General features: G+C 35.5%; 1 non-coding gene across 1 annotated transcript; it reads left to right on the forward strand.

The window, feature by feature from the left end:
* The first annotated feature begins 34,466 nt into the window (after window positions 1-34,466).
* On the forward strand, window positions 34,467-34,594 carry LOC122113350. The gene has a single exon (XR_006148429.1). It is a non-coding gene; the product is annotated as a small nucleolar RNA SNORA40 (small nucleolar RNA).
* Window positions 34,595-72,089: the final 37,495 nt, after the last annotated feature.

The raw sequence follows: 72,089 nt of genomic DNA on the forward strand, positions 1-72,089 counted from the left end.
TTCTTCTCTTATTCTAAATAATCTCCTAGATTGTCACATGCCTGGAGCCACCATAGCTTTAACTTAGCAACTTAAATGAAAGAATCTCTGATGATAGATTGCACTTCCATCTGCATTCTCAGCCTAATATAAACTTCATCAAACTTCTCTGAACAAAGATCTCAATCTGTTTTTCTATATGTTGTTTCTTTATAAGTATTTAACTTGTTCTGTTTATGCTGGAGTTTTAAGCCATCACAAATGTTAAATAAGCATTCTAAATTTATTCCAGTTAAATATATTAAAAATATAACCAGAAAGGACCACACAAAATAACTATATACCAGTAAAACATGTCTATGAGGAGTTTATTGAAAATAACCATGTATCAAATTAGAAATCTGTCACCTCTTTCAACTTATTCTCTATTTTCTTGACACTGTTCCAAATACATATTGTTACCTTTAAACTAACATGATGAATGCTCATTAAGGATATAACTACTCTAGTATTGGTACACACATTTGCAGTTGACAAACTGTTGTATCTTTCTTACCTCTTTTGTTCATCACATCAACCTAAGAAGTTGATTTTTCCAGATTTATGGTAAAATATTCAGTTGTCAACATAATGTAAAATAAAAACTTCAAGATTCCAGAGCATTAGATATTAGGTAGCAATAGACTTCAACTGTTGTGCAGATACCATTATGCAGGAGGTACTGAAACCTAAGAGATCAGTCCTGCCCCATTTCCTTCCACAGTAGTGACCTCATGAATTTACACATGATTTTACAAGCACAGGTACCATAAACGTATTCAAGAACTTTATTTTTTAAAACATTTTTCTATTTATCAAGGAAACACTAAAATCAACTTACTATTGCAGACCTGTAGGTTTCTAATTCCTCATATGTTTTCTGTAGTTGAAATGTGACTTGCTGTTCAGTACTTACAAATCCAAAATTCAATTACTATGCTTTATCTTATCAAGTTTGAAGATGCAAACACTTATTATAGTCTAAAGTACCTTTCTGAATCTCATAGATTTTAAACAAAATCATGCATGCCACAAAATCATGGAGACCAGAATTTGAACTAGTCTTTCAGAAACTGTGCTAATTCTTCATGAATTCCAAGTCTGAGTTTCTGCACTACATGTCACCAGTATTATTAAATAAGTCCCACACTATTACATAATATTACTCCTGACTCCATGATGACATATTTACTCTAGGCTGAAATATAAGGACATTTGTCATAATTGTTTTTTCCGTATGTGAAAAAGCAAAGCACACATTTTTGTTATTATTTTAAGACAGTGTCAGTAAATATTCCAGGATGGAGGATGCATGTGCACATCCATATCTAGTGCTCTTTATATTTTATGTAATAAAGCTAGTTATTCTTAGGCCATGCACTTACTATGCAGGTGTTCTACCACTTCAGTAATACATGTAGCTCTTTGTGCTCTGGTTAGTTTTAGTTCAGGCTCATTTCTCCTGGACCAGCCTAGTCCTCAGTCATTCCAGATACATATCTTATATTGTATCAGCTGAGATAACAGGCAGTTCAATCATGTCTAACTTTATCATTTCAAATGGTTTACAAGAGCCTTCACCCAGGTTGGCCTCATATAACAATCTTGTAAATCTCAGCTTTGCCTGTAGCTAGGATTACAAGGACATGAGGCAACATGTACAGAAATCACTTTCATGTTTATACACCACTTAATGATAGTGAAATAATGATAAGAAAATACCTCAAAATTGCAAGGTAGGTCTTCATAATTCTTAATTCCTAAATCTTGTTCACATGTCATACCTATAAAATGTAGGCACAAATAATTCATTAAACATTTATTATTATGAATATATGATGTACCTGCAAATCTAGCTCCATTTATGAGTATTTCAGTGAAATTATAGCAATAACAGCAAATAATTTAAGTCAGCTTTATGAATAAATTGGTACTAAAAAAGGAGAAGAAAATGAAAAAGAAAAAGCTGGAAGTGGCACTGTGGCTCAAGTTGTAGAGCACTAGCCTTGAGCTGAAGAGCTGAGGGACAGTTCCCAGGCCCAGAGTTCAAGCCCCACGACGGAACCCCCCCCCCCAAAAAAAAGAATTATTTTCTTATTTGGGGTTCTAAAAGCTTCTTGTATCTGGATGGGACTGTCTTTTTTGTATGTTTGGGAAGTTCTCTGCTAGGATTCTGCTAAGATTGGCTTCCCTTTCCATGCCCTCTTGTATACTTATTATTCTCAAATTAGGCTTTCTGAATGTATCCTGTATTTCCTGCAGTGATCTGTCATACTTCTTTGTCTTGTTATGAATATCTATGTGCTCTTTCTCTATGGAGTCTAAACTGTCTTCTGCCTCCAATATTCTTTCTTCCTCCTCTTCCATTCTGCTTTCAAGGTTGTTTACTTTGCTGTTTATCTCCTTTCCTTCTTGCTGGTCTTTCTTAATGTTGGCCAGCTCTTTATTAAGGTTATCTTTTAAGTCTTGAATAGATTGCCTTACCTTCTGGAGTTGGTTTTCAGACTTCTTTTTTCAGATGCCCTCTGCTGGAGTTCCTTTACCCTTTTATTTGTGGAGACCATGAAGTCATCTATTAGTTTCCGGTTGGCCTTGTCACATTCTCTTATAACCCTATACAGGGTCTCCAATTTTTCATTCAGCAGATTTACCAGCCATACTTTTAAACTATCTTGAGTGTTATCCTCTAGGTCATTCTGGGACTGCTCTGTAGCTTGTTTATGTGGAGATAGTGTTGGTGTTAGTTGATTGTGTTTCTGCATAGGCAGTACTCAGAGATAAGTTTATAGCTCTGAATTCCCACATTAACAAATTGGATAAATCTGAAACCAAAAACCTCCTTGAAAAAGAGCAACAAGCTAAACCCCAATCCAGTAGATGGAAACAAATAATTAAAATTAAATCAGATTTAAATGAATTCAAGTCCAAAAAAACTATAGAAAGACACAACAAAACAACGAGTTGGTTCTTTGAAAAAAAAATAAAATTGACAGCCCCTTAGCAAAACTTATCAGAAAAAAAGATAGCACACCCAAATAAACATCAATACAGAAACAACCAAGATTCAGAATATAATAAGGAGATACTTCTCAAACTTTTATGCTAATAAGTTTGAGAATCTGAAAGATATGAATGAATTTCTAGCAAATATTGACATGCCCAAACTAACCAAGGATGATTTAAACCAACTTAACAGACCCATATCAAGCATCGAAAAAGAAACAGCAATAAAAGACACCCGACTCAAGAAAAGCCCAGGCCTGGATGGATTTACAGAAGAATTCTACAAGGCCTTCAAAGTGGAACTCTCTGCCAACTGTCCAATGAAATTGAAAGTGAAAACTCACTACCAAACTCCTTCTTTAAAGCCAGCATAATCCTCATCCCAAAAACCAAGCAGGGACTCATCAAAGTAAGAGAATTAGAGACCCATGTCTTTGATGAACATCGATGCAAAACTTCTCAACAAAATTTTGGTCAATTGACTTCAACAACTCATCAAAAATATCGTACAGCATGATCAAACAGGATTCATTTCAGGGATGAAAAACTGGTTCAAAATATACAAATCAACTAATATAATTCAGCACATCTAAAAGAGCAAGGATAAGAACCACATGATTGTTTTAAACAAAAAAGGGGGGACTCTGCAGAGCACATGGGCAGCAAAGATGGCGCTGAGAGGGAGTTAAGTGGGCAGAGCCCAATTTACTGTAGCGTACATGGGCAGCAAAGATGATGCTGAGAGGAAGTAGAGTGGGCAGAGGCCAATTTGCTTTACGTTCAGTGCATAACCAGCCCGTGGAAGCTTAGGTGCCTGATAGGGTGTGACCTTGACAGTGATTAGTTCCTCTTCCTCCCCTGCCATGCCACTCGCTCCTTTTTTGCTTTAAAAAGGGCTGCTCTGTGCTAATAAATGAGTTTTCTTCCTGCTTGATGATTATCTCAATAAATTCAGAAAAAGCATTTGACAAGATCCAACACCCCTTTAGAATGAAAGCTCTGGAAAAACTAGGAATCCATGGAACATTCCTCAATAGAATAAAGGTAGTATATGTAAAGCCTACAGCCAGTATTATACTTAAGGGTGAAAAGTTAAAGCCATTTCCTCTAAACTTAGGAACAAGACAAGGATGTCTACTCTCTCCTCTTCAACCTAGTATTAGAATGCCTAGCTAGGGCAATAAAACAAGATGCTAACATAAATGGGACCCAAATTGGGAAAGATGAAGTAAAACTCTCCCTCTTTGCACAGGAAATGATCTTGTATTTAAAGAACCCCATGAACTCCACTCCCAAGTTACTTAAACTGATTGAAAACTTTGGCAAAGTAGCAGGGTATAAAATTAACCCCTCAGAATCAAGGGTATAAAACTAACCCTCAGAAATCAATGGCTTTCCTGAATGCCAATAACGAGAAGAACATGGCTGAAATTAGGAAAACAACCCATTTTGTAATAGCCCCACCAAAAAAAAAAAATACTTAGGAATTAACAAAAGAAATGAAGGACTATAAAAACTTTAAAACTTTAAAAACCTGAAAAAGCAAATTAAAGAAGAACTAAGCAAGTGGGAAAAACCTACCATGCTCCTGGATTGGGAGGACTCATGTTGTGAAGATAGCAATACTGCCAAAGGCTATCTACAAATTCAATGCGATACCTATCAACATCTCAACCTCATTCTTCAATCCAAAAATAAAAGACCCTGAATATCAAAAACAATCCTTAGTAGAAAGAACAGTGCTGGAGGAATATCAATTCCAAATTTCAAACTCTACTACAAAGCCCTGGTAATCAAAACAGCTTAGTACTTAGAACAGACCTGAGGACCAAGAAATAGGACTAAAGATACAAAAATGAACCCACACACATATCCACCTAATTTTGACAAGGGAACTAAAGAAATAGAATGGAAGAAAGACAGCCTTTTCAGTAAATGTTGTTGGCAAAATCTGGCTAAACACTTGTAGAAAACTAAAGCTAGATCCGTATACATCATCCTGCACCAAAATCAACTTCAAATGGATAAAGGCCTCAAAATAAAAGCAGACACCCTGAAAACATTACAGGAAAAAATAGGAGAAACTCTAGGGCTTCTTGGGACAGGCTGAAATTTTCATAATGGAAAACCAGAAACACAACAAATCAAAGAAACGTTGGTCAAATGGGATTGCATGAAACTGCAGAGCTTCTGCAAGGCAAAGGACATAGCTAGCAAGATCAATAGAAAGCCCACGGACTGGGAGAAGATCTTCAAGAGCCATAAAATGGGCAAAGATCTCATATTAAAAATATACTTAGAACTCAAAAAACTAAGTCCCCCAACAATAATCCTCAAAGAAACAACCACCTCCTTAATAAGTGGGCTAAAGACTTAAAGAGAAAACTTCTCTGAAGAGGAAATAAGAACGGCCAATAGACACATGAAGAAATGGTCAACCTCTCTAGCCATAAAAGAAATGCAAATCAAAACAACATTGAGATTTGACCTTACCCCAGTCAGAATGGCTATAATCAAAAAAAAAAATCTAGTAACAACAGATGCTGGAGGGGGTGTGGCCAGAAGGAAATGCTACTGCACCGTTGGTGGGAGTGTAAACTTTTTCAACCACTTTGGAAAGCAGTATGGAGGTTCCTCAAAAGACTAAACATAGAGCTCCCCTGTGACCCAGCAATCCCACTCTTGGGCATTTACCCAAATGATCAAAAGTAAGGCCATACTGACCAAAGATAAAGCTCCTAGCACAACCATATTCACTGTAGCATTATTTGCCATATCTAAGATATGGAACCAAATCAGATGTCCCTCAGTAGATGAATGGATCAAGAAAATGTCATATATATACATAATGGAATTCTATGCTTCCATCAGAAAGAATGGCATTTGTAAGGAAATGGAAAGACTTGGAAAACAGTCATATAAGTGAAGTATGCCAGATCCAAAGTAACATAGGCTCCTTGGTTTCCCTCATTTGCAATCATTAGTATATGTCTAGGATAAAACTAACAGAGGCTCACAATAGCTCAATAGCTATGTACATATGACAATATAAGATGATGAAAATCAAAATGAATTCCAAGATATGGAAACAAGGTTTTCTTTTGCTGTTGTTGTTTTTAGTGCACTATGTGAAGTTATTTCTTCTTTTCTTTTTCTTTCTATTTAAGGTTTATCCCCTGTTGCCACTGTTTTTAATTTTGATAACCTGTTTGTTTTATGTACATTTATCTGATTTGAGAAAGAGAATGGGAACAAAAAATGGTGAGACAAAGGACAAAGGGTGAACTAATGTAACTATGATACAAGACAATATAATATGCTGGAAATGAATTTTAGATCTTGGGGTGGGGAAGGGAGTTGGGGGGATGGAAAATGGAAGAAGAATGAGGGAGGGGGTAACATTGTTTGACAAGAAATATACTAATTACCTTACATATGCAACTGTACATTGACATTTTTTTTAAAGAAAAATGCTGCATTGTAAAGAATGGTTTTAAATGCACACATTTTAGGCTGGGTTTCAGTCAACATGCAATCGTGGTCACATCCACTTGACAAGCTGACAATGTTGAGTCACTTGAATGCAGAGTTTGAGACCAGCAAAAGAAAAGAAAACAACTACAAAATATATTTCTATTGTAAAGGATGATGTTTTCCATTTTTTTTGAAACAGTGTCTCATACTGTAGCTCAGTTTGGACTGAAATTTGAGTTACTTCTGCCTTTAACTCTGGATTTTAGTGATTCCTGCTATGTGCTACCATAACTAACCAGAACAGAAGCTGAGCATACTAAGTATAAATATGGTATAAAAGCGAATACTTATATATACATATTTTCTTTCACTTTATGTGCAACAAGACTTTTATTTCAATGCTAGACCAGATGGGATTAAGCAAGCAATTTCATAAATATTGTGCATCTCAAAAATATGCAAAACTAACCAAGATTAAAAATTATGTAACTTTTTAACATATATTTTTTATTGTGAAGTTACTGTACAAAGGGGTTACAGTTGCATGAGTAAGGTAATGAGTACATTTCCTATTGAGCATTTACTGTCTCCTTTATTTTTCCCCTACATCCCTTCCCGCCCCATCTCCCCAACTCCTCCCTCCCCCAAGTTGTAAAGTTCATTTTCAACATAGTGTCTTGTACATCTCATTGTTAAAATGGGTCAACCTGTATCCTTGTTTCAGCATTTTGTTATTTCCCTTTTCCTTCCAAAATTAGAAAAAGGTATATACAAGATGTAGGGTACCAGAGGAAACCAAATACAGTGAAAACAGGTTATACCATGGGGGAAGAATATACAAAAGAAACAGAAGGGCTGGGAAGTTGGCTCAGTGGTAGAGCGCTTGCCTTGCATGCATGAGGCCCTGGGTTCGATTCCTCAGCACCACATAAGCAGAAAAAAAAAGCCGGAAGTGGCGCTGTGGCTCAAGTGGTAGAGCGCTAGCCTTGAGCTGAAGAGCTGAGGGACAGCGCCCAGGCCCAGAGTTCAGGCCCCACAACAGTATCAAAAAAAGAAAAAAAAAGAAAAAAATGAAACAGAAGAAATCACATAGTACATTATAAGTACTTTAAAAACAGCAATAAAGAAAAAGAACCTCTGTGTCCCTATCTTGGGGTTTATCTCACTTAGCACCATCTTATATGGTCATATGTGCATAGCTTTTGATCTTTTCTATTTGTCTGGTAAGATTATCCTAGATATATACTAGTTATTGCAAATAAGGGAAAGCATGGGATCTATGTTTCTTTGGGCCTGGCTTACTTTACTTAGTATAATTTTTTGCAAGTCTTTCCATTTCCTAACAAATGGAGTGGTGTCATTTTTTCTGATGGAGGCATAGAATTCCAATGGAAGAAAGACAGCCTCTTCAGTAAATGGTGCTGGCAAAACTGGTTAAACACCTGTAGAAAACTAAAATTAGATCCTTATATATCACCCTGCACAAGAATAAACTCCAAATGGATCAAAGGCTCCTAAGTAAAAGCAGACACCTTGAAAACGTTACAGGAAAGAATCGGAGAAACTCTAGGGCTCTTTGGCACAGGCCAAAATTTTCTTAATAGAGATCAAGAAACACAACAAATAAAGAAAGGTTGGACAAATAGGATGATATAAAACTGCAGAACTTTTGTATGGCAAAGGACATAGCTAGTAAGATCAATAGAAAGACCACAGATTGGGAGAAGATCTTCACTAGCCATATGATGGACAAGAGCCTCATATCAAAAATTATACATCTTATTACCTTCCAATTCACATGTTTCTCAGGACATTTAAAACACAGAAACAGAGGACAGAATTATATTTAAATATGACTAAGTAAAACAGACATTTGTGCATTGATAACATGGAACACAATGTACACACACAGCATTAAGAGTGACAAATTTAGTCTTGGGTTTTTGTAATTTGTAAAGTTATATATATAGGTGTGTGTGTATACATATGTATATATATATATGCACACATATATTTATGTATATATATAGTAGGTTGTGGAGCTTGATCTCGGGGCCAGGTTGCTGTCCCTGAGCCTTTTTGTGCTCAAGGCTAGCGCTCTACCACTTGAGCCATAGCACCAATTCAGGATTTTGAGTAGTCAAATGGAGATAATAGTCTCACAGGGACTTTCTGCCTAGGCTGGCTTTGAATTGCAATCCTCAGATCTTAGTATTCTGAGTAGCTAGGATTATAGATGTGAGCATCTGATGCCCAGCTAAAATTATATTTTTAAGAAAATAAAAGCAGGAATATAGGCTTATAAAAGCCTTTGCTTATGTTTTCAAAAGCAATACATGTTTCCAGTATTCCATACTAAAACAATCAAGAGCACATATACTAATATGAACATGATGAAGGAGTAGAAAGTGACTTCTATTCAGAGGAATACACAGTGAAAATGAGAGGATAAACACCAAAGCTGGTAGAATGTAAAACCATTTATCTTTAATATGAAACATCAGAATCTCCAGGCGCCAATGGCTCATGTTGGAGGCTGAGATTTAAGGATACTGGTTCAAAGCTGCCCTAGGAAGGAAAGTCCATGAGACTCTTATCTCCAATAAACTAAAAAATAGAGAAAAAACAAAACCTGAAAATAGGAGCTGTGGCTCAAGCAGTAGAGCAAGCAAAAGGTGAGGCCCACCCCCTAATCCTAAATTCTAGTCCATGACTGGTAAAAATTAAAATTAAAAAATCAGAATTATTTATGCCATTACACTACATATATTTAATAATGTATTCTGTTTGTCCTTAATTTAAGAAGCAAAATATACTGTAATGACAGCTAAACACAATAAATTATTTCTTTCATATCAGTGAAAAATTCCTGAATAGATCAATTTGGATATAAACTTCTGAATGATAGGTTATGAAAAGATTGTCCTATTCTACCCACAGAGGATTCCGGAATATCTACATTTCTTGTAACCTCTACAGTGTTTATATTAAAGAATCTTGATTCACATACAATTAATCATTTATCACAATAATGAAATAATAAATATGTTTTCATAGTTCAAATATACTTCTTGAACATATTTTGTATACATATAATTATATATGTTGTTGTCACAATGAAATTAGGTTCACTAACCCTACCCTTTATTATTAACCTGCATATTAGTTATTACTATTCCTTTTTCCTTTCTTGCTTTTTGTGCTGTCCTGGGTTTGAACTCTGGGCCTGGGTGCTACCCCTGAAGCTTTTGTGATCAAGGCTAGCATGCTACCCACTAAAGACACAGTTCGACTTCTAGCCTTTTTATAGATAATTGGAGATAAGCATCTCATGGTTTTATTGCTCAAGCTGGGTTCAAATTGGGATCCTCAGATCTCAGCTTCCTGAGAAGTTCACAGGTTTGAGTCACAATGCCCAGCTAGTATTATTCTTCATATTTCAACATCAGTGAGATATTCCACAAACTAAATTTGGGGAATTAAAGTAACAAACTCTTTAATTTTTTTTGGTTTGGAAACTCATTAGTATTTAAAGAATTTTATTGAAAGAATGCCTTCTTCAAACTTCAGCTAAAATGATTTAGAAGCCAGTGTTTCTGCATTCAAATCTAACTCTGTAAACTGCATGTGACAATGTTCAGCTCTGAAGCTTAAAAACTGAGATATGAGAAAGCAGTGGACAGTAACACTGTATTTCAGTCTTAAGTATCCCTTCTATTTCCAATTGCCCAAATAGCAATATTCTACTCTTTTGCTTCACTGGAAACGTAGTGAAGCCATCAGATGTAAATTGTGTTATGTTTCCAGATCACAGACCAGGAATAATGTAGTTAACTTAATTCTTTCTTTCATATTGCTCTTTAAACAATCATTATCCATTTAAGAGAAGAAATTTACAGTTATAGTCTTAACTCATTATACTATATGCATTCTTTTAATGCCTTCAAGAAGCATTTTTTTTACAATAGCATCTTAGAATTATATTTGTATTTTTTCACAATTTTTACGTTCTCTCTTGTCTTAAAGAATGCTCACAGTTACAAAATATTTTCCAGCTCTACATCTAGCAAGAGTGTAATTACAAGCATGTATGGGAAAATTAAAATTAATAAACTAAATAATGAATGGGCAAAGTAACTGAGGAAGCCATTCTCAGAAGTACAAATGGTCAATAAATACAAAAAGAAATGTTCAACAATCAAGGTTATAAAGGAAATGCAAATCCAAATAACACTGAGATTCCATTTCAAACCTGTCATAATTGCCATCCTGAAGATCAACAATAGCAAAAACCTGCTAGGATGGAGGGCAAAAGGAATCTTAATATACTCTTAGTACAAATGTAAACTAGTGCAGCCACTGTGGAGTCAGTATGGTTGTTCTTCTAAAAACTAAATAAAGAGGTATTCTGTGATAAAGGGATGCCATTCTTGGGCATTTATCTAAAGGTTTCAGCTTCCTAGTAGATTCATTTTGTTATTTTGCTATACAAAGTTATACAAAGGAAGTACATGACTGGACTCCTCCCCCAAATGCACATATATATTGAAGAGTTAATATATGCCATGGCAACCTTCAGCTTAAAGCCTAATGTTTCAGCTATGAGAAAGCAGTACCTTCATTCTATCTTAATTGGCTTTCCTTGATATTTCCCCCAAAACAATCTCATTTGTTTGCTAAACCAATTTCTACATCTGTGATTTTAAATAATTCTTTTCATCTGCTTTTCAGGCATGTTCTCAACATGCACTTCAACTTTGCCAGGAATGTCTTAGAATTGTGGTTTATTTATTCACACACCTTTGCTTCTTCTCACTTTCCTTGAAGAATGCTCAAAAATAAAACAAATACTAAGTCCTCTCAAGGTTCTATTAAATATTGAAAGATTAGCCAATGGTTAGGCTTCCAGATTTCTCCAGCAGGAACTCTACAATCTTACTACTCAAAAAGTGGTCTGATTAAGAGTAGAATGAGCAACAAAACAGTGACTTCTCTGAAGTATGGGAGGGACCCAGAACTCCAATCAGTATTTAAATATGGAGCTTAAAGGAGAATTAAAATTAAAGTGCTATTCATTCAATCTAGTAATTTTTCATTTTGAATCCATAATCAAATAATTCCACTTGATCATATCATCCAAATAAAAGCTGCAAAATTAAAAAAAACAACTGTTTATTAGAATTTTTTCAAGATGAACCTTTTCTGATTACTATAACTAGTCTTATTCTATTCTTTTTTATTAATTCTGATTTTAGTCTATAGATCACTATTATGAGAAATAGCAACTTTTCATGTGACCCAAGTTATATCGATGAGAATGTGATTGTTTGGCCTTACATCTTTGTTGTTTAAAAAATGGAATTGTAAGATTTGCTAGTATACTTTTAATGACTTCCCAACAGTGAGAGAGATAAAAATAATTAGAAAATTTTATTCTAATTACAGGACAAGTAATGATTGAAATCTCACTTTAAATTCCTTCAAAATTTCCATTATTCTATTTTGTTAAGTATTATTTAAGTTTGCTTGCCCCACTATATATGCATACTTATTTTTCTACATATTCACCCATATACTTAAATTTTCCTACTCTGTATTATCTCTCCTTTCAACTTATTTAGTTCCTAATGTTGTACTGATTTTAAAATATGGAGAAAATGTTGAAAAAATTTTACTAGAGGCACAGTTTGAGAGAAAGTGCTACCCCTCACTAAACAATCCTAGAGATAGTAAGACCCTACCTGTAAAACTCAGTTTAAAACATTATGAAATGTCATAGTATAGTAGTAAATTATTTATAGATGAAGTACTAACTGATCTGCAGATCAAAGAACTGACTTAACAATATGAAAATATTTTTTATTCTTTAACAAATACTAGGTCAAGATGTAAAATACATTTGTAAAAAAATTCTAAGTATGCTTATTACAACAAAGTATTAGCATTTTTATAACACAAAGATCTCATCAGGAAGAACAAATAGTTACTACATTTTGATAGAATATCTCCATAAATAGTTGTTCATTGTTTGCTACTGTCCTTTAGGAATACTCTCAGTTAAGACACATAATTTCTTATCATTTCACTTCTATTTTTTCTATTTATGCCCCCAATAGTTAATTTTCTTTGGCTATTAGTGATCATATTCTAACAAAACTTTCTGTCTGATTAATGTTACAAATAAATTTCTTACCTTCTACATGTCCATCTACTTTACCTTTTGTTGCTTCATATGTAGCCACTGGTTCATTACCAGCACAAATGAATGGAATACTCTCTGACACATTCTGTAATGTCAATTAATATCAACAATGAAGTACATAAAGATCTTTCTATATATTCCTAAATTTTCTCTCCTAGAAAATATGAGATTTAAAAGAAGAATATATTCATGTTTCAATAGAAAATAGCATTTTGCCTGACTTTTCATATGACTACTGAAAGCATAAAAGATTCACAAAAGAGCCTTGTATCATCATATCTCATGCTTAGAACCCTATCTAGTCAGGAACCTGAGACTTGAATGATTGTTTTTGAAACATGTTTGTATAAGAAGACTGATAGATTCCATCTCCAATCACAAGCAAATCATTCCATCTCCAGTCACAACCAAATACAGTGTGCCAATCATCATCAACTAAATATAGTGAGGGTGAGAATCCTGATTTCAAATCTAAATACTCATGAAAGGCTACAAAATAACTATTAACTAGAGAGAAAATATTAAGTGATTTTCATATTAATCAAAGAACTGATAGGTAAACATATTTTGCCTTCCTTAACATATGAGAACAAGTTATATAAATAAATATATTTGTCAAAAAATTCTTCTAAGCCAGGTGACAGTGGCTCATGCCTGTAATCCTAGCTACTCAGGAGGCTGAGAGCTGAGGATCGTGGTTCAAAGCCAGCCAGGGCAGGAAACTCCATGAGACTCTTATCTCCAATAAACCACTAGAAAACCAGAAGTGGCACTATGGCTCAAGTGGTAGAGCAATCGCCTTGAGCTGAAGAATGCACTTCCAACTTTTTAGTGGTTAATTGGACAGAAGAGCCTCACAGTCTTTTTAACCTGGGCAGACTTCAAACCACAATCCTCAGATGTCAGCCGCTAGGTAGGTAGCTAAGATTACAAGCCTGAGTGACTAGAACCCTGACAAGTTTGACCCATGTAAATATTTTAGAACCATACAGGTTCCATAAGTCTTCTAAGCCTGAGGGTTTATGCATGTGGTTTTTGCTTTTGTTTCTGTTTTGTTTTGTTTGTGCTATTGGTACTGGAGTGTGAACTCTGGGATGTGTCTTGTATCTTACTTTTTTTTGTTTTTTTGGTTGGGTGTGGGGCTTGAATTCAGGGTGTGTGTGCTGTCCCTGAGCTTTTATGTGCTCAAGGCTAGTGCTCTACCACTTGAGCCACATCGCCACTTCTGGTTTTTGAGTGAGAAAATGGAGATTAGAGTCTCACTGGAAATTTTCTGCCTGGGCTGGTTTCAAACTGCAATCCTCAGTTCTCAGCCTCTTGAGTAGCTAGGATTAAAAACCTGCATCCAGCTATCTTACCTTTTCTGCTCTGCCGTTTGATAATAGTCTTACTGACTCTTTCAGCTGTTCTGGCTTTGAACTGTGATCTTCACGTCTAAGACAGCTATGTAGTTAGGATTATTGGGCATTGGAAGGTTGGGATTTTTTTTTTTTGGTTGGTCGTAGGGCTTGAATTCTGGGCTTGGGCGCTTTCCTTGCGCTCTTCAGCTCAAGGACAGAGTTCTACTGCTTGAGCCACAGCATCACTTCCAGTTTTTTAGTGGTTTATTGGAGATAAGAGTCTCACAGACTTTCCTGCGGGGGCTGGCTTTGAACCGTGATCCTCAGATCTCAGGCTTCTGAGTAGCTAGGATTACAGGTGTGAGCCACCCACACCTGGCGGGAAGTTGTTTTAAACCTGCATTTGGGGGCTATACTACATTAGCTTCATTATACGAATCTGATTGTAACAAAATAGTGGCTTGAGCACTTAAGTACTAAACCCATAATGACTTTATTAACAAGGCTGAAAGTGTGAGAAATACCACTTAGTAAATATGTAGAAGTATGAAAGTTGGGTTTTTTTTTTTGAGACATTGTCTCAGTATATGTTCCAAGAATAATGATAGCTGTGACCTACCATCCCTGGCTCCCTTTTATGTTTGAGAATCATAAAATCCTACTATGTTTGAAAAATAGGAATAAAAATGAGAGGTTAATACCTCATAATCCCAAGGTGATTCTTCAGCTTCCTCTTTTTCTTGTACTAATGTACCTGTCAGATAAATTACTAGGGACAGATATTAAATGAGAACATTTATTACTCTGTGTAACTCTATATATGATAAATATAAAGATCTAGCTACATTTATAGATATATTAATGAAATAAAAGTAGTAGCAAAATATGATGTTAGAACATTGAAGAGCTTCAAGCAAAAATACCAGAAAAGAGATAAACAAAGAAAAATAAAATGAGTTACATAATTTTATCTACATCAGCTTGGTAAAGGAGCATTTTACTATAGATATTTTAGCAATATGGACACTTTTACAGTGCTATACGATACAATGAAAGTATCAGTATTATTCTCATAATGCATTACCATTCTCTTCTTTTCCAAGTGCTGGCTCCCTTGAATTTTCCTATTAGGAAAGACAACAAACAAGTAAGTTCAAAAACATTTTCATTAGCTTACCACTCTCACTCACAGTCAATTAGTAATACAAGCATTGACTCTGATTGTAAAATTAGAGGCAAATTCCTAGGACAAATAGGAGATGCAAGGCAGATAGTGTTCTATATTTGAGTAGTAGTAATAAATAAGAATAATAATAAATAATTCATTAGTTTTACAAATGAAATGGTTATTGATAAGGGGACAAAGAATAGAAGAGCAAAGTCTAACTTGGAGGCAGAGCAAATGATGTAACATATATTTTGAATGCTGGAGAAAGTACAAAGAGAAGTCATGGAGTGCTCTCTATACAGGGAAACACAATGAGGCAAACAAATGAGTTCAGGAAAGTAAGTATTTACAATATGTTACAAAACTGGTTAGATGTATATGTAATATATCTACATATATACAATTTCTAGGATCTCATTATTATGTGAACAGACTGTAAAGTATGGGAAAAGTCATGGGAAATTATTTTTTTAATCTATCTTTGAGTCAGGTAGTGAAATGGAAATAGGAGAGTAACTATGGATACAAGGAAATTTTTGAAGAATATTTTTAGTCACCTCTTTATTTTCGCTCTCAGTATCAGTGTCATCAGACCATGGAAGGCCACTGTTTCCTTCTATGACAATACAAAGAATACATGAAAATACCTCTAATTTTAAAGCAATAAATACAACAAGAATCAGGAATCTTTAAATAGCTTACGAATATTTCTGGATTTCTTGAAAGCTTTCCATTTCTTCCGTAAGTTTATTTTAGGGGCCTCCTAAGAAAGAAATAACTTTAAGAAAACAGTTATCAAACTTGATTAAAAAGCAGCCTGTTGTAGTCAGTATTTTTACATGATCTAACAGAAAAAAACACAAGTTTTGAACTATTTGGAGATATATTCAAAGCCCTATTCTGAAATTTAATACTCTATATTTTCTAATAGAAACATGATTTCCAAAATGTCAATCTTATCTTCAATTAATTATCATACAATATTATGATATCTATGAGACTATTTTCTTAACCAAAATAACCTGATAGCAAAATTTATCTTTCTGTAATTTTGAATATTTTAAAAATTATTTTGTCAATTAATGTAAATGACACACATTATTATTTCAATATTTTTTCATGGTTTATATTCTTATGAAAGTATTCTTGAGGGAAAAAGAAGAGAGTTTAATTGTTTATTAGTATCCTGCTTCGATGGGTTATAATCAGAAACAACTAGTCATTTCTGTTTTGTGTGTCAGATGGCTTCAAAGAAAATATAGGAAGAAAAAACAAAACCTTATAAGGCTTTGGTTGAAGAATAAAAGGCACCCACTGTTAATTAATAAAGAGTTGAGATTAAATATGCCGACAAGAGAGATGAACTGAAGAAATAAATTTTGAATAAAGCTTTCTTCAAATAGTATCTAGAATAAGAGTAAATCATTTTTATAAGGTTAAGAAATCTGAGAGCTAGTAGTTCATATTGTAAAGTTTAGCTATTTAATTGGCTGAGATCAGAGTACCATGGTTACAAAAAGATTCCAGGAGACAGACTCCATTTCCAATTAAATAGCAAAATTAAAGTTGAAGGCATGGCTCAAGTGATAGAAGATCTGATGTGAACAAGTAGGTTGACAGCAAAATTGAGTCCTTGAGTTCATGCCCCATTATGACAAGAGGAAAAATAAGTAAGAGAGGAGGAAAAACGATATTAAATGACAAAGAGATGGCAGAGAAAAAGAAAGAGAAAGAAAGGTGAGATTACATGAGTTTAATCCAAAGTGAAAAGGGGCACTGTTTGTGTAAAATAGAACACTAATAACAATGAGTATATCATAATGGTGATTCTATTATGTATGTAATAGTACAATACAGAGTTAAACTGATTGCCCTAAAATAAATAGTTGAATTACTTAAACATAGCCATTTACTACTATCTGAAATCTGAACATCACAAGAGAATAAAAGGGAATATTTTGTTTTACTCTTAGGCAAGAATCGAGAATTAGAATTCTAAAGAGTTATGTATAGCATGAAAAATACATATGATAGAACATAAGCTGGGATTTGAAAGAAGTTTAAGAAATTATAATTAAAATTCCTAATCTGTACTTATAGTTAGAAAATGATAGGTATATGCTGGTATCAACTTGTTAGTTTATAACATTGCTCTAACTCGTATCCTTGTTGTCTAGGATATTTCCTCAAGATGATCCATCTGAAATTTTACAACCTAAATATTCACATAGAATATAAATTTGACTGTATTTTTAGAAATTCTTTGAAACTGATATTTAGAAATATATTATCTATTAATTTTTATATAATATTATACTCTTAGAAATCCAATTGTCTGTTCATTCTTTCATGTCCAGAAATATTTGTTTTTTTCATGCCAAACCTTATTCCAAGTGCTCCAGGAAACATACAAATAGTTTCTCAAACATTCTGTATAAATAACTAAGTACAAAACCTTCTAAATTTGAAGTCAAAGACTTGAGTGGACACTGTGAATATAACAACAAAGCATAGAATATCTAAAATTAAAATTATATTATATTGCTACTAAGAGGTTGTACTTCTAGAACTGGTTATAATTTTTTTATTTTTATATATGTTTTTTATTGTAAAAATACTGTACAGAGGGGTTACAGTACATGAGTAATGAGTCCATTTCCTATCAAGCATTGTTACCTCTTCCTTTGTTTTTCCCCTACCACCCTTTCCCTCCCCACTACCCCAACTCCTCCCTGTCACCCCCAAATTTGTGAAGTTCTCAACCTATATCCTTATTTCAGCATTCTGTTTTTTCCCTTCCCCTCCCCAATTTAGAAAAATGTATATACAAGATGCAGGACACCACAATCAAATACAGTGAAAACGGGGTTATACTGTCGGGGAAGAATATACAAAAGAAACAAAAAAATCATATAGTGCATTATAAATAGGTTAAAAAAACAATAGCAAGAAACTAAAAACCGTTGTGTCCCTATCTGTGGGTTCATTTTGCTTAACATCATCTTATATGTTCATATGTACATAGCTTTTAACCTACTCTGCTTGTCCTGGACATATACAAGGGAAACCATAGGATCTATGTTTCTTTGGGCCTGGCTTACTTCACTTAATAGAATTTTTTCCAAGTCTTTCCATTTCCTAACAAATGGGGCAGTCATTCTTCCTGATGGAAGCATAGAATTCCATTGTGTGTGTGTGTGTGTGTGTGTGTGTGTGTGTGTGTGTGTATGCAGATATATATGTATATATATCATACTTTCTTAATCCATTCATCAACTGAGGGGCATCAGGGTTGGTTCCATATCTTAGCTATAGTAAATAATGCTGTGATAAACATAGTTGTAGCTTTACTATATCATTGTTTGTGATCATTTGGGTAAAGGCCGTAAGTGGATTTTCTGGGTCATAGGGGAGCTCTATGTAGAGTCTTTTGAGGAACCTCCATACTGCTTTCCAAAATGGTAGAACAAGTTTATACTCCCACCAACAATGCAGTAGGGTTTGTTGTTGGAGGATTTAATTTTTTGAATTCTAAGTATATTTTAGATATGAGATGTTTGTCCATTGTATGGTTAGTAAAGATCTTCTCCCAGTCCGTGGGCTTTCTATTGATCTTGCTTGCTATGTCCTTTGCCATGCAGAAGCTCTGCAGTTTCATGCAATCCCATTTGTCCAAACTTTCTGTTATTTGTTGTGTTTCTGGATCTTTATTAAGAAAATTTCGGCCTGTGCCAAGGAGCCCCAGAGTTTCTCCTATTTTTTCCTGTATTGTTTTCAGGGTGTCTGCTTTTACTTTGAGGTCTTTGATCTATTTGGAATTGATTTTGGTGCAGGATGATATATAAGGATCTAACTTTAGTTTTTACAGGTGTTTAACAATTTTACCAGCACCATTTACTGAAAGGCTATCTTTCTTCTATTCTGTTCTTTTTTTTTTAGCCCCCTTATCGAAGATTACGTGGCTATAGGTCTATGGGTTCATTTCTGGGTTTTCAATTCCATTCCATTGGTCCTGAGGTCTGTTCTTGTGCCAGTACCAAGCTGTTTTGATTACTATGGCTTTGTAGTAGAGGTTGAAATTTGGTATTGCTATTCCTCCAGCACTGTTCTTTCTGTTAAGGAACATTTTTTGCTATTCAGGGTCTTTTATTGTTCCATATGAATTTTGGGGTTGCTTCTGCTATTTCATTGATGAATGAGGTTGAATATTGATAGGTATCACACTGAATTTGTAGATAGCCTTTGGGACTATTGCCATTTTCACGATATTAATCCTCCCAATCCAGGAGCATGGGAGGTCTTTCCACTTCCTAAATTCTGCTTTAATTTCTTTTTTCATGTTTTTAAATAGAGCTGGTTATAATTTGAAGCAAACACTAATGTACAAATCTGGGGACAATTTTTAATACATTTTCAATACAGTGACAAAAGTACAGTGCAGGCCTATAAAAATGCAATTTCCTTCTGTAGTATTAGGACTTAAATGCAGGGCCTTGCCTTGGCTACATGGGTTTTCTACTGCCAGCCCTTTTGACTGTAGTTATTTTTCATACAAAATGTCATATTTTCCCTGAGAACCTGACTCAGATCATGACCTTCCCACCTAATGGCCTCCATGTACCTGACATGACAGGTACACCAAAATCTGTGTGGCCTATTTGTTGAGATGGTGTCTCCTAATGAGTTTCCTAAGATGGCTTTAAACAGTAATCCTCATACATTTCACCTCCAAGTAAATGGGTTGATATACATGAGCCACAGTGACCAGGACCCACTGCAGTCCAAGTTTTGAGAAATAGTTTAAATAAAAGTTTACTTTTTTCTAATGCTATTTTAGGCCAAATGTGGAACAAAGGATGGGAATTGAAAAAATAAGATTCATAAATCTATGAAATTTAATATATTATTAAATATAACAATTTAATAGTGTATAATCAAAACTAATATGTGTTATTTCAGACAATGTTATGTAACTCTCACTTCTTCAAAATACTTACCATTCTTTTGGTAAAGAAGATTTTCTGTCGGTCATGGGTCTTGAACTCTGGGCCTGGATGCTGTCCTTGAGCTCTTCAACTCAAGGCTAGCACTCTACCACTTGAGCCACAGCGCTACTTCTGTTTTTTCTGCTTATGTGGTGCTGAGGAATTGAGCCCAGGGCCTCATGCATGCAAGGTAAGCACCCTACCCGTGAGCCACCTTCCCAGGCTGAAAAGATTTTAAAACTTGTCATAATTTATGAAATAAGTTTTTCTTTAACAAATTTCCTTACAAAATGATGGTAGGAAAGAAATATAGGTTGCATGGTTTCCCTCATTTGTAATAACTAGGATATGTCTATGATATTCTTATCAGGGGATCACAATAGCCCATTTGCTAAGTGTATAGGACCATATATAATGAAGTGTATCAAAATGAGCTCCAAGAATTGGAAATAAGAGTTTCTTTTTATGTCCTGTATGCAGTTATTTGTATTTCTTTCTTTCTGTTTTAGTTTTCTGTATCCTTTGTCTTGTATATAAGTTTATCTGATCCATGGAAGGGAAAGGGAATCAAGGAAACAGCAGGTCAAAAGAGGAACTGATGTGACAATGATACTTACTAGACACTGTGTTGGAAATGAACTTTACAACTTGTGGTGGAGGGAGAGGGGACTAGTAAGCAGGAGAAGATGAGGCAAGGGGTAGCAATGTTTAAATAGAAATGCACTTATTACTTTACTTTTGTAACTGTAAAACCCTCCCCCCCATCACTTTCACAATAAATAAGAAATGTACTTATTACCTTACTTATGTAACTGTAACCTCTCTGCACATCACCTTGACAATAAAAAAAGACAAAAAGAAAAAAATAGTAGGAAGACTGATGCTGAAGATCACGAATAAGCACTACACAAAATTCAGAATAAGAAAATGAAATTAACTTTACCTTACTATGAAAAAAAGAGTCTTCTTCATCTGATGCCCAGGAAAGACGCTCAGACTCATTGGAAATCCTTTACAGCAAAAAATATAACAAAAATAAGTGAGCTTGATTCTTCAACAAGGAAAAATAAAACTGCTATATGCTGTTTGCAACTAGTATAATATTTATTAATAACTAATGGTTTCTATAATAGTTTTCACTGTATTCCAATAATTATAAGATAAATTTCTTCTTATCAAAGTAATATTTCAGACTTTAAAGTATGACTCTAGTCAGTCTAGAACATCATTAAACTTCTCTTTTAAATAACAAAAACTATCCCTTGCCAGAAAATAAACTGCATGTGTTCCTATTCCTTCTTTACTCACAATTGTTCTTCTCTCTCCTCTAGTGAAACTAGAGATTGTATGGAGTCATTCTGAAAAAAGTATATAGATCATTAACAATCTTATCTTTCTCAGTTAAACTGAAAACATTGTAAAAGATTCTGTGAATATAAATACGTAATATAAAAAGCAACTAAACAAGTCACTCTGCCTTCAACCCCACCTCCCATGTATACTAGCCACATGCACAATAGGTCTCTACAGACTTCAATTCAAATACTTTCTTTAAAAAATTGTTCCCATAACAGCATTTATCATGGCTATGTTGGAGTTCTATTATTGTATCCATATAAACCAAGGACTTTTTTTTTTTGTCAATCATGGGGCCTGAACTCTGGGCCTTGGCACTGTCCCTCAGCTTAAGGCTAGAACTCTACCATTTGAGCTACAGCACCACTTCTGACTTTTCTGTTTATGTGGTGCTGAGGAATCAAACCTAGGGCCTCATGCATGCATAGCAAGCACTCTACCACTGAGCCTCCTTTCCAGTCCTAAGTAAAGGACTTCTTAAGAAGAGATAATCTATATATTATACCCGCAGCCCCAAAATTTTACACACACATAGAAGGTAAAGATTTTGATTGTATTATTGAATTAATAAATGAGAGCAGGGTTTCTCTATCCATATTTAAGGAATATTACTTATTTGAATTACCATGTTGCATAAGATTTTTACGTGATCTTTTTTTGACAGAAAGTACAAAATTGTGCATAATAGATGCAGTAGTAAAGATATCTCCTTAATTTTTCATGGCCCCCTTTTGATAAAAATTTTGATGCCAAACATTTACAACTGAGAATTAAACTTTCATGGATCTGGTGTTGAGAATTTCCCAATTATGTGGACATTTATTTCAGGTTATGGAAGAACTTTTCTTAAACATTTTCCATTTAAGTATACAAGTTCCAGAAGCCTGTAACAGGCATTACTGTTTCCAAGGAGTTACTAAAGAAATGGCCTCGGGATGGTAAGGGGAAACAAAGGAGGAGGCAACAATGCTTGATAAGAAATGTACTCATTACCTTGCTCATGTAATTGTAACCCCTCTGTACAGTATTTTCACAATAAAAAAATGGCCTCTAAACTGAAGGTGGACTTCAGAGGGATTCTGATTGCTTATTACATAATAGTCTGTCCATTTTTCTCCAATAAATAAATTCTATGTAACTTTTCAGCACAAAGAGTGATTCCTTCTTATAGTGATAACCCTGAGAATCTACTGTACATCTACATTTTTTGAATTGTAGGTGGATATCAGTTAAGCTGGCTCACAACTTGACATCCTCCTATTTCAGTTGCCTAACTACTAGAATTGCAGTTCTGCACAACAATACCTGGCTAACATCTGTGGTTTTTATTCATTTTTTTCTGCTTTTATTTTAATTACAAATTTTTTAATTTTAATTTTAAATTTAATTTAATTTTAATTACAAGGTAAAATATAAATCACATGTGGAAATATAATGGTTTTTCAATTAAAAATTTAATATTGTTTATGTAAATTTTAGCTTAATGAGAGCTACTACATCATTGGAGGTTTAAGTGACAATAATGAGGATATATATATATATATATCCAACAATATTATATATTGTCAATAAGCATAACCTGTCCAACTATAATCATGATGACACAATAATTCTAATATATCCTACAATGGGAATACAAACATTTAAAATATTCGTAAAATGATAAAAGGTTTCTTTATCTTTTCTTCTTGCTCTTTCTTCTCTTTCTTCTTTCTTTCTTTCTTTTTTCTTTGGTATTGAAATTGAACTGTGAATTTCATGCTTGCTGTGTAAGCACTCTACTATTAAGAAACACTACACGCCCAAGTCAAAGTTTTTAAACTGTCAATTTTTAGCTCTGAAAATTCTTCCCACTTCTAAGAGAGTAATGTAAAAGATAAGCTATATTCGGATACATTAATATAAACAAGAATAAGATTGAAGGCAGAGGAGGGGAAAAGAAGGAAAACCAAACACGTCATTTAATAATATTTATTTATCTTCCTGATTAAAATAAATTAAGAAGCAATTTTTTTGTACACAGCATAAGAAATCCTATTCAAGAAAGTTTTATTTTCTTACTAGGCATGCAAGATTCTTTGATCCTATTGCTCTGTCTATAGACACCCTGAAATCTAACAGAGACCACATGGAACAATAAATGCTTTAAATTTGACATTACTGATTGATAATATGAAAATTCAAATATTGAAGCTCTGGGAACAGTCACCCATTAATATGAATCCAGCTCAGTGGTCATCATTATTATATTATTCTTAAAATTAGCTGCTTAGTCACAATCTTCAAATTTGACCTTTTTGTCATGTAAAGGGATTATACAAATGGAAGCAAAGCCAATATTTACAAAAGTTTTCTTCAATTCCCAAAATATAATTTAGAAATATAATTTTATAAATTCAAAGGTAGTTTTCACTTTTATGACTGGTTAATATTTTTAAGTTGGCCTGTCACTATTACATTCTTTCATAATGTTCTGAAAGATGATTCTTTTGTCCTTTATTAGATTGTTGACACAAAGAAAATATTATCAAACCCGAAATATAAAACAAATATGGAGGGGCTGGGAAGGTGGCTCAGTGGTAGAGCGCTTGCCTTGCATGCCTGAGGCCCTGGATTCGATTCCTCAGCACCACATAAGCAAAAAGGAAAAAGCCGGAAGTGGCGCTGTGGCTCAAGTGGTAGAGTGCTAGCCTTGAGCTGAAGAGCTGAGGGACAGCGCCCAAGCCCAGAGTTCAGACCCCATGACCGGACCCAAAAACAAAAAACAAAAAAACAAAAAAAAAAAACAAATATGGACACACCTCCAACTGGTGATTGTCACTGTCATCAAGACTGGTCTTGTCATTTTCTACATTCAGTCCTAACTCTGGTTCTGAGAAAAAATACAAATATTAGACTAAAACAAAACTATTTATACAAATTACAAAAGAGTACTTATCTTTATGAAAATAGATGCCCAATAACATTAGGCAAAGATTAGTGTTATTTTCAAAATTAAGAATTTAAATAAACAAAATCTTCATTTGAATATTGTCTGTACAAAATATTTCTAATTTATCCAAAACTTCAACAAATACGTGAAGAAATCTTAGTTATTAAAAATTTAAATGTACACAAACACCTCAAAAGGTCATCAAATTTATTCACACAACCACATAAGACCTTGAAAATCCAAATTTTATGAAACTGTAGTACTATAGTCTGCCCCCTCTCTGTTTTAAGGAAATAATTCTATTTTGAAGGGAAGCTTCTGATATAGTCAAATGCCTGCTTTTCTGCTAATTTACTACATCCTACATCTTGAATCATTGTTATGCTACCATTTTCCTTCTCATAAATTCTTTAATCTTCTTTTATTACCAAAATCCTGAACTTGCTAATATTAGTTCTAGTCCCTGATGAATGATATCTCATTCAGTTCACGCATCTACCTCAACCTGTGCGGGCTGAGCTTGTTTGTCTTCTTAAAAAGATGCTTATATGTTCTAAGAATGTGCACTTTCAGACTTTACTCTTCTTCCTATGGATCACTCACTTTCTGTACCTACTGTGTATCAATCTTCTGGACAGGGTTGGGATTCTCTCATTAGATGCCCAACTTCAGAAAAACTTAAGTATGATTTTATATCATTACTAAGTCATTTCTCTTGTTGGTTTACTACTCAGTCTTTTCAAGGACTTAGAGTTGTGATGCCTTGTATTCAATTAGATGAAATCTCTAATGCTGTAAGCGATACCCAGAAAGAGAAGACTAATTTGCAGAAAAATCAGGAGTCTCCTTGACTCAAAAATCTTGTCATTCACTGGTGCAGACTTAGCTATTTACATGGAAAAATACTCCTGCCAGCCCAGTTCATCCAGAAATGGGTGCAAAGTGTATGCTCACTTAGCCATGGTTTCCTCAGATGTCAAGTGACAGAAAATGACTAATGTTTTTCACTCATCGACACACTGAGCTTCATCTTGTCTTTTAGAAAAAAAAATCTCTATGGTATGCATTCTACCGAAGTTTCCTTTGACTCTCTCAGGCCATGAAAAATTGTCTGCTATTTTTCTGAAGGATTCCCAGGCTCTCCTTAATTGTGTTCTTTATAGCATTTAAAGACTCCCAGATAAAAAAGTCTGGCCACAAGAAACTATATTTTCTACCATTATTCCTGTAGATGGTTTGAATTTATCAAACCAGAAATATAAAACCTATGTTCAGGTTTTCATGTCTCCTGGCAGGATCCAGACCTGCAGAAGGAATGTCAGATGTGACTGGCTTGTTCCTAGAATTGTAGATGACGTTCAGTTCTCTTCATTCCACTCTGTTGCTCTAGATATTCCTTTAATCTTTCTTCTTCTAGCAGCAGTTATGTAGTTTCTCCTATCCACCTTACAGAACTATCCTGTCTCATAAATAAAAAAGCAGTGCGTGCTCTGTTTCTCTGGAGATGCTACAAAGGTCCATGGATTCCTTACTGTATGCTACACAATGAAACTCCTCTCCCCTGCTGTATTGTTCCTGCTTTAACTCTGCAGACTTTGTTGTTCCATTGGCTGCCTTAAAGGAAAAGTTCTTTCTCATCTCACCCTGTTCTTCAAAAAAAGCAAGTTGTCCTTGTGGGCAGAAATGAGAGGGGGAAATTGGGGAAAGGAAGCAATGGGATGGGGGGGGGGTGGAGAGAAGGAAAGGTTGACAAAAGAAATGTATGCATTACCTGAATTGTGAGATAGTAACCCCTCTGTGAAACACCTTAATAATAACAATAGAATTACATTTTAAAAAAGCAAGTTGCCCCTAGTCTGATTCCACAATGAGGGCCCAACTCCCCTTCCTAAAAAAAAAAAAAACAGAAAATTCCCAGTTTATTTCCTTGTATTCTATTTATTCCGTATTTATATGGCTTATGTAATGTGGCTTATATAGTCAGGAGTCCTGGGGTGGGGACAAAACCTGTGGTTCATGGACTTGGTGAAAAAGGGATCTGATGATAAGGCCATCCATACTTCTGCTGATGTTTCCTCCAATGGCAGACTCCATAGGGACCATCTCTGCCATGATTGCACTAGGACAAAGAGACACAAGGTCTCTGCCATATTGTTAACCACTAGGAAAATTGCTATGGAAAAGAAAATACCCTAGCTGAGGATACTCTAAATTATGTAAATACTTTATTAAAGGTGTTATATCAGAATGATGGTAAACTTCTTACAAAAACCCTAAAGGGCAAAAGAGTATGAATGATATATTTCTAACCATGACACAAAATGACACAATACTTCTACAACTTCCAACGTTTCCTTTAAAATCGAAGGTGAAATCAAGCAGCCATGATGCACACTAACTAAAGCAATTTATGACCTTGAAGGTAGCACTGCGGAAGATACTTCAGGAAATGTTACACAAAGAAGAAAGATACACACAAGCAAGGGGAGCTCAAGAAAGAAAATCTCTCATTAGGAAGACTTCATAAAAAGACTCATGCACTATTAATTCAGTGTAACAGTCAAATTAAGAAGAGAAATTTATTAGATACTTCTCAATAATATCATTAAAGGCAGATGGATTTCAATGTCTAGTGAAAGGAGGTGAGATCTAAGGATCGCAGTTCAAAGCCAGCCTGGGCAGGAAAGTCCGTGAGACTCTTATCTCCAATAAACCATTAGAAAACCAGAAGTGGCACTGTGGCTCAAGTGGTAGAGTCTAGCTTTGAGCTGAAAGTACATGGACAGCGCCCAAGCCCAGAGTTCAAGCCCCATGACCACACACACACACACACACACACACACACAAAAGACACAGGTTGGTTAAATGATTAAAACCAACTAAAAACACTAGCAAACATTCAAAGTGAAAATATGTAAAATAAGCTAAGTAAACAAAATAATAAAGCAAGGTGAAGTAGCTATACTTATATTTTAAAAAGAGACTTGAAGATTTGTTAGGCAAGATCAATAATACTGCTACACACTAATAGCGCATTGGAAAAATATATATCAATTGCCAATATTTAATTATATAGTACATATATTTACATATTTACATATACAAAATATCGCTGCACTCAATTTTGAACAGGACAAAAGGGACCAGGTACGTCCACATATAATAATAGTAGTTAACTAAAAGATTCTATTTTCTTCAATAGGTAGACCATCTACACAATCAAAATCAATAAAGATGCAGGTGTTGGTGGATGATGTTAAGAATAGGAAACTTATGGTTCAAAACAAGCTCAGGCATAAAACTTTGCAAGACACCATTTGGACTCATACCTGGGTATGAAGATAGGCATCTTAAGCTACAAGAAGGGCTAAGATTGGGAGGGTTTCCATGCCAGGCCAACTCTGGCAAACAAAAAAATCCACCAAAACTCTTCTTTGGAAAGGGCAGCTGGAAACAGTATTGAGTACCTTGATCCCAGTGAAAATTTGATCCCACTCTACAGTAGATGAATCAATGCAAGCAAATGCCAGAGCAGGAAAAGACTGGATCCTAAAAATAACTAGTGAAAAATACAGCTGAAAGTGCAGGTCTGCGGTTTCCCATAAGTCAGTAAATGTTAAGTTCCTAAATTCAACTACCAACATTGCCAAAAAGTGAAAATCAACAAAGAACCTTCAAAATTAAACTGCACCATAGACACAAACAGACATCTATAGAACACTGTCCTTTCAAACACTGTTGAATATATATTTTCCCAGCAGATAATGAGACTCTCCAAAATTGTCATAATAAGTTTCATAATCTAAACAGGTGATTGAATAAAATTAGAAATAAATAGGAAGCAACATGAAATTGAATTTATACAAATTCATGACAACAGAATAACATTTCATTGATGGGGGAGACACTGAAAATGTAAGAGAAAAAATTAAAATTTATAGAATCAAATAATTCCCACATAACATGAGGTCCATTCATATACAAAAAGTATATTGAAAGAAGAAAGTTGATAGCTATGATTGTCTATATTAAAACATCAATATCATGTAGCACTAGTGGCTCATACCTGTAATCCTAACTACTCAGAGGGCTGAAATCTGACGATTGTGATTTGAAGCCAGACAGGGCAGGAAAGCCTGTGAGACTCTTATCCTATTAGTTACTAAAAAAGCTCAAAATGGAGCTTTGATTCAAGTGGTTGAGCATTAAATTGAGCACAATAGCTCAAGTCAGCACCCAGGACCTGAGTTCAAGCTCCAGGACCGGCACTAAAAAGAAAAACACCACATATTTCAAATAAATAATATAATAATGTATTTATTTCAACAAACAATAAGACATAATGAAAATTAATAGGCATTAAGAAAGCATAATTAGGACACAAATTAGTGAAATAGAGACTAAAAATGATACAGAGACAATGAAACAAAGGGTTCTTTAAAATAGAAAAAAGGTTGACAAACCCTAAAAGAGGGGGAGGGGAAAAGAGTGAGAGAGAGAGAGTAAACAAAAGAAATAAAACTTGAGGTATAAAGGAGATATTATAATAGTTGTCACTGAAATCCAGAGAATAAATAGCTGATATTTTGAAAACTTATATTCCACAAAATTAAATAATCTAGATAAAAAATAAAGTTCCAAACACATATGACCTAAAAATATTTGACAAAGAACATAAAGCCAATAATTAGACTAAACAGTAACAAAGCATCTCCTAACAAAGAAAAGCTCAGAGTGAGATAGTGTCACTGCCATATTTAAAGAAGTAACACAACTGCTTCACAAACTTGTCCATAAGATAGGAAGGAATAGTACATTTCTTAACTAATTTTATAAAGCAAGGATTACCCAGAAACTGAAAAGTAGATAAGGATACTTGAAAAATATAAAGTTATATCCTATTTCTCAGCTAAACATAGATGTAAAAAATCCTATTCGCACAATTTGTAAACTGAATTCAAAAATATATCATAAAGATCTTATAGCAAAATTAAGTTAGATTTACCCTAGGGATGAAAGTATGACCCAACATGTTCAAAACAATAAACATAACATTGTACAAAAATAGAATCAAAGACAAAAATCAAATATGTATCTCAATGCAGGAAAGACTTTAATACAATTCAACCTCCTTTCATGACAATAGAAGTTCTTAAGAAACTGGAACTCAAGGATCAGTCATAATATCAACATAATAATGGCTATCTACGGCAGAATTACTTAGCATTACACTGAACAGGGTAAAGAAGAAGAATTTATTCTACATGTAGGAATAAGGCAAGTGTCTACTCTCTCCCTCTCACTCAATACAGTGCTTAAATTCTTACCAGAGAATAATACAAGAAAAATAAAAGGATAGAAAGAGGAAAGGAAGAATTTAAATTATTTTATTTGTAGATTGTAAGACCTAATTTAAAAGACCATAAGACCTCAGCAATACACTCTTTTATAACAGATAAACACAGTAAACTAGCAATATATTAAATCAACATAAAAATCAGTAGCTGGGAGAAAAAGGAGGGAGGAGGTAACAATGTTCAATAAGAAATGTACTCACTACCTTATGTATGTAACTGTAGCCACTCTGTACATTATGTTACAATAAAATTAAATTTAAAAATTCAAGCCAGGCATTGGTAGCTCATACATGTAATCCTAACTACTCAGGAGGCTGAGATCTGAGGATCACAGTTTAAAGCCAGACCAGGCAGGAACATCCATGAGACTCTTACCTCCAATTAACCACCAGAAAACCGGAAGTGGCACTGTGTCTGTGTCTCAAGTGGTAGAGTGCTAGCCTTGAGCTGAAGAGCTGAGAGATAGCACCCAGGCCTAGAGTTCAAGTTCCATACCGACCAAAAAAAAAAAAAAAAAAAAGGCAGTAGCTTTTCTATGTGCAAATTACATACAAACTGAGAAGGAAAAAAGGAAAACAGTATTATTCAAAAAACCCTAAAAGAAGATACCAAAGAATAAAGCTATTAGACTTTTATAATGAAAAATATAAAATACTGAAGAGAGAAAATGAAGAAGGGATATGAAAAGCTCTCTCATCTTCATGGTTAATTGGTATACTATCAAAGTGAACTACAGATTCAATGCAGTGCCCAATGAAATTCCAACTATATTTTTCACTGAAATTGAAATAACATAAATTTATATAAAATAATATAAATTTATATAAAATAATAAAATGGTCCCAAAAGACAAAGCAATTTTGAGCAAAAGTAACAATGCTGAAGGTACCACAATTCAAGATTTCACACTATTCTACAGAGACATAGTACCAAACACAGCCTGATAGAAGCCAGGCACAGAGAACCATGGGGTCCAACAGATGGCCCAGAAATAAGGCCATGTAGCCGCATTGGTTTGTTTTCAGAAAATGTTGATTCTCAACAAAATTAGCAAAAACATATGCTAGAAATAAAAATATTCACTTCAAGTGAGTGCTTGGAAAATTGAAGATCCACATGTACAAGCCTGGATCTTTAATTTGCACTTTGTACAAAATGCAATTCAAAATAGAAGAAAGACTTGAACATATGACCTGAAACTTTGAAAAGACTATAAGAAAACCTATGGAACACACTTCAAGATATAGGCATAGATGTGCCATTCTAAATATATCTCCAAAGGTTACAAAAATAATAGCAAGAATTGACAGATGATATTACATTCAATTTAAAACTCTCCATAGCAAAGGAAATCATTACCAAATGAAAGGTCATACTCCAGAAAAGAAACCGGTCTTGAAACAAGGAACTAATCTTGGGAAAAGTAACAAATATTTAGAATATATATATATATATATATATATATATATAATGCAAAAAGTAAACACCAAAAGAAGAAGGTGGATTAAAGCGATAGTTCTTAAAAAAATTATTTTATTGTAAAGATGCTGTACAGAGGGATTAGTTACATGAGTAAGGTGATGAGTACATTTCCTATCAAGCATTGTTACCTGCTCCTTTGTTTTTCTTCTACTATCTCTCTTCTCTCTTCCCCTCCCATCCCCTCTAAGTTGTAAAGGTCAGTTCCAACATAGTGACTTGTGAGTATCATAGGAGAAACTCTAGGGCTTCTTAGCACAGGCCAAAATTTTCTTAATAAAGACCCAAAAACACAACAAATCAAAGAAAGGTTGGATAAATGGGATTGCATGAAACTTCAGAGCTTCTGCATGGCAAGGGACATAGCAAGCAATGCCAATAGAAAACCCACAAATTGGGAGATCTTCACTAGCCATACAACAGACAAGGGCCTCATATCTAAAATATACTTAGAACTCAAAAAAATTAAATCCCCCCAAAACATATCCTCAAACACTATGCCATTAATAAGCGGTCTAAAGACATAAACAGAGACTTCTCTGAAGAGGAAATAAAAATGACCCATTGCAACAACAATACCCACAGGACAGTATATTGGAATCAAATTTTACAACTTCGGGTGGAGTGGGGTGGGGAGGAGTACAGGAGGTGGGGGAGGGAAGGCATAGTGGGATTACAACAAATGAAGGGGTAACAATGTTCGACAAGTAATGTACTTATTACCTTTTCTTTTTGTAACTGTAACCCACGGGCTGTTAATCACCTTTACAATAAATATATATACAAAAAAAAAAAAAAGAATGGCCAATAGACACATGAAGAAATGCTCAACTTCTCTGGCCATAAAAGAAATGCAAATCAAATAATAAATTTCTTATTAGTAAATTCTTAAGTAATACTGAAATTCTAGCCCATTAGGGGATAAATTTAAAATTATATTAATGCAATTTATATTTCATTTCTTTATTCACTTGGAATCAAAAGTTTTTATTCTTATTGTTTTTTTTTTTAAATCTAAGGGAAGACTATCTAAAATAATCCATTATCAGAAATCTTACCTTGACTCCTGCATGAGGCAGTTTGAAGTGTCTTCTCCTCATATTCTTTTAGCCTTTCCTTATTGCTGTGAATATTTAAAGTTAGAAATAAAATTACTATTTTAAATTGATATTAAAATTGTGTACCAAAGATACTCATTCTAAAGAATATTCAGAACTAATTCCAGATTTTTTTCTCATGTGCTTCAAAATTGTGGACTCTAAAAACTTTTATTAAATTTGTAATTGAAGAAGAAATAATAGGGAAATGGTTATTAGTAGAGGGATTCAGCTCAGTAAATTAACTAGATTACGAGAAAATACTAGAAAGTCTCTTAAATTAGGACTCTAGAGAAGTTCTAGCTGTATAATACATAGCTTTTTGTTACTGGATAGTAATTTCTTTTAGGCTAAAAGTCCTCTAAAATTTAAGATTTTATATCTGATTTATTATTTTAGTTACTCTTTGCTCTATTCTTTGTGTCTTGCAATCCAAAGCAAATAAACTATTTAATGATTTATAACTGTTTTAATTAATATGTTGTCCAATTAATTAATGAAAATGTCCTACGATTTTGAACTAACTACACCAAGGTGTGAAAATCAGTTACATTTCAAGACCTCTCTGTAAGTACCAGATCATTGATTCAATGGTTCCTGGAAGACAAACCCTTGTTTGAGATATACGGGTTTAACAGTTTCTCTCCTGAAATCTAAAATTTCTACTTTACTTTTCAAAAATTCTGTTAAATGGCTCCTTTTTGAGGCAGAATTGGAAAATATTTGAGACAATGAAGCAGCCTTACTGAGAATAACTAATGACTCAGCTGAATAATTGAAAGCTGGCATCCACCTGAGGAAAGATAACATTCATACAATCTATAAAATTTTGCTACACAGGGTATGATGGGCCTGGTGCAAATCTAAATCCTTCCCTTCGTCACACACCTATGATTAATCTCCATTAAAGAAAAGATTTATTGAACTGAGGCTGATTGTTTCCCAATGCATATGCTGAGAGACAAAATGAACTTTAAAGCCAACTATTGGGGCCAGGTGCATATCTAAAGCCACAGCTACTCAGGAGACAGCAATCAGGAACATCAAGGTTTGAGGCTAGCCAAGGTAAAAAGTTTTTAAGATCCCACTGCAATAAAAATTCTGGGCATGGAGAATTGAAGTACAGGCCAGCTAGGGAAAAAGGGCAAAATTCTACTTGAAAACTAACTAAAGAATAAAGGATGGAAATGTAGCTCAAGTGTTGGCGTGGCAATCTAGCAAGCATGAGGTCCTGAGTTAAAACCACTAGTTCCAAAATATAAAGAAAATAATTTATAAAGAAGTAATTTTAAAGACAACAGAAGAAACAAAGGTGAAAATTTATATAATTATTAAGCCTTTTATTGTCTATCAAAAAAACTAAACTAAAAATCCATGCTTCATTAAAAAAATAATATTATTATGAAACTCATTTAAGTAATACAAGACAATATGGCTAGCATAATGTGAATACAAATAATTAAGTCCAGTTATTATTAAAAGGAAATAGAAATTCTAATGTATAATGTTGTTTGTGTTGATTAATCTGAATAATTGCTTTGCTACCTAACTGATCATTTAGGCTAATACTTTCATTATATTTCTATAAGATTAGTTAATGATGATAGAAACGTCAATGTGGTAATTCCAACTTGGGTAATTGCCACCAATCCAGAATATCATTCAGGTTTCAAAAATAATATACTTTAAAAAAACATAAATAACTATACCTATTGATGAAACCTGTTGCATACGTATTTTCTTCCCCATTTCCAAGCAATTTTGCCATCGCCTCTTTATTTTCATTTACAGCAAGTGAAAGTGGTGTAAAGCCGGCCTGTGTGGGTGGGAAATGTATGACTCACAAAAACATGTATTTTTTTTTCCATTGACCTGAAAATCATATTAGAACCACATACATATAATTTAGACAACAACTCACGGGAATCTGTCTGGCTTCTCAAGTCATGCTCGCTCTGCATTTTCACAGGTGCTAACCCATCCATTTGAAATCCCACAACTCCTCCACCCCCACGCTCACTTGCCACACCAGTCCTCTCCAAAACCCATTTCAGTAGCACTTGTGTGTAAGTCTTTGTTTAACTTGTAGCAAAGACTTACAGACAAGTGAAAGAAATAAATCCTCTTTTGCACCCCAGAACTCATTGCTGAGTATGAGATTTGGTACATATAAAAGGAATGTGATTCCTACAATAGTTGGCAATGTGGGGTTTGTTAACTCACACAGATTGGATCTGAGAATAAAGTTGATGTAAAAGCTAAAAATCCCCACCCATTTCATTTAAATATTGTTTCCTTAAAAAAATCTCTACTTTTATCACAGAATTTATAATGGTATTTGTGGAGTCTATTGATAACTCCCATGTCAACAGGTATTCTTTCCCAATGCAAGTGTGTATATATTATCACTATTGATCCAAGGTCTAACATATACAAATTTAACTAATATAATATTTCCTGGAAAGAAAGATTTCTCAGTCTATAGTGAGAAAAAAGTATTCTTTCCCTGAACTATCATGAACTGTAGAAGGATTCTGTGGTGCTGTTTCAGAAATACTACAAAACTTTGCATTATATAGCCAGTATTAATGAAATCTCAGTAACTTTGTTAATTTCTAATTGAAAATAATTTCGGTGACAACCATTTACATTTGAGAAAAGAAGCTTCATCAACACAGTGTTGAGAGTTATCCAATAACATGAAGATTTCACCAGTCATGGAAGAAACCTATGTGGTTGTCATTTATTTATTTATTTATCACATTCTAACATTCCAACTTTACCTGCTTCTGCTACCAATGGATCACTAAGCACGTGGGCTCATATTAAAAGATATGAAATTCAAATAATTTGATTTCTTATTACTGTAAAAGATTGTTATTATAGCTGTTATAAAGCTCAGTAAATGTTTTCACTTATAATGATAATATTATCATTATTAGTACTTCATACTGAAAATTCTAAGTTTTATTCTAGTTCCAGTTTAGTTACTACCTAACTTATTAAGCATGTAACATATATATCAGAAAAGAAGACATGGTGCTTCATCAATAAAATTTCTAATACTGATTTATATGACCTTTCACTTAGACACTAGCTCACTGGCATTGCTAAGGTATAACACAATTATAACCATGAATAATATTATAAGGCTTATAGATATTCTAATGAGAATATGTTTCTTCAAAATATGGAATTTGAAAGACATTATAACACCAACTTTTAACTTCTAAACCTCTTAGGGAATAATATATAATTTATATTACTAACTTATATGTATTAAAAGGTATTGTTTACTTTAAGGTATTTGGAAGAAAATGGGTAACAGAAGAAATACAAAAGCATGGGCCTTGTAAACCTCTAGTGTCTCTATACCATAAGAACTCATAGAAACTGAATGCAATTGTCGAACAGCCACTTAACATTCAAGTTTCTGCAAGAATCACCATAAATTTAAATGTGGATTTAATTTCTGGAAGCAAATTGTAAGTCTTATATATGGGCTATATTTAAACTTTTTGTTGTTATTTCCATGGTGTCTCCAAATAGTTCTATACAAAACAAGTATTTGTATGTGGAATCTTTTCTATCATTAATATCATATTTTACCAAAATATTAGGGCACAATGCATAATATAAGAGATATAAAATATCTTGTTCAATAATTTCCCAAAGATATATTAATTTATATAACATGTATTTAATTAACCACATTGTTAAAATAATTAGATGCCATAGGATGCTTGGAGGTAAATTACTGAAATGATTTCTATCACACTTCTTACTAACTGAATAGTTTTCAGGATTTAGCGTTGCCAGGCTGCAGGATATAGTGAAACACTTGTAACATAAGCTACTCAAAAAACTGACATTAGAAAATTAAAGATAATAGAAGCCTTGGCATAAATTTTACCCAGACTCCATCTTAATCTATAGCTATATACAGTGGCACATGTCATTTCTGCTGTGTTACAAGCTGAAATCAGGAAGATCACTGTTCCAGGCTAGCCCAGAAAAAATTATACAAGATTTTTTTTTTTTTGGACAGTGATGGGGCCTGAACTCTGGGCCTGGGCACTGTCCCCTGTTCCCCAGCTCAAGGCTAGTGCTCTACCACTTGAGCCATAGCGCCACTTCTGGCTTTTTCTGCTTATGTGGTGCTGAAGAATTGAACCCAGGGCCTCATGAATGCAAGGCATGCACTCTACCACAGAGCCACCTTCCCAGCCCATCACAAGATTTCAAGAGCTAAAAACTAAATATGGTGACATGCCTCTATAATCTTAACAATAATAGGAAGCATAAAGTAGGAGGATTACAGTCCTGGATATAAAGAGAGACTGTCTAAAATATAATCAGAACAAAATGATTAGAAGCATGGCTCAAGTAATAAAGCATCTTCCAGCAAGCATAAAGTCTTGAATTCAAACTCCTGCATCACCAAAAATAATGGTATCTGATGATGTCAGGGCTCTCTGAATGTTACAAAGACATTGAAGTTAGCTAAACAATTCCTTCATGAAAAAAGGCTCATGACGTGCTACCATTTTCTTAAAGAAAAACAAGCTTGTAACTTACATTTGTTCATCTGATGAGAGAGAATAGCAATAAAGAGACATGAGATCCTTAAGCTGCCAGATTCAATGTATTAAAAGATGACCAGGGGCTGGGAAGGTGGCTTAGTGGTAGAGTGCTTGCCTAGCATGCATGAAGCTCTGGGTTTGATTCCACAGTGCCACATAAACAGAAAAAGCTGGAAATAGCACAGTGGCTCAAGTGGGAAAGTGCTAGCTTTGAGCAAAAAAAGCTCAGGAACCATGCTCAGGCTCTGAGTTCAAGCCCCAGGACTGGCAAATAAATAAATAACCAGTCAGGTGCTCCTGGTTCACAGGTGCTGCTGTAATATTAGCTACCCAGGAGGCTGATATCTGAGCATTGAGTTTTGAAGCCAGCCTGAGAAGCTTGTACCTGAGACAGTTATCTCCAATTAATCACCAAAAATGCTGGAAGTAGAGCTGTGCTTCAAATTGTAGAGCCACTAGACTTGAGGGGATAAAAAACTCAAGTAGAGTGCCCAGGACTGGAGTTCAAGCCCCAAGACCAGCACAAAAATAAAATAAAATAAAGACTTACCAACAGTGCAAGTTCTAAAGTCCTTCTTAATCATACTAAATGACAAATAGCTGGGAAAAAATAGTATACTTCTGTTAGCCAATAGATATGGCCTACAGAAAGGTCCTTAGCACTGAGGTTGAGAAAGACAGGTAAAAGGTAGGTAACACTATTGAAAAGGAGATATTGGATGAAAGTAATATCTAATCAAACTATGGCTTTTCTAGAGACGTATTACAGTGTATGAGAACAAAGAATTTACACATTTTTTTAACAATGATTCTTATATGAGTTGAATCAAACTCTCATGGAAACATTTTTATCTATTGATGTCCAGGTCTTACTATATTTGCTGAGTTAAACAGCCAAAGGAAGCTGAGACTTGACATTTTTCAAAATACTTCTATGTACGATTCTGATGGGCAACCTAGTGGAGAAACTGAAAAGTAGACAAGCAACATGTAGATGTCATTTCTTATCCATAACAATTCTTTTGGTCATTTGGGAACTTTACCCAAAGGAGAAAAGAGAGTGACTTCGTGAAAGTACTATGATAATTTTCTGGTAGGAGAAGAGCAGGCAGCAGACAGTTCAACAAGCAACTTCCAGATAAAATATTTCTCTTCTCTTAGGAAGAGATTAAATATTAGAGAGTAGAGTTCAGACTCATGAAAATGGCTCTTCTAACAGTACAGAATAATATACAGATGAATTATATCATCTTCTGCTTTTCATCATCTCGTTACTGCTGGTCTCGTTTCCTGAGTCCATCTAAAAATGATCCTAAGCATGTTTGTAACTTAATAATTTATCCAAATCTAAAAAATGGTATTCTAAAAAGAGAAGACAACATTAAAAAATTAAAAGCTGTTGCCTTTTGAATGTGTTTTCAAATTTTTACAATTATCCCACATGTTTGTGATTATATTCCTTTTTCTGTTGTTCCTGGTCCATATTCAGTTCAGGGGTCTGAACTGAATGAAGTCTGTGAGACTTCATTATTACTTGTTGACAACATGATTGATCTGCAGAGCAACTGTTTTATTGGAACGTTAAAACCATTTCCAAAGCAGATTTTATTTTCTGTGCTTATTTTCCACTAATTAAAAAATCATTTAGAAAATACATTTAGAAAAAAGGTTTACTTTAAAAAACTTAGTGCTTTCTGAAATGGTTTCTATTCATGAATAGAAGAAAATTGTACTCTATGCAATTTCTTGAAAGTCTCAATATTTAAAGCAAAGTCTTTTGTAATTAAGCTAATGCCAACCATTCAGAGAAGTTTGAGCTTTTCCATGTGGGAAATGGACTGACATATCACTATTAAAATATATATACTTCACGTATCTTGGAAATAAAGTTAGGCCATTTATACCTTGGTTCTTGCTGTAAGGCTGGCATTGTGTTTCATCAATTTGGCAGCTATTGCTGTGTTTTCAGTATGCACACTATAATGGAGAGCAGTATAGCCCTTCTCATCCATAGCGTTAGGATTGGCACCGTGCTTTAGAAGAATCTCCACACACTGCTCACACTGATACTGTGAGGCCTGTGATAATACATCAAAAGATAGATGGTAGATATAAGTGATTGCAGACAAACAGCTCACACATTTCAGCAATCAAACATATTTAACTGAGTTAAATTCATTTCCTTCTCATTTAAACCAATCCAGCTGATGTTAGAATCATTCACTGCTATATACCTTAATGAGAGGTGTGCAATTGTCACTGTCGCATGCATCAATCTCACACTCCCACTCTATAAGGAGCTTCGCCACTTCTGGATGGCCATATACACAGGCATAATGTAGAGCAGTCCTATGAAGATAAGAGTGTTTTTAGGACAATACAGAGTACTGTATGAAAATGAACAATTACTATAAAATAATAAACATTAAATAGCCTGTAATTAATTTCCTTCAGAAGAAAAAACAACCTATTCAAAACTGGAGGTTTTGGTGGTGTTGTTTGTTTAGAAATGCTAAAGATAAAGCATGTGCCTTCCCATAGGAAAGATAAATACTCCACCACATAAATATTTCATTACATCCTTTACCAAGAGTAGCCTGGTCTGAATAAAAAGTGCTTGAGCTGAGCACTGGTGACTCATGCCTGTAATCTTAGCTACTCAGGAGGCTGAGATCTGAGGATCTCGGTTCAAACAGCCTGATGAAGGAAAGTCTGTGATACACTTATCTCCAACTAATCACCAAAAAACCAGAAAGGGAGCTGTGGCTCAAAGTGGTAGAGCACTAACTTTGAGCAAAAGAGCTCAAGGATGGTGTCTAAGCCCTGAGTTCAAGCCCCACACAAGCGAGGCACAGGTAGCTGACACTTATAATCCCTAGCTACTCAGAAAGCTGAGATTAGAAGATAGTGGTTTGACTATGGTAAATAATGCTGCAGTAAACATAGTTGTGCTGGTAGCTTTAGTGTGGTCTTGTTTGTAAACATTTGGGTAAATGCCCAAAAGTGGGATTGCTGGGTCATAGGGGAGTTCTATGTGGAGTCTTTTGAGGAACCTCCATACTGCTTTCCAAAGTGGTTGAACAAGTTTACATTCCTACCAACAATGAAGTAAGGTTCCCTTCTGTCCACATCCCCTCCAGCATCTGTTGTTGTTAGAGTTCTTGATTTTTGCCATTCTAACTGGAGTGAGGTGGTATCTCAATGTTGTTTTGATTTGCATTTCTTTTATGGCTAGGGATGTTGAGCATTTCTTCATGTGTCTATTGGCCATCCTTCTTTCCTCTTCAGAGAAATTTCTCTTGAAGTCTTTAGCCCACTTGTTTATTGGGCAGTTGTTTCTTTGAGGATTTGTTGTTGGGGGATTTAATTTTTTGAGTTCCAAGTATATTTTAGATATGAGACCCTTGTCTGTTGTATATATATGAGTCAAGCGGAAAAGGTCAGATAATGTGATGTTAGGAAAATGAACCCTTAGATATGTATTTTAATGTTTTTTTCTTTCATGCATGTGTTTCTAACGCATTTATAAGATTATTTCTTTGTTGTTTTGTATGTCCCTCCCCCACAGTATAACCCCTGCTTTCACTATATTTGATGTCACTATAACTTGTGGAGGAGATCGGGAAAAACAAGTCGTCTAAGGATACAGGTGGACCTGTTGCAACAATGAGAAGTACAAGTTGTCATGTCCAAAACGAGCTTTACAATGTCGGTGTTGGGGGGGGGGGAAGGATTGGGACTGGGGGGGAGGGGGGAGGCTGGGAAGGGATGTGAAGGGTAAACAAAGGAGGAGGCTGCAATGCTTGGTAAGAAATGTACGCATTATCCTGCCCATGTAATTGTAACCCCTCTATACAGTATGTTCACAAATAAAATAAAATATAAAAAAAAAACAAAAAAAAACATTTACTATGGTTAATTTTTTAGTAAATAGAAGTTTGTAAATACTAGGGAGAGAAAATGCTGAGGAAAATGAAACAAATTTCCTAAAAAATCGTATTTTTTATTAAATAACTTTTTCTATGTGGTGAAATATACGAGATATGAAAAATATCACTTGGCTATTGACTTAGTCTAGTTGAATAGTGTCTATCAATTATCTATACTAGGAAAAAAGAAAACATGTATATGTCTTTGGTGAACATTTTTGATAAACTAGCAAAGCAAGAAATATTGTGAATTTGAATTAAGGATCCAGACATTGGTACTAAAAATAGGAAAATAAAGAAAGAAATGAAAGAAAATATAGTTGACAAGTAAAACCATGATGGAGGAGGCAAGTAATGGTTACTGTTAGACATGTATGTTCTGTAATTTAAATCTTTATAGCCATATTTCCTATATGATTAGAAAACTATATGATAATATAACTTTTTATCATATAGTTTTCTAATCATATAGGAAATATAAACAAAATATGATAGACATGCACATAAAAATGTTACTAGTGCTATTCTGGTGCATTCTCCAGAGTATTCATAAGACAGATAAAAGTTAACAACATAATGTTTAGCCCTGCATCTAACACAACTCAAGTACTCACTATCTGGAAAAAAAAGATGGGCTGGGCACTGGTGGCTCACACCTGTAATCCTAGCTGCTTAAAAGGATGAGATCTGAGGATCTCTGTTCAAAGCCAGCCAGGGTAGGAAAGTCCATGAGACTCCTTATCTCCCATAAACTATCAGAAAATTGGCTGTGGCTCATGTGGTAGAGCACTCTCCTTAAGCTGAATTGCTGAGGAAGAGCGCCCAGGCCTAGAGTTCAAACCCCACAACCCACACAAAACAAACAAACAAATAAATAAATAAAATTACTCTATCCTTGTGATTTGAAAACATAGTTTAAAAAATTGCTCAAGGTTAGATTAAACAAAGGTTTTTTTTAGAAATTTATAAAACAACTGACTCGACCACACTTAACAACACAGGTTTTATTCTGATGATACCATAATCACAATAAAAAATAAAAAAAAAAAAGAAGATAGTGGTTTGAAAGCAGCCTGAGAAGGAAACTCTGTGAGACTCTTATTTCCAATTAATTACTAAAAAAAGCCTGAAATAGAGCTCAGCTCAAATGTGGTAGAGCACTAGCTTTGAGCAAAAGAGCTCAGGGACAAGGCCCAGGCCCTGAGTTCAAGCACCATGATCAAAAATTGCTTGACTTTTATATTTAACTCAACATGGATTCCAATACTTACCAGCTATTTCTTAATAATTCTGCTTCTTCTTCCATAAAAATATATTAAAATAGTTATATCAAAAAGACTAAATGATACTTCTGGGGAAAAATCTATGCAAATCTATGCAATGTATTTACAGTAGTTTGTACCATAAAGCAACTAAATACTTGTTAAATATGTGTGTTTGTATGTGTGTATGCAATTCAATACTTGCTAAATATGTGTGTTTTTGTGTGTATACATATATATGGTTTATATATATATATATATATATATATATATATATATATGTTTATTTTTTTGTCAGTTTTAGGGCTTGAACTCAAGGCCTGGGCACTGTCTCTGAACTCTTTTGCTCAAGGCTAGCACTCTACCACTCTGAGCCACAGATTGACTTCTATTTTTTGAGTGGTTATGTGAAGATAAGCGTTTCACAGGGATTTTGCTGCCTGGACTGGCTTTAAACTGTGATCTTCAGGTCTCAGTCTTGAGTAACTAGGATTACAAGAGTGAGCCACCAGTTCCCACCAGTACTTGTTAAATATATCAATGATATCAAGTATAGAAAATGATACAATTATAAACATTTTGCAGATACATGAGTAAGGTAATAAGTACATTTAAGGACTATTTTTTAATGAGTCTAAAATGTCTTTTTTTTTATCAGTCAGAGGACTTGAACTCAGGGCCTTGGCATTATCCCAGAGCTTTTTCTCTCAAGGCTAGTGCTCTACCACTCTGAGCCACAGTACCACTTCCAATTTTTTGGTGGCTAATTGGAGATAAGGGTCTCATAGACTTTCCTTACTTGGGCTGGCTTTGAACCAGGATCCTCAGATCTTAGCCTCCAGAGTAGCTAGGATTACAGGCATGAGCTACCAATGCCTGACTGTTTTGCTTTATCTCTGTAGTTTCAGCTATTTTGTCCATGGTGTCAGTACCCTAGTCCTTTTACTGCAGCTGAGATTTACAGACATGCACACCTATTCCTGGCTTATAGGTGCTTTGTGTTCTCACAATTTAACAACTTTGAGGTTAAATACATGCATAATTCATGATGAATTTTAGCTATAATTAATAGCATTCATAAGGAATTCTTAATACAAGTAATGCAAGTTGTTCTTCCCATAATCCATGTAGCCTCACATCAAATATGTTATTTTCAATAGGTTCATTGCACTTCTAGTCATGTCACTAGTATTTAAATAAAATTTCTTAAAAACACTAAAGCTAGGTGGCAATGGCTCATATCTATAATTCCTAACTAGTCAGAAGACTAACATCTGGGAATAAGAGTTTGAAGTTAGCCTGGGCAGCAAAGTGTGTGTCTCTTATCTCTATAAACTCCCCAAATAGTTGGAAATGGAGCTGTGGCTCAAGAATGCTAGTCTTGAGCTTACGCTCACCGAGGCCCTCACTTCAAGCCTTAGTACCAACACACAAAAAAAATACAAAGGCTTAAGAGGGTGACTAACACAAAAAACTGAAACAACTGTAATTTTTGCTTCAATTTTTAAGAACCATCAAACCAAAGGAAACTCAAACTTCAAGTGAGTAACTTTGGTTATATATATATATCTATATATATAGCTATGTATATCTATATATGTCTATATATATATATCGATATATATAAACATATATATATTGATATATATAGATATATATAGATATAGATATAGATAGACATATATATATAGATATAGCTATATCTATATATATATTGAGAGAGAGAGAATGTTCAGAAATGAACAATTTAGAAGTTAATAGATTTTACAATTTTATACTTTCAGAAATGCATTTCTTTGACAGGAGAGAGAGAAGATTTAAGTGAGTCCTGTTCCTTCTATTTTAAATCTTTTACCTTGCTTAATTGGGTAGAGAAACATAAGACTTTTAAGAATGAAAGAGCCAAAAGAATGTAAATGGTGACCTGCTGTCAACTATGTTCCTTTGTCTAGGTCAAGTAAAGGCAGATATGAAGTTTAAGAAAAAGTTAAGCTCAAGTAGTAGCAAAAGGAGACAGGGTTAGCTCAAAGGAGTAAATCTCAAACCCACTAAAAGAAAGATGCAAACAACAAAACACATTCTTGTGGAGCCAGGAAAGTCCATTGCTGTTTTTTTTTTTTTTTTTGGTCTGGTTGTGGGGCCTGAACTCTGGGCCTAGGCGCTGTCCCTCAGCTCTTCAGCTCAAGGCTAGCGCTCTACCACTTGAGCCACAGCACCACTTCCGGCTTTTTTCTTTTTGCTTATGTGGTGCTGAGGAATCGAACCCAGGGCCTCAGGCATGCAAGGCAAGTGCTCTACCACTGAGCCACCTTCCCAGCCCCCCATTGCTGTTTACTGTATTTTTTTAAAAAATGTTTTCTCTGTTACTCTTGTAGAGCCTTTTACTTTTAGGTTTAGATGTTCTTTTTATTTTGTCCTTTTCTGTTCCCTACTCTTTCTGGTGAGATACACATAGCGGAATCACCACTGAAACAGCTCCATTTCAACACATCATCTAGCTGGACCTTGGAAAAATACTGATTTGGGGGAAAATCTCGCATTTGAAACAGTGACCCAAGACAAAGAAAGGAGAGTTTTGGAGGAGTAGATCACATTCCAACTGCTATAGACAGAAGGAACTGGAATGGGGAAAGAAAAATGATAAGGCTACAACACCAAATTTCTTTTTTTTAAAATTTTTATTTATTTATTTATTTTTTAGTTTTTTTTTCAACACCAAGTTTCTAGGTCAGCTGAATTGACTTTCTGTATTCCTTATACACCTGTATGCCTAACAGGGAACACAGAAAGTGGCCCATTATATCACAAAAGAGAAAAGACATCTAGAGAGACTTATTAACATTATCAAGGCAGTCTCTTTACCTGAACTGAGAAATGAAACCTGGAGTTTACTGCCCATATTCTCCTGCTACATGGAATACATGAGCTGTCTTTCTGAAGATAAGAATCTTACAGATTTTCCTGCCCAGGCTGTCTTTAAATGATGATACTCAGATCTCAGCCTCCTTTACAACTAGGATTACAGGCTTGAGCCACAGGTGTCCAGCTGTTTAGCTTATCTTTAAAAGGGCTTGGTTCTACAAAAAAAAAAAATACTCACTACCTTACTTATGTAACTGTAACCCCTATGTAATGTACATCACCTTGACAATAAAATTTTTAAAAAGCAAAGAAAAAAGCTTTGTTCTTTGAACACATTTATTTGATATTAAACTATGTAGCCTTGGGGGTGGGGGCTGGGTGCAAGATCCTTAGAAGGGATGCTGGTGGCAGGTGCTGCTGGACCTCTGGTGCAAAGAACATAACTGAGACAAGACAGCCCATAGATTCTACTAAGCAGAAGACTAGTTTTCTTTTTCTTTTGTCCACTCTTTTCTTACCAGTAGTCCATTCTACTCCACACCTCTTCTCTTTGCTCTATGACTTCTATCTTCGCTGCCTGTTTGCACAGATTTCGTTTATACTATTTTGCTTGTCATTCCTTGTCTTTCCATACAAAAGCCTACCTTCCCTAATCAAAATATCTAAGTACTATTCCCTACTAAAATAACTTACCCTTAGCCTTCTCATCCTCTTCATTACCATATAAACTCCCTAGTCTCCTGTGTATATAATATGCCTAAAATGTAGGCATTGTTAGCTATGATCATCTACTTTTATAATTTTGTGTTGGGTTTGAATGGATGAACTGGTCTATTTATGACTTCCGGAGAACAGGACAAAGGTGGACCAAAGAAGTTCATTTACACTATTTACACCAGAAAGGGGTCCTGAGACTACCTTGTCCTGGGCTAGATACTCAGAACCAAGAGCAGCCTCAACCACCAAACCTCCAAGCCTCCAACAGGCAGCCCTGACCCCCAACCTTTATTAGTCGGTCTGTGAACCTCCAAACCTCAGACCTCCAAACCTCCAGACCTCAGACCTCCAAAGCTCCACACCTCCGTAGGGGAAGGCTTTTCCCTTTCTTCCCTTCCTCCTCCTCTGCAGGCCTCTCCACTCTCCACAGGCCTGCCTGCTCTGCTCCGAGAGGCGCCTCTGCACGGGCCTCTCTAGAGGGAGGTCCCAAATGACTTCCTCGAGAAGCCCCAAATGACCTCTGCAGGAGGCCCCAGATGACCTCTGGAGGAAGTCCCAGATGGCCTCTCGAGGCCTGGCCTGCCCTCCACAGGCCTGCCCTGCTCCGCTCCAGCAGGCTTTCCCCCTCCTGGGGCCTCTCCCTCCACTCCTATCACTCTCCTTGTCACTCTCCCTTCGTCCCTCAGGACTCGCAGTTTTCCCCCTACTCTCTTCTCCTCCGGACTCCCGGTCTCCTCCCTCTGGACTAACTTTTCCCCTTAACTTCTCCCTAACCTCTCCCCCGGCCTCGGAGCACGCAGCCTATATATACTCAGACAGGCTGCACCCCTCCCCCACAATGGTTTCAAACCGCCATTCATGCTCCTCCCCCAAGCTGCCCCCTGTCCAATCCCGATAGGCAGCCTGCCATGCGGGCCTTAAAGGCCCACCCCCTCCAGCAGCATGACCCGCCCCTTTCGGCCACGTTGATTATTGGGCCCTGTTGATTATGGGGCTCCCACTGGTTATTGCAGTTTTAGCTGTGATGTAGCCCTATACCAAAGGCTAAGATACAGTACCTTAAGCTAGCCAATGTCTACACCTGTGAAAATACAGAAATTAACAGGGCAATAGCATACAAGTAAACACAACCTAAGAGATGTCCTCAAAAGAGTAAATCTCAACATAATTGTTGTTTTTAATGTACTATGTGATTTTTTTTTATGTTTTCTCCTTATGGTTTATACCCTGCTGGCTTTGATTTTGATATCCTGGGTATTATATGTATATGTGTTTATATTAGGAAAGGGAAGGCGAACAACAGAATGGTGAAACAAAGGACAAAGATTGAACCAATGCAATAGCGATACCAGACAATATGTTGGAAATGAACTGTAAAATTGGGGGGAGGATTGAAGGGGCGGGAAATTGGGAGAAAAATGAGGGAGGGGGTGTAACAAGTTGGACAAGGAATGTATTCACTACCTTACATATGTAACCACAACCCTTCTGTACATCACCTTGACAATAAAATTAAATTAAAAAAATACAAGAAACATAAGGAGACTAGGCAAACACTTCAGAAACTATTAAATATGTAACAAATGACCAGAAAGGGAGTAAAATGGAGAAAATACAGTTAAAGACCTCAAAGGAATGATAAACCCCAGGACTGGCTCAAAAAAAGTTGACTCATTTGATGCCTGGGATTTCTGTGTTTATAAAAAAACAGGTTTTAAATATCCACTTATTTTAACAATACGTTAAAAATTATTAACCATTTATTTGACAGATATAAAGTGGTTTACATACACCTGACATTTGAGGTGATAATGAATTTTTTTCCTGTGCAAGAAGAAACCTTGCAAAGGCAGAGCGCCCCAAGTCCCAATACACTGAGATCAGGGTTTTGGCAACTAGTTTTGTTTTGCTTGTGTGTGTGTGTGTGTGTGTGTGTGTGTGTGTGTGTGTCCTATCCTGGGACTTAAATTCAGGGCCTGTGCCCTATTTGAGCTTTTTTCTTCAAGATTAGTGCTCTACTACTTGAACCATAGCTCCTCTTCTGGTTTTTTTCCTTGTGTGTGTGATGAATTGGAGTCTTATAGACTTTTCTGTCCAGGCTGGCTTTGAACCGCAATCCTCAGATCTCAGCCTCATGAGTAGCTAGAATTTCAGGCATGATCTACTGGTGCCTGGCTATTTTGCTTATCTTTCAATGGGCCTGGATGTAAGATCCTTGGAAGTGGTGTAGGTGGCATGTGTTCTGGTGGGAAGAAAATCCAACATCCTCTGTGAAATCAGAGCCCATTCTACCTTCCAGCCCTTACTTCCTCCTTCACCCCGAGGAGAGCCAAGTAAAGTATGTCTCTCCAACATTCTCCACATCCTCTTCCCTGGCTACCTCTTCTCCCTACTTCCCAAGTCCTATTACCTGTTTTTCTTGTCTGTCTCATTCACATCCTTTTGCTCAAATGATAGCATGTGCTCCACTCTTGCTGCGTTACCCGCACTTGCAGCTCTGTGAATCCTTCTGAAAGCTCTGTATTCAGTGAGGAAGCTAGACGACTGGTTGCTCTCAGCACTTTCATCCTCAGACATACAGTCCAGAAAAGTATTCTGCCTGCCAGTGGAACTTTTCGAGGGCGGTCTGGTCTTAAATGGTCCAAAAAACTTCTTCATGCTTGAGGTTAGTGGACTCACAGGCCTCTCTCCTTCCTCTCACACCTCTGCTTACTATAGCCGCATGTTGAAACCAAATTCAGCACTTTGAAGGGGGGCCAACGAAGTCTCCAGGGCCTCCCAACAGGACAGTTCCCGGTTAGGTACAGGCCAATGGTAATGATCCACCAGTTGGTACTTGTTGCCAAGCAACGCTAACAAACATAGGTGCATGCATGAGCACGTGCAGGAGGCCGCTGGCAATGGTGACAGCGAGAAACCCTGAGGGCTCTTCATGAAGATGCAGAAACTGCATGGCAAATCATAGCTCTTCAGCAGACCTGCCTTCCCTTGAAAAAAGGTCTCTGTGGGCAGGGGAAGGACTCCAAGGGCACTTGGCACTTACTCCCTCAAAGATCTTCATGGCAGAGAGTCTCCTCCTCTGTGGCTTCCCCTTTCCTGTTTGGCTTGTCACTGCCTGACAAAGGCAATGCTGACAAGGCTTGCCACACAGCAGTCCACGCGCTAGGGCAGCTGGCTATTCAGTGTCTGTCCGAGGGAGAAAATCACTCTTTCCAAGCAAGATGGTAAACACAAGTGTATATTTGTGGCTGTGCACGCGAGTCTAACAATAGTGACAACCTGCAGCCAAAGGGTAATCAAAGCACATAAGCAAGTTCAGCCTGTCAAATCTCAGCTTCTCAAATGTACATGGGAATTGGAAATGTACATGGGATTGTTAGGATTATTTGCTAAGGCAGACTGATGCCTATGGGAAAATGATATTTATGGAACAGAACTTGAGGATGCTGAAGGCCTTGCTGTCAAGAAAATTTTCCTAGAAAAACTATGTGTTGTTTTACATTATCTTTTCACAATCTGCAGGTTGGGGCGGTGTCCCTGAGAATTAGAGATGTAGCAACAGAAGGCTGTTCTTATGAGAATTAGAGATGTAGCAACAGAAGGCTGTTCTTATGATTTTTAGTTATCGTGCCACTTGGCTATCTTCAGATCCTGGAGTTGATCACTGTTGCTCCAAGTGGTCACATTTCTATGGAGGTAGTAATACTTCTTCGATAAATGGACATCTTCAGCATGGCTAGATGTTTCATCAAACCAGAAGGATTTGTCAATGTATAAGTCTGTGCTGCCTGGCAAAGAACATTATTGCCTGCTGGGTCTAACTGAATTCAATCATGAGGGAATATCAAACAAGCCCCAGCTGATGAAAACTCTACTAAATACCTGACCTACATGATTTCAAAACATAAATGTCGTGAAAAATCAGAGAAAGACTCAAGAACTGTTCTAGATTAAAGAAACTAGAGAAATGAGACCACAGGAGAGAATTAATGTGTATTGAAAAGTTCCCCATGTTGGGTTTTCTTTGGTTGCACAATAGATCATTCAGGTAGTTGGCAGACCTGAATATATTTCTAGATTAGATATTACTATTTATTCAATTTCAATTCCCTGATTTTGATATTTATAGTCAATTCATCATCATAGGAAATACAAGTATTTAGAAAAAAGCATAATGTTTTCAACTCACAAATGGTTCAGAGAAGAAAAACTTTATTATATAACTTGTATTTGTATTTATATTGAAAGTGACTGGAAAAATAGACAAAGCTTGTGGAGTTAAATGTCAACATTTGGGAATGGTATCCAATTTTTTTTTTATAAAACCCTGGAATTGTCAAACTAGAACATTTTGAAAAAAAATAACAAAAATGTTATTAGCAAATTGTAGCTCACTAGATAAAATGAAACATTAATTCTTCACATAAATGAATGAACTGAAGTGATGTAGAACTGATATTTTACATTGTCTCAAATTACTTCCTCCAAACACTATAATATCATAAGCTGAAAAAATTATTAGAAAAAGAGCCCAGTAGAAACTAATTTTAACATAATCAAAAATAGGAAAATAAAAAGTATAGGCAGAATGACCAGGATTTAATGGGAAAAAAGTTAGAGAATTCCTTCTGAAATGCTCCTGCCAAAAGCATATGATATCATACTGATTGTAAAAATCCAATTGGGAAATATTGTGTACAAAATTAGCCGAAAAGATTCAAAATCATGGAGATCAATGAAAGACTAGAGAGCTAGGAGTATTAACAAACAACTCAGGCAGGACCTGGTGGCTCATGCCTATAATCTTAGCAACTCAGGAAACTGAGATCTGAGGATCGTGTTTGAAGCCACCCCAGGAAAAGAAAGTCCATGAGACTCTTATCTCCAATTAACCACCAGAAAATTGGAGGTGGTGCTGTGGCTCAAAGTGATAGGGCACTAGCTTTGAGTAAAAAGGCCTAAGGACAGTGTCCCAGACCCTCAAGCCCCATGACTGACAAAACAAAAAAGAATCAACTCAGTGCATTCCATGGCTCAGAATGGAATCCTTTACCCAAGTAGCAAGAAAATATATGAGGGAACTAAACATGAGAAATATTTTCATGTGCTTATGTTGACTCTCTGATTTTGAAGGCTGTATTAATTATATAGAATGTTCCAATTTATATCCAAGGCATACTAAATTAATAGGGATGATGGCACATGTTTGCAATTTACTTCTAAGTATTTCATGGGGGAAAATGTTCATCATCCTGACACCAGATTTCACTTGCAGAATCTACTTGGACATCAGTAACAGATGCCAGAAAAGTTTAAATTTGAATCTTAATCAATCATACATAATACACAAGATTTTTCCTCAAGACTTCTTTCATATCACAAAATTTATGGGAAAAAGGTAAAAATGTTACATGAACAATATGTTTTCTTCTTTAACAACTTTCTATATTCTTGCAATGCTTCTTTACAAGAAAACTTATTCTTCATATATAAGAAAACTGTAATAGAGAAGTTCTATATGACCCAGGTTCAAATTCAGAAGCAGCTGTTAGAAAAAATGATTATATTCTGCATGTTAAGTCTGCAATTTACTAAGCATGAGTTAATAAAAAGTAGGCAATATATCAGTGTTGTTAACAATGAAATATATATGTGTAGTTATGTATGACTATAACACACAATTCCAATTATATATAATTTGCCTACAATTTTACAGAATCATCATCATGGCTAAATACTAGGGATATGGTTTTCCCAATCTTCATTGATTTACTCTGCAGCTGTGTACTGTTACTTATGATAAACACAGAATAACAAGATGAAAAAGAAAGCCTGTTTCTCAAAAATCAATATGAAAAAACAGGCAAACAGGCAATTTCTTGAGTACTAGACATTATAACAAGTATGAAACAGGGCATTACCAGAATACACAGAACAAACTTAAATGCTTTTTGTCAGTTGTTCTGCTTTTTGGTAGAGGTGATATGAATTGTCAACTGAATGAGGAGGTTACACACTAGAAAGAGAAAATCAAGCCTACAATAATCTCGATCATAGAGAATATATGTGTGATGAATTGTTTAGATTAACCTGAAAAGTATAATTAATATTGATGTATTAAATACACCAAATTAAAAAGAGAAGAGAATGTAACAATGGTTACAAATATGTAGGAAATGTCAACATATTGAGTTTCACAAAAGAAACACTAGTAGACACAAAAATACACATAGATCCCCAATACAGTAACAGTGGGTAATTTGAGTATACCAATCCAATTAATAGGTGGTTATGCAGACTATATATTTGCTTTTGGCAGTATTTGGCAAAGAATTATACTTGTTTTATTCAATTATGTTTCCTGAAAAATCACACTATCACAAGCAGCAATCTTTATTTAAAAATCCAAATGTATGTTTTAACCAATAAAATACAGAGTAATCTTGTCCTAAAAATTACATGCCTTAATTTTAGTTATGAGTTGTCTCTATCTTTAAGAAGCACCCCAAGATTTACAAAGCATTTCTAATATAAAACTGAATGCATTTCCATGCCACGTGCATTCCTTCCCCAGGCCAGCCCTTAAGTTCTTATTTTTTATTTCAGATAAATTGATAGTCCTGTGTAACTCTAGGACAGAAAATTTCAATCATGCTGGGCACTGGTGGCTCACACCTGTAATACTAGCCAGTCAGGAGGCTGCTATCTTAGAATCAAAATTTGAAGCCACATAGGGGCAAGAAAGTCTGGGAGGATCTTTCTTATCTTCAATTAACTACCAAAAAGCTGAAATTAGGGCTATGGCTGAAATAGTAGCGCTACCCCTAAGCCAAAAAAAACAAACAAAAAAAAGCTTACGGTCAGGGACAGTGCTGTGGCCCTGAGCTCAAGCCCTAGACCTGGTATGCATGCACACATGCACACACACATGCAAACTAAGTTGTGGCTCACTCCTTTAAACCTAGCTACTCCAGGAGACTGAAATCTAAGGATGGAGGTTTGAAGCCAACTGGGACAGGAAAGTCCACGAGAGACTCCTATCTCTAATTCAAGACCAAAAAGCCAGAAATCAAACTATGGCTCAAGTGCTAAAAGCTCAGAGACAGTACACAGACCCTAAGTTCAAGCCCTGGGGCCAGCACGCGTGCGCACATGCACACACACACACACACACACACACACACACACAGACACACACAGACACACAGACACACACACACACACACACACACACACACACACACACACACACACACACACACACACACCCCTAACAGAAAAAGGACAAGGAACCTGGCTAAGGTGGTAGGAATAACTGCTAGTTCTGCAGAAAGTTTGCAATCCTTACCCTGTTCTTTCTTTCTCTCTTTTCTTTCTTTCTTTCTTTTTCTTTTTCTTTCTCTTCCTTCCTTCCCTTTCTTTCATTCTTTCCTCCTACTTCCTTCATTTTGCCTTTCCTTTTCTTTCTCTCTCTCATCTCTCAAGGGATAAATTGATAACGAAAATATGCATAGTCACACAATGTAACAGTCAGTCATGAAAGTCATAAAATCCTGTGACTGGTTGTCACAGTTATATAAATCTTAGTAAAAAACATTCATTACGTGAATTGAAAAAGCCAGAGCTACAAAAGCAAACAGCATATTAACTCTTCATTCTATCTTAGACAGGTTTTGAATTTTATAGTGGTCACTATAGATAGCAACTGAAAGGGGAAGAAAACAAAAAATGTAGGGGAACTTAGGGAAGTAAAAAGATCATGCGGGACTCACAAATATGTAAGAAAATCCACAATGAATTGCATGATTTTCACAAATATTATTGCTAATAATTATGATACTATGTAATAGCAATAAACAGTATGCAAAATGGTTGATAAAATTTGAGATAAAAATGAAACAAATGAATTATCAATGAGATATATAGATATAAATATATCTTCATAGTTAAGGAAATGACAATTAAAAAAATTTGCCTGTCCTGAAATTAGAACTCAGGTTCTATGACCTTTTTAGATCATTGTTCTCACTCTATCACAGAAGTGGCTCATAAGTAAGCCATGTCTTCATCTCTGGCTTTTTTGGAGATAAGATTATCATAGACTTCCTTGCCTGGGTTGGTTCAAATCATGCTCCTAGACCCAGTCTCCTGAGTAGGTAGAATTATACCAGCACCTGGTACATTTGTTAAATATTAAAAACAGAATTGTTTTCACTGTCAGATCTATTTAATTTATAAGAGGTATTCATCGAAGATTCTTTTAAACAATAATCATCTATAGGTCATTATGTGTTTGGATTTCAATCATTCATTTATGATGAATGGATTTAAGATAGGATCGTACAGGATAAGTTTAAAGTGCTATTAGATACACACAAACTCAAATCACTTAGAAACTAAGTCAAAGTATCTCAAACTTTACCTTAATTATACATAGTCAGAGTCATTGTCTAAATTATCATATTAATACAACTTTTAAAGAATGTTAAAAATATATCAGTTAAGTTACATTTGCTAAATCAAGTTAAATAAGTATTCCTAAAAATGAGACTTTTGAAGACTTTTTCAAAAATTATAACATTTCTGTGCTTTATTTAGCATATATAAACCAATTATACATTTCAGTATTTCTACTAGAATTATGACAGAAGGCTGAAAATCTAGGAAAACAAAAATGTAACTAACCTAGATCTCATAATTTGGCATGATCTCAGTTGAAGGCTGTGGATTTGAGGTTGGAACTATTAAGTTTTCTGTTGAAAAATGTATGGGAAAACTTCTTGGAATAAAAAAACTACTATTAGAGTTTTCAACAAAAGTAGACTTTAAGACAGATCCTGTATGCACAGTACTGTGTTGGGAAGATCTGCTCTGCTGTTTTGCTAGGCGTATTTTGATTTGGACCTCCACTAGCTTCTCCTTAGTTCTGTGAAGATAGCAAAATGTGAATAATGGAATTCTCATTGGTTCTAGATAACTCTTAAATTATTTGCATTTTGTTAAAACTGCAATAACAGTAAATAGGATTTCCCAAAAGCATTGTCTTAACAGTCAAAATGTGTCAGAACATATCTACTATAATAGTCTTATAGATATCAATTAGAACACTTGTAAATCCTAAGTAAATGATAACTGTAAAATAATAGATATGATCGTTTGCTTTACTATACTAGCCATTACCTATGAATCAATACAGTAAAATACATTAAATAGATCACATTGTACTCCTTAAGCAAATACAATTTTAAAAGAAAGCTAGAAATATTTCAGTAAAACAGTCAAGAAGCTTGAAAAACAAAACAACAACCACAAAAACAAAACTGTGAAGTCCTTCCATTTACCTGGAAGAAATTAAACATTTGACACTAAGAAATAATTCACATTAGCCACCTCTATTGAAAATGATAATCGGTGATTTGGTGCTCAAAATCAGCTAAAGCATTTAACAAAAGCAATTAGTTCACTGCATATTTGCCATGGCATCAGAAGTAAAATATATCATTTATGTTTTCCCCTTCACATTCACCAAGAAACACTTTTTACCACTTTACTAATTACACTTGTCTACATCCCTGTTTTCTATTTCCCAGTGTTGTAAACTTTCCATTATAGAGTGTGGAAAAACTCTGAAAAACCAACTGCTGGTGGCTCAGGCCTCTAAACCCAGCAACCCAGGAAGTTGAGATCTGATTAGTTCAAAGCTAGTCCAGTCAAGAAATGGTGAGGCTCTAGTCTCCAACTAGCCACAAAAAACTGCTAGAAGTGGAGTTGTGACTCAAGTGGTAGAATACTAGCCTTGGGCACAGAATCTCAGTGACAGAGCCAGGCCCTGAGTTCAAGTCCCAGGACCAGCAAGAAATGAAAGCAGAGAAAGGAAAAGAAAGTGAAAGAAAAGGAAAGAATGAAAAGGAAAAGGAAAGAATGAAGAACAACTTGTCCTCAGGCACCTCTAAGGGTAGCACTAAATATCACATGAGGGAAAGTTAATTTATCAATTCCAGAATGCTAAGAGGAGGAAGTGCAGCAGCCCTTGACCTTTGTGTTTAGGTTGCAATCTTTCCAAGCATAGTGAAAATCATTAAGTTTCTATTTCAGAGAATTCTGATTAGCAATGATAACAACATAATAGTCTTAATTACAAAGCTTTAAGATATTTAGGGAAAAGCATAATGGATCAGGTTAAGTATATAAGAATTGTAAGAGGGCAATCTCAGCAACAACAAATTTGAACAAGGAGCAAAAAGATAAACTTCTTGGATGGAGTTTTAAAGGTAAGTTCATTTATTAATATTATATTACAAGCTGGGTGATGGTGACTCATGCCTAAGATTTATAATCCTAGCTCCTCATTAGACTGAAGTCTAAGGATCTCGGTTTGAAGTCAGCCTGGACAGACAAGTCCATGAGACTCTCAGGTCCATTTAATCAGCAAAAAGCTGGAAGTAGAGCTGTGGCTCAAGTAGGAGAGTGCTAACCTGGAACAAAAAAGCAAGTTCGAGGGTTTAAGTTCAAACCTCAGTGCCCATGCAAATTTTTAAAAAATGCAAAATTATGGGCAGGGAAGGTGGCTCAATGGTAGAGTGCTTGCCTTGCATGCATGAGGCCCTGGGTTCGATTACTCAGCACCACTAAGCAGAAAAAACTGGAAGTGGCGCTGTGGCTCAAGTGGTAGAGTGCTAGTCTTGAGCTGAAGAGCTGAGGGATAGCACCCAGTCCCAGAGTTCAGGCCCCATGACTGACAAAAAAAGTATAAATAATGCAAAATTATATTTTCTAGCTGGCTTTTAGATCTTTTACTCCTTTCCTAAAACTGTCTCTAAAAATTTGCTTTATAGGCAAAGTAATCAATGTGATTAACAAATTGTGTTTTTATTATTTTGACTTACCTACTTAGTTTATTTGACAATACTTTCTTAAGTTTTTCTTCTTCTAGATAGAGTTGCTTATAGAGTTCAATCTCCATTTTACTACAATCAACTTGATTTCTCATATTAGAGAATTCAGTTTTCAGTTCGTTAATTTTGAGTTTTGTGGGACTTCTTGTTGAAGAACTTTGTTTCTCTCTTAATTGTTCTAATGTTTCTTGATATGTTGCTTGTGTCTAAAGAAAAGTAATATATATGTTTTTGAGATGAGTATAGCTCAATTGTGTTTCCTTATTTTTAAGTTAGTGACTCAGAGAACAAACCTAAATATATAAAAAGATATATTATTGTTAGGATTATTATAGAATAACAGAATGCACATATTCTGTTTAGAATATTACATAGAGCACTATCCTAGTACTATAGAATTAAATCTGCATTGTAAAGGGTGTGAGTTATTCTTTCTTTAGTTTTCACAGTGCTGGGGGATCAAGCTCAGTGCTTCACAAATGTTATGCACATTCTCTACCTTTGAGCTATGTCTCCAATCCTGAATTATCCTCATATTAGTTCTCAAGTCATCTGACAACTAATAAAAGAATAAAATTAATTTTTGAAAATTGATTTGTTTCTTAAGAAAAATATTTAAAATGTTGTATCATTTCAACATAACCATTTTTCTTTCCCCCCCCCCAACAGTTTTCTGTTAGGCTAACTAATATGAAAAATCAAATGCTCTTCTACTGAAAATTATTATTTTGAAAGATTCAATGTAATTGTAATTGTTCAAATGGGAATATTTAAGGGCAGAAATAGATGTTATCTTTCTTTAGAAATTCACAAGACCAATTGCAATAAAAGAAGTATAAAAGGCACATGCACAATATATACAGCTAAAATATAAGCTGAAGTAAAAATAATTAAAGCTCATTACAGGCAAATAAACTTGACCTGTAAAAACAGATTGACTTGTTTCAACTTTTCCACTAAGTTTTGTTTTGATTGGTCCTTGATCTCCTGAATATAGTATTCTATTTGCCTACAGTCCAGCATATTCTTTTCCATGTGATATTTGAGGCTTTCAACTTCTTGTTCCAACTTCTTTTTGTTCTTCTCTAATCTTGCACATTTCTTCTCAGCATTTGACATAGATTGTAACTCCTGCCAAAGAAACTGATTTTCTTTATCCAGAAGGAGACATTTTGAAGAAGTAATTTCCACTTTTTCTGTAAGATCATGATTCTGTATGAATAAACAAATTTATTTTATTAATGGAGAAAGTGAGGCTTAGAATAGTTGAATGAAAGATCAATAACATCTGATGGTATAAATTCTGCTAAAATATAATCTATGTTATATTCCTACCCAAAACAAAAAGCAGTAGAAGTGGTTTTTCATCTGTTCTTGTGGCTTTCCCATCATCCAGGCTCTCATATTCAACTGGAATTTACAATTCCTATTACATAGTCTCCTCTACAAATGAATCTTTTCAACAGTTAGTTTGTTTACACTAAAATCTAAGGTTGAATCTTATAATATGGCTTCACTTCTTGGCAGCAAGTGCTAAGAATGGCCACTCCTTCCCTTCTGTTTTCACTTCATCTCTGAAAGAAGAAGTCCCTAGGCTCTCATCCCATTCTCTTCAATTTCTCCCTATTCCTTATATCTTAACTAAGATTACCTTATTCACATTTTCAGCTCTGACCTATGTTCTCATTTCTTCCTCCTAATTCAGGCCTCGTTCTCAAAAGCCTTGGTATATATTACTTCCTTAGAAAGTTGATCATATCATTTGATGCTGACTCACTCTGGTGTGACTTTGAATGTGTTTAATTTTTTAATCTTGGGGATTGAATAAGTTCCTCTCACTTAGATTATTAATCCATTTTTAAATTCTTTCCTTATGACTAATATCATTATTACACATACATGACATCAGGAAGGTTTGTTTTTAAGGTCCTTCCAACTTTATTCAAATATGATATTTGCAGGCTTCAGTAATCTTGAGCTCTTGAGCTACTTCTTTTTTCTAACTCAGACTCACCATTCAAAACTGAGTATATGAAATATCAAGCCAGGTGCCAGTGGCTCATGCCTGTAATCCTAGCTACTCAGAAGGCTGAGGTCTGAGGGTCACAGTTTGAAGCCAGCTTGAGCAGTGAGAGTCTCTTATCTCCAATTAACTACCAAAAACTGGCAGTGGTACTATGGCTCAAAGTGGTAGACCACTAGCCTTGAACAAAAGGGGCCAGGGACATCATAGACATATTCTAGTTATTACAAATGAGGGAAACCATGAAACTTATATTTCTTTGGGCCTAGAGTTCTTCGCTTAATATAACTTTTGCCAGGCCTTTCCATTTTCTTACTAATGGGGCAATGTGATTCTTTCTGACAAAGCAGAGTACACCATTGTATGTATATACCATATCTTTTTGAGCCATTCACCTACTGAGGGGCATCTGGGTTGATGCCATATCTTAGCTATGGTAAATAATACTGTAATGAACACGGTTGTGGTGGTAGCTTTAGTCTGCCTTGTTTGTGGTTGTTTGGGTAAATACCCAGGAGTGGGGTTGCTGGATCATAGAGGAGCTGTATGGTTAGCCTTTTGAGGAATCTCCATGCCACTTTTCAGAGTGGTTAAACAAGTTTACACTCCCACCAACCCTGTAGTAACATTCCCTTTTGGCCATATACCAGCTAGCATCTGCTGTCTCTAAGTGCATAGGACCATATATAATGAAGTATATCAAAATGAACTCCAGGGATTGGAAACAAGAGGTTCTTAGTATGTCCTGTATGTATTTATTTCTATATTTGTTTCTGTTTCAGTTTTCTATACCCTTTCTCTTGTATGTAAGCTTATCTGATCCATGGAAGGTAAAGCAAATCACAGAAACAGCAGACCAAAGGATGAACTGATGCAACAAAGATACTCACTAGACATTGTGTTGGAAATGAACTTTACAACTTGTGGGAGAGGGGAGGTGGAAGTGGTAAGCAGGAGAAAATGAAGGATAGGCTAACAATTCTTAAAAAGAAATGTATTTATTACCTTATGTAACTGTAACCCCCCCATTCATCACCTTTATTATATGTATGTATATATACACACACGTGTAAACATAATACACATACATATATGTATGTGTTTATGTATGTGTGTAAATGCATATGTGTAATATATATATATATATGTATGTATATATGTAACCTAAAATAAAGAAAAAAAGAGGTCAGGGATAGTGCCCACACCCTGAGTTCTAGCCCCATGACAGACAAAAAAAAAAAGACTCTGATCCAGAATGAATGGGCTATGATGAGCTTAGTGACTGGAGTAACCTGAACATGAGGGGTCTGATAGTCCCAGAGTAGGGACAACCTAAAAACATTACTAAGCCAGATGTTGATGGTATATCACTGGAATCCTAGCTACTGTGGATGTTGAGATCTGAGGATCAACGTTCAAAGCTAGCCCAGAAAAGGAAGTCCATGACTCTTATCTCCAATTAACAACCAGAAAATCAAAGTGGCGCTGTGGCTCAAAGTGGTTGAATGCTAGCCTTGAGCAAAAGAGCTCAGGGACAGCTCCCAGGCCATGAGTTTAAGCCCCATTAAAGAAAGAAAGAAAGAAAGAAAGAAAGAAAGAAAGAAAGAAAGAAAGAAAGAAAGAAAGAAAGAGAAGGAAGGAAGGAAGGAAGGAAGGAAGGAAGGAAGGAAGGAAAGAAGGAAGGAAGGAGAGAGAGAAAGAAAGAGAGAGAAAGAGAAAGAAAGAAAGAAAGAAAGAAAGAAAGAAAGAAAGAAAGAAAGAAAGAAAGGAAGGAAGGAAGGAAGGAAAGAGAGAGAGAAAGAGAGAAAGAAAGAGAGAAAGAGAAAGAAAGAACGAAAGAAAGAAAGAAAAAGGGAGAGAAAGGGAGGGAAAGAGGGAAGGCGGGAGGGAAGGAAGGAAGGAAGGAAAGAGAAAGAAAGAAAGAAAAAGAAAGAAGGAAGGAAAGAAAGAAAGAAAAGAAAGCAAATACCTAAACTCATGTAATCGCTATAGAGAGATCTATGCTATGGGAACCTCCTGGAGAAGTTAGGGGCTACTTTATCAAGTCGGCACAAAACTGACTCATTTTTTTTTTTTTTATTTCCAGTATAAGCTTCAAAGTACTTAATGATTTGATGTCACATTCTTAATTTATTTCTTTAGTAATCCATGGAAAAATCTCATTGTTTTGAATAAGCTAAATAGTGTAGGGTAAAATTAAATATTTTCAACTTTTGATACCTTAATACATTTCAATATTTCACTAATACCACATTCACAAATTCAATAACTTATCGCATTAGTTGCTGAAAAGAACGGTAATAAAATTGAACTATTTTATAAGAATGCCAGAAAAATAAATTTCTCAATACTTCTTCAATAACAAGGAATTACAGTCAACATAAGTGTTCCAGTTTCCTTGACTTGTGTGTGTCTGTATAATGGGACTTTGTGATTAAACAAAGTCATAGAAGCAGCAGCTTTAGTGTTCCAATCCATTGTGCATACCTTCTAAGCTAATCTAATTCCAAAAACATATGAATGTTTGACTCTGTAAGTATTTATAGCTATAAGTGATTACAGTGAAGTTATACAATGAATAGATAAAACTTCTAGGAATATGGTAGAACCATATATGTATTAGGTTCGCAGCATTTTCTGAGATTGGAATTTTATGTCTTTATAAAGCTGATAACAGGTGAATGAAAAGGATTTTTTTTGTTTTTATTTTTGTCAGTTGTGGGGCTTGAATTAATTACTTGGGTGCTGTCTTTGAGCGATATTTTGCTCAAGGATAGCACTCTACCACTTTAAGCCACAGCTTCACTTTCAGTTTTTGAATGTTTGACTGGGGATCTCACCTAGGACTTTTCTGTCTGGGCTGGCTTCTGATGGTGATTCTCAGATCTCAGCCTCCTGAATAGCTAGGATTACAGGCATGATCCACCAGTACCCCGGTGATATTTTCTCAATCTAAATTGCTAGGAGTACTACTTTACACCATTTGATTCTGAGCAAGTGGCCATTTCTATTTTTTCACTAGTATCTTTTTTTTAGTGGAAGAGAAATTATGTCTCTCAGCGGGGAAAAACTTGTATAATGAATTACCTAGTTCTTATTTCTAACAAGGAAGACAAATTGAAAGGAATTTATTCTGCTAAACAAAACACCACACTTAAATTACAGCAGAAATTCGGAATTCTAAAGCAAGCAATTAAATTTCTTAAAGGTTGAAAAGTTGTTCCATTCCATTTACACTTATAAATATCAATTCTGGCTACATAGAGGAAGACTGAAAAATCTTAATAATTTCATAGTGTCAAAATATAAGCTTTGATCAGACTTCTTTCTCTGTTTAAAACAAAAGCCAATATCTTAAAGAAGAAATTATTGATAGAATCTGAAAGACAATTATAACCTAACAACTATTATAATAAATACTTCCAACTCAGAGCTCAAAATATTAAACCTCTCAAAAACAAATCCTCAACAAAACAACAACCCAATTAGAAAGTTGTGCACCAGGGTCCACAGCAATATTCTTCAAAATAGTCAAAAGGTGAAAAGAATACCATATATCATTCCATAGATGAATAGATTTTTTTGAAGTATAGAAGTGTATAGGTTTTAGACTATCAGAGCTGCTTATTATTAATTTTTACCTTTCTAACATTAACTTTATGAACTCATTAAGCTTACTCTGTTGAGGGAATTTGCCCTATTTCTAGGAAGTAGTACCTGTATGAATACAACAAACATCGGTATGATTTTATGCTGAGTAAAATAGTTCTGTATTTCTAGAATAAGAGAATCTCCTTTTCAGTAGGACCAGAAATTAATTAGTGCAGAACTTACCAAATTTACATTTGAGACATTCTGTTTCATCTGCTGAATTTTCTTGGCTTGCTTTTTTGTTTTAACTTTTAACATGCAAATTTCATGTTCAAGCCTAAAATGTATATTTTTCAGTAATTACTCTCACATAGAAAATTTGACAATGCCATATAATTTCTGAAAAAATACATTTAAAAGTGAAATTCAGTAAATTAATAAATATTCAAAAAGTAGATGGTTTGGCAAATGTATCTTTTGTCTAGCTATATAATAGATAATGGACAAATTATAGATACAGATATATGCATTTATAATTCTCTTTCTTGATCCATTTATCTAATCTTAAGTTTTGTAGTGCTGGGATTGAATCCATGACCTTGGAGATACAAATCATGGACTTTCCCACTTAGGTACATTCCCCTAATTATGCACTCCCATTGACTTAACCATAAATTATTTCCCAGTCTCCACATAAATGTACTAATTATCATAACTAATATAATCCTCATTCTAGACTGTTTATTTGCTTTAGAAATGCCCAAGCTATATATACTTTTCCTTGTGTTCTTGCATTTTCTCTATGTATTGTTGAGTCTCTGTACATCGATCTTGCATTTCTTGCAACTGAAACAGAAAAAAAAAATCACAAATATTGACTACAATATGTTTATCCTCGGTTTTTGTACTAAAATTATGATGGAACACAGCCAAAAGCCTTTATCTGCTGATTAGTATGGAAAATTTGGGTTGTAATTGCAGGAGTAACTAAGTTGTTACAACAGCAAACTAATGGTCCACATAACACTAGCGTAAATTACCACATTACAAAAAAGCTTACTGATCTCTGCTTTCCAGTATGTTCTTTCTAATTTGTTTTGACAAAATTGTAAACTAGGAAGAAGATACAGATACCCATAGCAAAAATTTATGTGTGTATTTTAATGGTGTATGTTTGTGTGTGTGTGTGTGTGTGTGTGTGCTGGTATTGGGGCTTGAACTCAGAGCTTCAAACACTCACCTACTTTTTTGCTATGGCTGCTGTTATACGACTTGATCCACAATTCTACTTGAGGCTTTTTGCTGGTAACTTGAAGATAAGGGTCATATAAACTTTTCTACCTGGCCTGGCTTTCAACCATGATTCTGAGATCACAGCTTCCTGAGGAGCTAGGATTATAGGAGTGAGCCACTGGCTTCTGACCCAATTTTTTCTATTTTTTTTTTATTGTAAAAATGTTGTACAGAGGGGTTACAGTTACATGAGTAAGATAATGAATACATTTCATAGCAAGCATTGTTACCTCTTTTATTTTCCCCCTACCATCACTTCCTTCCCCAGCTCCCCAACTCCTCCCACTCCCCACCCCGACATTGTAAAGTTCATTTTTAATATAGTGTCTTGCACATTTCATCATCACAATGGGTCAGCCTGCATCCTCATTTAAGCGTTCTGCAATATCCCTTCCCCTCCCCAAATTACAAATATATATCTATATATATTTGTAATATATATTATACACACACACACACACACACACACACACACACACACAAGGTACAGAGCACCAGCATCAAATCCATTGAAAACAGGGATTATACCATGGGGGAAGAGCATACAATAGAAACAAAAGAATCACATAGTATATTGTAAGTACATTAAAAACACTAGCAAGAAAGAGAAAAAAACCCTCTTGTGTCCCTGTCTTGTGGTACATTTTGCTTACCATTATCTCATATGGTCAAATGTACATAGCCTTTAACCTACTCTGCTTGTCCTAGACATGTACTAGGCACTGCAAACAAAGGAAACCATGTTTCTTTGGGCCTGGCTTACTTCACTTAATATTATTTTTTCCAAGTCTTTCCATTTCCTAACAAAAGAGGCAATATCATTTTTTCTGATGGAGGCATAGAATTCCATTGTGCATATATACCACATTTTCTTGATCCATTCATCTACTGAGGGGCATCTGGGTTGGTTCCATATCTTAGCTATGGTAAATAATTCTGCAATAAACATGGTTGTGCTGGTAGCTTTGATATGACCTTGTTTGTGTTCCTTTGGGTAAATGCCCAAAAGTGGGATTACTGGGTCATGAGGGAGCTCTATTAGAGTGGAGTCTTTTGAGGAGCCTCCATACTGCTTTCCAGAGTGGTTGAACAAGTTTACACTCCCACCAACAATTCAGTAGGATTCCCTTTGGCCACATCCCCTTCAGCATCTGTTGTTATTAGATTTTTTGGTTGTAGCCATGCTAGCTGTGGTGAGGTAGAATATTAGCATTTTCTTGATTTACATTTCTTTTATGGCTAGAGAAGTTGAATATTTCTTCATGTGTCTATTGGGCATTCTTATTTCCTCTTCAGAGAAGTCTCTATTTAAGTCTTTTGCCCATTTGTTAATCAGGCAGTTGTTTCTTTGAGGATTTGTTGGTGGGGGATTTACTTTGTTGAGTTCTAAATATATTTTAGACATTAGACCCTTGTCTGTTGTATGGCTAGTGAAGATCTTCTCCCAGTCCCTGGGCTTTCTGTTGATCTTGCTAGCTATGTCCTTTGCCTTGCAGAAGCTCTGCAGTTTCTTGGAGTCCCATTTATCTAACCTTGCTTTGATTTGTTGCTCTTCTGGGACTCTATGAAGAAAATTTTGGCCTGTGCCAAGGAGCCATAGAGTATCTTCTATTCCTTCCTGTAATGTTTTCATGGAGTCTGCTTTTATTTCAAGGTCTTTGATCCATGGAGTTGATTCTGGTGCAGAGTGATATATATGGATCTAGCTTTAGTTTTCTACAAGTGTTTAACCAGTTTTTCCATTTGCTGGAAAGGCTGTCTTTCTTCCATTCTATTTCTTTAGCTCCCTTGTCAAAGATTAGGTGGCTATAGGGTTCATTTCTGGGTCTTCAGTCCTATTCCATTGGTCCTCAGCTCTGTTCTTGTGCCAGTACCAAGCTGTTTTGATTACTATGGCTTTGTAGTAGAGTTTGAAGTTTGGCATTGATATTCCTCTAGCACTGTTCTTTCTTTTAAGGATTGTTTTTGCTATTCAGAGTCTTTTATAGTTCCATATGAATTTTTGGATTGCCTCTTCTATTTCATTGAACAATGAGGTTGGAATTATTGATAGGTATCACATTGAATTTGTACATTGCCTTTGGCAGTATTGCCATTTTCACAATGTTGATCCTCCCAATCCTGGAGCCTAGGAAGTTTTTCCACTTGCTTACTTCTTTCATTTCCTTTTTCAGGTTTTTAAAGTTTTCGTCATAGAGGTCATTCACCTCTTTTGTTAAGTTAACTCCTAAATATTTTATTTTTGTGGGGCTATTACAAAAGGGGTTGCTTTCTTAATTTCAGCCGCACTCTTCTCATTATTGGCATATAGGAAAGCCATTGCTTTTTGAGGATTAATTTTGTACCCTGCTACTTTGCCAAAGTTTCTGATCAGCTCAAGTAACTTGGGAGTGGAATCCATGGGGTTTTTTAAATACAAGATCATTTCATCTGCAAACAGGGAGAGTTTTACTTCATTATTCCCTATTTGGATCCTCTTTATGTCTGCATCTTGTCTTATTGCTATAGCAAGGCATTCTAATACTAGGTTGAAGAGGAGTGGGGAGAGTGGACACCCTTGTCTCATTCCGGAATTTAGAGGAAATGGCTTTAACTTTTCGGCATTAAGTATAAAGCTGGCTGTAGGCTTGTCATACACTGCCTTTATTATGTTGAGGAATGTTCCTTGGATTCCTAGCTTTTCCAGAGCCTTCATCATAAAAGGGTGTAGGATCTTGTCAAATGCTTTTTCTGCATCTATTGAGATAACCATGTGGTTCTTATCCCTGCTCTTGTTGATGTGATGAATTATATTGTTTTGCTTATATTGAACCAGCTTTGCATCCCTGAAATTAATCCTGTTTGATCATTGTGTATGATTCTTTTGATGAGTTGTTGAAGTCAATTGGCCAAGATTTTGTTGAGAAGTTTTGCATGGATATTCATCAAAGAAATGGGTCTATAGTTCTCTTTGGTGAGTCTCTGCCTGGTTTGGGGATGAGGATTATGCTGGCTTCATAAAAAGAGTGTGATAGTGGATTTTTGCTTTCAATTTCATTGAAGAGACGGAGTAGTATTGGTGTGAGTTCTGCTTTGAAGGCCTTGTAGAATTCAGCTGTAAATCCTTCTGGTCCTGGACTTTTCTTCGGTGGGAGGTCTTTCATTGTTGTTTCTATTTCAATGCTTGATATAGGTCTGTTAAGTTGGTTTAAATCATCTTGGTTTAGTTTGGGCATGTCAATATTTCCTAGAAATTTGTCCATATCTTTCAGGTATTGATACCTATCAATAATTCCAACCTCATTGTTCAATGAAATAGAAGAGGCAATCCAAAAATTCATATGGAACTATAAAAGACTCTGAATAGCAAAAACAATCCTTAAAAGAAAGAACAGTGCTAGAAGAATATCAATGCCAAACTTCAAACTCTACTACAAAGCATAAAGATTTGAGAAGTATCCCCTTATTATATTCTGAATATTGGCTATTTCTGTAGTGATGTTTCCATTCTTATCTCTGAGTTTGTTTATTTGGGTGTGTTCTCTTTTTTTTAATAAGATTTGCTAAGGGTCTGTCAATTTTATTAATTTTTTTTGAAGAACGTACTCTTTGTTTTGTTAATTCTTTCTATAGATTTTTTGGACTCTAATTCATTTAATACTGTTTTAATTTTAATTATTTGTTTCCATTTACTGGATTGGGTTTAGCTTGTTCTTTTTCAAGGAGCTTTAGATGCCTCATCAAATTGTTGGTTTCAGACCTTTCCAATTTGTTGATGTAAGAACTCAGAGCTATAAACTTGCCTCTGAGAACCGCCTTTGCTGTGTCCCAGAGGAGCTGGTAATTTGTGTGTTCATTTTTGTTGAATATCATGAACATTTGAATTTCCTTTCTAATCCCTTCCATGACCCACTTGTGGTTCAACAATGTGTTGTTCAGCCTCCATGTGTTACAGGACTTTCTTTGGTGGCTTTTGGTGTTGATTTCTAATTTTATTCCCTTGTGGTCTGAGAGAATGCAGGGTATAATTTCAATGTTTCCGAATTTGGACAGATTTGCTTTGTGGCCTAGAATGTGGTCTATTTTGGAGAATGTTCCATGTACTACTGAGAAGAAGGTGTAATCTGATGCTGCTGGGTGAAATATTCAGTAGATATCCATTAAATCTAATTGATCTATGCGTATTTTAAGACTTGAGGTTTCTTTGTTGAGTTTTTGCAGGGATGATCTATCTAGTGGGGATAGTGGTATATTAAAGTCTCCCACAATTAATGTCTTTGGATCTATATGAGATTTGAGGGAAAGTAGTTTTTCTTGGACAAATTTTGGTGCTCCATTATTTGGTGAGTATATGTTTAGAATCGAAATATCCTCCTGAAGGAGAGATCCTTTAATTAGTATGTAGTGACCTTCTTTATCCGTTCTCATTGATTTTAATTTGAAGTCTATTTTATCTGATATTAGAATTGCAACTCCTGCCTATTTATGGGGCCATTTGCTTGATATATTTTATCCAGCCCTTCACTTTCAGAATATGTTTATTTTTGTGGGCAATGTGTGACTCCTGGAGGCAGAAGATAGAAGGATCTTGCTTTTTGATCCAACTGGACAATCTATGTCACTTAATTGGAGAGTTAAGACCGTTAATGTTAAGGGTTAGGACTGAGAGGCATCTATCTGCCCCTATGTTTTTATGCATATTTTGAGGGGAAACTGTGCCTTGGCTGTTCTTGTTGTGATTACATATTTCTCTGTTTGTGGACTGCTTCATTGCCTATATTCTGTTCTTGTTGGTTTTCTATCTGTAGAATGTCTTTGAGGAGTTTTTGGAGAGCTGGTTTGGTAGCGATATATTGCTTCAGATTTTCCTTGATGTGGAAGGTTTTTATTTGTCCTTCTGCTATGAATGAGAGTTTGGCTGGGTAGATTATTCTTGGTTGGTAGTTATTTGACTTTAGGGCATAGAATACCTCTGTCCAGGCCATCTTCTCTTCTCTCTGACAGCTTTAAGAATTCTTTCTTTAGTGGCTATTGAGCCAGTACGGATTATAATGTGGCAGTGGGATGATCTGTTCTGGTCTGGTCTATTTGGGGTTCTAAAAGCTTCTTGTACCTGGATGGGCCTGTCCTTTTGTATATTTGGGAAGTTCTCTGCTAGGATTCTGCTGAATATACTTCCTAATCCATTGGCTTCCCTCTCCAGGCCCTCTTGTATACCTATTATTCTCAAATTAGGCTTTTTGAATGTATCTGATATTTCCTGCAGTAATCTGTCATGCTTCTTAGTTTTGTTATGAATAATTGTGTGCTCTTTCTCTATGGAGTCTAAACTATCTTCAGCTTCGATATTCTTTCTTCAGCCTCCTCCCTTCTACTTTGAAGGCTTTCTACTTTGCTTCTTGCTGGTCTTTTTTTTTTTTTAAATTTAATTTAATTTTATTTGTGAACATACTGTACAGAGGAGTTACAGTTACATGGGCAGGATAATGCGTACATTTCTTACCAAGCATTGCAGCCTCCTCCTTTGTTTACCCTTCACATCCCTTCCCAGCCTCCCCCCTCCCCCCCTAATCCCAATCCTTCTCCTTCCCCCCCCCCGCCCCCCCCCAACCCCCCCCCCACCAACGTTGTAAAGCTCGTTTTGGACATGACAACTTGTACTTCTCATTGTTGCAACAGGTCCACCTGTATCCTTAAACAACTGGTTTTTCCCCATCTCCTCCACAAGTTATACTGACATCAAATATAGTGAAAGCAGGGGTTATACTGTGGGGGAGGGACATACAAAGCAACAAAGAGATAATCTTATAAATGTGTTAGAAACATATGCATGAAAGAAAAAAACGTTAAAATACACATCTAAGGGTTCATTTTCCTGACATCACATTATCTGACCTTTTCCGCTTGACTCATACATATACTAGATATTACAAATAAGGGAAACCATGGGACCTACGTTTCTTTGGGCCTGGCTTACTTCACTTAATATAATTTTTTCCAAGTCTTTCCATTTCCTAACAAATGGGGCAATGTCATTCTTTCTGATGAAGGCATAGAATTCCATTGTGTATATGTACCACATTTTCTTGATCCATTCATCTACTGAGGGGCATCTGGGTTGGTTCCATATCTTAGCTATGGTAAATAAAGCTGCAATAAACATGGTTGTGCTGGTAGCTTTAGTGTGGTCTTGTTTGTAAACATTAGGGTAAATGCCCCAAAGTGGGATTGCTGGGTCATAGGGGAGCTCTATGTGAAGTCTTTTGGGGAACCTCCATACTGCTTTCCAAAGTGGTTGAACAAGTTTACATTCCCACCAACAATGAAGTAAGGTTCCTTTCTGTCCACATCCCCTCCAGCATCTGTTGTTGTTAGAGTTCTTGATTTTTGCCATTCTAACTGGAGTGAGGTGATATCTCAATGTTGTTTTGATTTGCATTTCTTTTATGGCTAGGGATGTTGAACATTTCTTCATGTGTCTATTGGCCATCCTTCTTTCTTCTTCAGAGAAGCTTCTCTTTAAGTCTTTCGCCCACTTACTTATTGGGCAGTTGTTTCTTTGAGGATTTGTTGTTGGGTGGTTTAATTTTTTGAGTTCCAAGTATATTTTAGATATGAGACCCTTGTCCGTTGTATGGCTAGTAAAGATCTTCTCCCAATCCGTGGGCTTTCTATTGATCTTGCTAGCTATGTCATTTGCCCTGCAGAAGCTCTGCAACCTTATACAATCCCATTTGTCCAACCTTTCTTTGATTTGTTGTGTTTCCGGGTCTCTATTCAGAAAATTTCGGCCTGAGCCGAGGAGACCTAGGGTTTCTCCTATTCCATCCTGTAATGTTTTCAGAGTGTCTGCTTTGAGTTCAAGGTCTTTGATCCATTTGGAGTTGATTCTGGTGCAGGGTGATATATAAGGATCTTTGCTGGTCTTTCTTAATGGTGGCCAGCTCCTTATTAAGGTTTTCTTTTAAGTCTTGAATAGATTGCATTACCTCCTGGAGTTGGTTCTCAGACTTTTCTTTCCACTCCTTAATCTGGGTTCCTATCTTTTCATTAGCTTCTTTCTCCCTCTGCTGGAGTTCCTTTATCTTTTTATTTGTGAAGGCCATGAAGTCATCTGTTAGCTTCTGGTTGGCCTCATTGCATTATCTGATAACCCTATGCAGGGTGTCCAATTTTTCATTCAGCAGGTTTACCAGCCATGCTTTTAATCTATCTTGAGCATTATGCTCTAGGTTATTCTGGGACTGCTCCGTAGCTTATGTGGAGATGGTGTTGGGGTTTGTTGATTGGCCATGTTCCTTGTGTTTCTGTGGTTAGTTCTACCCATTTGGAGATAAGAAGCATACTGGTACAACAGTAGGAAGTCTTTTTTTTTTTTTTTTGGACCAGAACCAACCAGGAGTTGTGGAGATGGATATATAGATCTTAGGGTTTCAAAGTTATGTGTAGGTATTTTCCTATTTAGGTCTTTGCTTGGAGAGGGATATTGCAGCTTTGGGGTCGAGATTATGTATAGTTGTAACTTTTGAGACAACCTGGGTTTGGCTGATAAGTAGTCTGCTTCTTAGAGTTAACAAGGTGGTCCCCTTGTACTCAAAATAATCAAATGGAACCAATTTTATGTTCAATATAGAACCAACTGTAAATTGGGTCATATAAATCATTAAGGATCAATGGGGTGGAGCAGATGGAGAAGTGAAGGGTTAGGATTGGAGAGAGCTCAAGTTCAGAGGAGAACTTGGGTATAATGATAGTAGAGGGGTAAGAACAGCTTAGGGGAGGGGTATATGTAGTAGGAGGAGAATAAAGACCTTGTTACTGAGTGTAAGAGGTGGAAAAAATTTGAAGAAAGGTTATGTAGGGAGTAGCTTAGAGATCCAGATGAAGGTAAGAAAAAGAAGTTATATATATGTATTTGGGAGACTTGCTGAGATTAGAGAGAGATTATTCAGATATTATTGGAGAGTCGCTTAATCTAAGTTAACTCCTGTAATTATTTATACACACATAGAAGGAGGCCTTACTTTGTGTATAGAAGGAGGGAGGGTAGCTCAGATGTAGCAGTATAATGTGGAGAGAAAGAAGGGGAGGGTGAGAGGTAAAGAAAGAAGAAAAGGAAAAAAGAAAAGAAAAAAACCTTACAAATTAGGAAATTGGAAAATGGGAGAAAAAACAAATAATGAAAAATAGAAGCCTTAAATGGAATAGCAAATCCTAAATCACAATACACATAAGTAACACATAGAAATAAAACAAACAACAAACGATCAGAGATAAAAACTAACAAAATAAAAACAAGAACAGAAAACTAAAGAATGGGGTTTTTTTTTGATTCTTTGGGGGAGCTTTAGTCTCCCTGTAGTCCTCAGAGCAGATTCCTGATAGCACCTTGTATGCCTTGTAGTCCACTTTCCTTGTGGCTTGGTTGGGAGCAAATGGCCTTTTGACGGGGGAGGCTGCCTGCTATCTAGAGTCCCACTCTCAGGCCTGGTTGGTGAAAGGGAGTTTTGGGGGTTTCAGATTTGTAGACTGTATCATAGGTCT

Source organism: Dipodomys spectabilis, unplaced genomic scaffold (genome assembly GCF_019054845.1).
Source record: "Dipodomys spectabilis isolate Male_0828 unplaced genomic scaffold, ASM1905484v1 ptg000096l, whole genome shotgun sequence".
Lineage (NCBI taxonomy): Eukaryota > Metazoa > Chordata > Mammalia > Rodentia > Heteromyidae > Dipodomys > Dipodomys spectabilis.